Consider the following 69,309-nt stretch of genomic DNA (forward strand, 5'->3'; position numbering starts at 1 on the left):
TGACTGCCTCTCCAGCCTCCTCTGGAAGGATGCCGGGCCCCTGCATCATTCCCAGGACCATGAAGCTGTTCAGGGTCTTGCTCAGGCCAGGCTGGCTCCCCTCTGCATGCTGTCCCCACCTCCAGCTCCTTCCTTTCCCTTTGCCTAGTGGCTCCTGCTGTGAAACTCAGCCCTGGCACATTTCTTCCAAGAAGCCCTTCCAGATGCTCTCCTCCCAAACTTCCCGTGAAACTCTATGGGTATCCTGATTCCATTGGCCATGTTGCCTTGGGTCTTTCTCATGAGACGTGAGTCTCTTTCCATCTTTTTTCATCTCTCTGCCCTCATACGTCTCACACTTGACACCTGACATTGGAATGCACAAACAAGATAGATTCACATCAAATCTGGATTCGACAGTTGACCAGCCAGGCTTTGTCCCTCATTCTTTCTTTTTTCTTTCTGAGGCAGAGTCTCACTCTGTCACCCAGGCTGGAGTGCAGTGGTGCAATCTTGGCTCAATGCAACTTCCATCTCTGGAGTTCAAGTGGTTCTTCTGCCTTAGCCTCCCAAGTAGCTGGGATTTCAGGCATGTGCCACGACACCTGGCTATTTTTTGTATTTTTAGTGGAGACAGGGTTTCACCATGTTGGCCAGGTTGGTCTCCAACTCCTGACCTCAGGTGATCCGACTACCTCAGCCTCCCAAAGTGCTGGGATTACAGGTATAAGCCACCGTGCCCGGCTTGTCCCCCATTCTATTTGTGCCTTGGTTTTCACCATGGGGAATGGGAACAACAATGCCTGTCTCCTGGTGTGGTTGTGAGCCACTGAGAAGATGCTGTGAGTAGTGTCTGCAGTGCCTGGTGCTGCTCTGGACTCCTTGAATGGGGTCTGTATTGTCAGGGGCACAGCAGCAGCAGGGCCACGGTGGGGAGGGTGGAGGCTCGACCCTTTGGGAAAGCCCACCTCAACCACGGACACTCTGGCCGGTGATGTCTTTGCCTCTTGGCTTTGTAATGTTGGCAGTGACACAGACCACATTGCTGTGTTGTAGACTGGATGTGCGTCTCTCCCTGCACCCCTCAATCCCTGTGTTGAATCCTAATATTCAGTGTGGTTGTGGCTGGAGATGAGACCTGTAAGGCAGGAACTGAACTTAGATGAAGCCATAGGGTGGGGCCCTGATCCAACAGGATTCACATCCTTGTAAGAAGAGATACCAGAAAGCTCCCTGTCCCTCCATGCGTGCACACCAAGGAAAGGCCCTGCCAGAACTGCAAGAAGGCAGCTGCCTGCAAGCCAGGAAGAGAGCCCTCACTAGAAATGGAATCAGCCAGAACCTTGATCTTGGGCCTCCAGCCTCCAGGACTGTGAGAAAATAAACCTCTTGCTTCAGCCACCCAGTCTGTGGTATTTTGTGATGGCAGCCCAGTAGACCAATACATGCAGATAAGGAGCCTATAACCTTTTACTCCTGGGGAGCTGTGACCTCCGTGTTAGGTGCAGATCTAAGTACCACGTGGTTTGGAGTTACCATGGTCCACTCTGCGTGAGTCCTTCCTGACTGTGACTCACGAAGGCAGAGAGTGGTGATTCTGTTGTGGTCATTTCTAATTGCTCCCAATCGGCTATCGTGAGATAGACAAACTAAAAATAATTCCTCTGTGGGTGAAGGCTGCTGAAGGGACAAGAATGCTGCCCTATTGCTTGTCATCACACTCTCGTGAGTAGGACTCTCCTGGGATATGCCTGAAGAACAGGGCTTTCTCCCTGCCTTTGGTAACCATCTTCAGTATTTCTGCCGGGTGGTGAGAAGCCACTGGGGCCTGTTGCTTCTGTAGCAGCTGCTTCTGGTGTGGAAAGCCTCAGAGCCCAGCATGTCTCCCATCCCCACTGTGGCCATCTGCTGCTCAGACCGAGATCAGGAGACACCGGGAGTGGACACTTCATTACTGCTACAGCCACCAGAGACTTCTGGGGGGTATCTTTTGAGCAAAGGGGGCAGATCAGGTGCAGACATCCAGGCAGGAGAGGCGGTTTGGAAGTTCACACTCATGCCTGTGAGTGCAGCCTTCGAGACTGGCCTGACAGAGAAGGGGCCCAGGGGAAAAGGAAGTGGGGGAAGCAACTGAGCTAGAATACCAACTAGGTGCTGGTCACCCTGGCTAGGGGCTTTTTGGACTTTAGCTCATTGGTTCCACATAAACCTCATTCCTGTGAGGGATGTGTGCTCATTACACAGAGGGGGAAGTGAAGGTTTAGGGAGTTCTTTAACCATATGTATTTCAGGGCCATGATTGCAGCCTGAAAGAGCTGGTGGGGATCTAGATGTCTTCTAGTCTTGCCCACCTATCTGACAGAAGGGGAAGGCCAGCCTAAAGTCAGAGGTCATGGCAGAGGTGGGAACAAGATCTGGCTATGCCTGTGGGCCACTCCTTTTTTCTAGCAAATTCCATGTCATTTCTTCAGCTTTGATATGAGACAAGCTAACATTGGGTGAAGGCTATAGGAATTAGTTTCCTTGATCAGGCAGGAAGGAGCTGGCAATCCAGTCTGGAAAAAGAAACTCTGATACCTGGCATGCTCTGTAGCCCAGGGGTTCTCATACTATGCCCTGGAGCAGAGCAGGACAGCCCAGGCCAGCCACTCTCTGCATGAAGTTCAGGGGCCTGGGCAATGCCTGCTTGTTCCTTGAAGCCCCAGTGTGGGTTCTGTCTTCCCACAGCTGTAGGGGGCAGGGATGCCCAGACTTGCCCTTTTAGCTCCCCTCCCCTTGTCACCCTGGAGGAAGCCCATTCACTGCATCCCTGCCTTGAGACAGGTAGGCACCCACTGGGCCTGTCTGGCTCACCTGCGAGCTCCTGGATGGCTGCGAAGACCACTCCTAGTCCTACGAGGGTGTCTGTCTTCCAAAGAACCACGTTGAGTTTTCATGGTTTTGATTGACAAGCTGAAATGAGATTTCAGGGCTCGTTTGGTTTGGGTTCCCCCGGGAGCAGACATGGAGACAAGGATTTCCATGGGGGTTTTAGTTTGGGAGGCAACCCCAGGTGGAAACACTGGTGTGAAGCAAGGCAGGGAAGGAGTGAGTGCTTCTGAGGCTGCCGTGACAAAGCCGCCAGCTGGGTGGCTTCCAACAAGAGAATGTTCTGGTATGGTCCTGGAGGGGAGCTGTCAGCAGGGCCTCGTCCTCTGAAGGCTCTGGGGAAGGCTGTGTTCTGTCCCCTCTCCTGGCTTCTGGTGGCCTCAGGCATTTCTTGGCTTATAGAAGCTTCCCTCCCATCCTTCGTGTCCACATGACATCTCCCTACACTGCCTTCCCTCTGTGTGTGTGTCTCCGGATTCAAATTTCCCTCTTACAAGGACACAGGTCATATCGGATCAGGGCCCACCCTATGACCTCATCTTCACTTAGTGATATGGTTTGGCTGTGTCCCCATGCAAAGCTCATCTTGAATTCCCACATGTTATGGGAAGGACCCAGTGGGAGGTAATTGAATTATGGGGGCAGGTCTTTCCCATGCTGTTCTTGTGATAGTGAATAAGTCTCATGAGATCTGATGGTTTTATAAGGGGGGAGTTACCCTGAACAAGTTCTCTCTTTGCCGGCTGCTATCCATGTAAGATGTGACTTGCTCCTCCTTGCCTTCCACCATGATTGTGAGGCTTCCCCAGCCACGTGGAACTGTAAGTGCAATAAACCTCTTTCTTTTGTAAATTGCCCAGTCTCGGGCATGTCTTTATCAGCAGCATGAGAACAGACGAATACACTCGGTTACCTCTGTAAAGACCCTGTTTCCAAATGAGATCATCTTCTGAGGTACCACTAATGTACTCCAATGTACCACTTTTGGGGGGACACAGTTCACCCCATAATAGAAGGGAAGGAAGCTAATAAAGGGTGTGTTGTCTCAGCTTGGGTGGCTCAGTCCCATGGGGACCTCTGGAAAACAGTGTGGACCACACCCCAGTTACCCAACTGAGGGCAAGGAAGCTGCAGTATAGATGGACTCCAGTGCCCTATTCGCCCCGTGTGTCCCCAGCCAGGCACATGCCTCAGCACAGTGCTCTTGGCGCTCAGCCCTTAGTGTGAAGGACAGGCTACCTCTGCTCTAGGAGCCCACATGAGGCTCATGGTGGCAGTGCTTGCCATGGATAAAGTGGAATTGACCTCACAGTGGCATGTTCAGTGTACTCAAAAGAAAATACTTTTAAAAGCACCTGAGCAGATTTACTGCTGCTCTGCAATATAATTCAATGTGTTACCTTACCTGAATTCACATTATGTGTGAAATATAATGCACAATTAGCTATATTATATATGGTATAACTCTTGATTAATTTCTAGCCCTACAGCTTTCTTACCAGAGGGGCAGGGTTGAACTCAAATTAGTTAGTGTAGCTTCTGGTTAGCATTTCTCCTAAGTTCAGAAATGGAGATGGAGGCTACAGTTGTCCGGAGGAGTCCTAGGTGAGTCTTGATCTTGGTGGAATCAGCATCTGGCTGGGTTGCAATGACCAAGAAGGTCTGGACACTACAGCCTGAGATCCAGCAGAGGCGCTGAGCTTGAGAGGCCTTGCAGAAACGGCTGCCTGCACCTCTCCATGCAGCTTGGGGGTTTGTGTGTTGTGTGTTTTCTTATAAAGTGAGGAAAATCATGTTTCTTTGTTAGGAAAAAAACCCAGCACAGAAAGCCCTCTGCCAGGTTCGTAAGGAGGCATGGGGAGCAGTGGCAGCTCTTGGCAGAGGAGAGCTGCTTGAGTGCTTTGGTGCAGGGGTGACTGTGGGCCATGGGCAGGATGGGACTTGGGGGAACCCCAGAGGTTCCAAGATGCACCCAGACCCCTGGGACTTCCATTAGCCGAGGACCCCCGTGCTCTTGTCTCCTGCTGCCCAGAGCTTTCCACATCAGTCCTGTGCATCTGGTGGTGGGGGTTGTGGGGTGACATGGTGAGGAATGGGCATCTCCCTGAATGGCCCAGCCTCTGGCTTCTGGCTTCCTTCTGGCTCATTTGATGACTGGTGAAGGTCTGGTTGGTAGGAGCAGTGGACAAGCACTTAGCGTGCTTCGAGGCCACCTCGGGGTTCCTGTGTGTGTGGAACAAAGCTGAGCTCTCACATTTGCAGGGGCAGGGAGTATGGGACCCAGGAGAGGGCCAGATATGGGAGTTTGACACATAGAATCCCAGCTGGGGCTGTGCGGCCTCAGACGCATTGTGTTCAGCCAGTCTTGCGCTACTATAAAGAAATACCCGAGACTGGGTAATTTGTAACAAAAAGGGGTTTAATTGGCTCCCAGTTCTGCAGACTGTACAGGAATTGAGGTGCTGGCATCTGGTCAGCTTCTGGGAGGCTTTGGAGAGCTTCCAATCATAGTGGAAGGCAAAGGGGGAGCCGAGGTGTCACATGGGGAGAGTGTGTGTAAGAGAGAGGGGGGAGAGGTGCCACAGACTTTCAAACAACCAGATCTCAGAGAACTCACTCACTGTTGCGAGGACAGCACCAAGCCCTGAGGGATCCACCGTGTGACACAAACACCTCCCACCAGGCCCGCCTCCAGTGCTAAGGTTTACATTTCAATATGAGATTTGGGTGGGGACAAATATCCAGACCATTTCACCTGTCATTTAACACATGAGAGCGTCCATTTTATCTTCTCTCCAATGGGGCTAAATAACGTTGACCTCACAGAAGTGCAGGAGGAAAGAACTGTGTGAAATATTTACATAAAGGGCATAGCACCATGCCTGGGACACAGAAGGTATTTGATAAACAGAAACTCTGATTACTAAGAACATGCAGTGGTTTGGGATAGCAGATTTTCCTTCCTTAAGAGAGCTGTCTTGGAGACATTTTTACATCCTACCATACGGTGCTAAAGAGACAACTAAATTCCTATTTACGAGTAAACCTAAACCCTCTTATTCTAACTGTGCCACCACCTTAAAAGACATATATTTATGCCTTCAGCTGTAGCCGTTCACATGTGTAAAAGCAGTGCAGCACTTGCAGAGGGATTATGCTCATGTACATTAGGAATTGAACAGTTGCACTGACTGCACTAACCCTCTATTTGAACTACATTGTGCAAATAAGATGTTATCTTAAATAAGCTCCTAATATAACTCAGTAATCACTATAATGCTTTTGGGTGAAATTGTGGTGTTATTACTGAATTTAGCCATTGAGTCTCAAATACCGAACCTTTGGGCAGACACCAGCAGGGCTCAAATGCTGAGTCCCTGGCCTGGAGAAGCTGAACGTGGCTGTTCTTGCAGGCTGAGGAGGGTCGGGAGGGCTGGCATAGTGCAGGAGGTCCCAGTGAGCAAGGACGAAGAACGGTGGCACCTGCTGGAGGTGGCCTCTGCCTGATGAGAAGCCTCACCAACTGAGCAGAAGACCTATAAAGGTTGTGAGCCTGTACGTTCTGGTGATAGCAGAGAAACCGGCTCTGAGGGTAACTGAAGGACCAGTTATCCAAGTAGTGTGAAGGCAAACACAAACCACACATTCAGTGTCTTGGGTTCAACATTTTATCACCGTTCTTATGCAGGTCATGGCATTGGGCTTTATGTAGGGGGAGAAGAAAAGTTGCATCTGTCTGCTCTGGAAAAAGCCCTGGGTCTGGAGTTTGAAAAGCTAGGTGAAGGGTAGCCAAGGCAGGCCCCTTTACCTCTCTAGGTCTGAGTATTAAGCAAGGTGATGCATTACCCAGAGAACATTTATTGATCACCTATTACATATTGAGCACCATGAAGCACTTTCTAAACTGCAAGGCACTTTGCCCATTTCAGGTAGTTTTTGAATATCTGCCACAGCTGGGGTGGAGATGGCTCGTACATGTAGTCGGCTTGTCAGGACATGTGGAAGAAACTAACGTATATTTTAAATGCTTACCATGTGCCAGACCCTGTTCCCAGAGTTTTGAATAAATATTTGGAGGAACTTGCAACTCTCTGTGATGCTCATTTACATAAGGAGCTGAACAATTGCACTCTGATGAACAATCACAGCGTGATCTTCGTCTATCGAGTGAAGACACAAATGTTTGGAGCAGCTATGGCACTTGCCCCTGATCACCCAGTTAAGATGCAGAGGGGCCTCAGAACTCAGATCCACCTGCCTATGAAGCTACATCCTTTTTCCCTGTCCCCACTGCCTCAGAGAATGGCAAACATTTGCCTTCTTCTCTCTGATTTTATAGGTGAGCAACAAGGATTACCAAGAGGAGGTTTCCACATGATGAACCAACATGGCACCAGGATCTGGAAGCTCTGGGCTTCTCCGTCTTCTAGAATTCTGGGAGCCTCAAGTGGCCCCCTCCTTGGCGAGTGTATTAGGCTGTAGTTGTATTTCTGAAATACAAATAAACAGCTGAGACTGGCTCACAGTTCTGCAGGCTGTACAGGAAGCATGATGCTGGCATCCACTTGGCTTCTAGAGAGCTCTCAGGAAGCTTCCAATTGTGGAAGAAGGTGAAGGGGAAGCAGGCATCTCACATGGCCAGAGCAGGAGCAAGAGAGCGAGGAGGGAGGGGCAACACACTTTTAAATGACCAGATCTTGCAAGAACTCACGCACTATGGCGAGGATCGTACTAAGGGGGATGCTGCTGAAATGTTCATGAGAAATCCGCTGCCATGATCCAGTCCCCTCCCTCCAGGCCCCACCTCCAACACTGGGGATTCCATTTCAACATGAGATTTGGGCAGGAACACACATCCAAACCATGTTAGGAAGCGGCCCACACAGAGAGGACCTGGAAAGCTGGCTGCTGGGCCTATTCAGGGGTGTATCTGTCTTATGGGGGGTCTGTAGTCTGGAACCCTCTAGAAGAGTCATAGCATTTTCTCTTACAGACACATAGAAATTCAAAGAGGCCAACTGAGTCTGGTCTGGATTATCTATGATTTAACTTTAATTATTGTTGTAAAATTAAACTTCCAGAGATGTAGAAAGTGTGTTCTCAGCAAGTTTCCACACCGCCTAGGAGTGCTGTTGACACTTTTGTTTGACTGGACGTACCCTCCCTCCCTGTCCTCACCCCGAGGTGCAGACTTATGCAGACTCTATGCAGACTGCAAGTTTTATGAATGTAGGATTAACCTTACCCTTCTGTGGACAAGGAAGTTCAGGCTTTGGGAGCTTTAAGGGAGTTGTCAGAGGCCTCCCAGCTGGTAAATTTTTCATCTTTAAATCCAACACTCTTCAGCAACAGAGCAAATAGAAACTTCATTCAGGATGGACTAGGACTGCCGGGCTGCTGGGGGGCAGAGCATGACTGGAGGGATGCAGGAGAGGCAGAGGCATCGGGATCGGGGATGGGCAGTCCATTCTGGCTTCTGTCACCAATTTGCTCTGAAATCTGTAAAATGGCAGTTTGGATGTTACAAGTTGAGCTGTGTCCCTTCAAACCACATGAGAAGTCTTAACCTTCAGTACCTCACAATGGGACTGTATTTGGAGATAGAAGGCCTAGGTCTTTAAAGAGGTTAATTAAATTAAAATGAGGTCATTAGGGTGGGTCCTAATCTGCTGTGACTGATGTCCTTGTAAGAATAGAGATTAGGACACAGCCACGCACAAAGAGATGACCATGTGAGGACAGAGGGAGGAATCAGCCTCTGCCAGCCCAGCACCTTGATCTCGGACTTCCCGCCTCTGGAACTGTGAGAAATGCATCTCTGTTGTTTCAAGCTCCCGTGTGGTACTTTGTTAGGGCAGCTGGAGCTGATGAACACAGATGAGGTCATTCCATAGTATGGATTTCCACCGATGGCAAACACCAGTGTATAGCAACATTGTTTCTTGCCTGCTGGCCACCATGAACTCATGAGCTTTCCGTGAGTCATGGTTGACTTGGAGTTGAACAAATGAGATTGGGTCCTGAGAGGTTTCTGGGGCCTGAGGACTTGGAACTGGTGTTTATCTACCCAGGAGACACCTCCGTTAGCCCCTTTCCTTCCTACCACTAACCCTTCCCGGGTACCTTGCATGGGAGGCTGGTGGGTTCGCCTGCCGCACAAATTCCACATCCCTGGCAGGTTTTGCCCTCTGAGCAGGTCAGTGTGGCAGAAGGAAAGCAGGATGGCTTATTAAGTAGTTGCACTAGTTAGGGTTATCTGGAGAGACAGGACTAATAGGACAGATGTCTAAATAAACGAGAGTAATCCCAGCACTTTGGGAGGCCGAGACGGGCGGATCACGAGGTCAGGAGATCGAGACCATCCTGGCTAACATGGTGAAACCCCGTCTCTACTAAAAAATACAAAAAACTAGCCGGGCGAGGTGGCGGGTGCCTGTAGTCCCAGCTACTCGGGAGGCTGAGGCAGGAGAATGGCATAAACCCGGGAGGCGGAGCTTGTAGTGAGCTGAGATCCGGCCACTGCACTCTAGCCTGGGCCACAGAGCGAGACTCTGTCTCAAAAAAAAAAAAAAAGAGTTTATTAAGGAGAATTGACTCACACAGTCACAAGGTGAAGTCCCACAATAGGCCATCCACAAGCTGCGGATCAGGGAAGCCAGTCTGAGTTCCCAGATCTCAAAAGTAGGGAAGCCGACAGTGCAGCCTTCAGTCCGTGTCCGAAGGCCTGAGAGCCCCTGGCAAGCCACTGGTGGAAGTCCAAGAGTCCAAAAACTGAAGAACTTGGAGTCTGATGTTCGAGGGCAGGAAGCATCCAGCACAGGAGAAAGATGGAGGCTGGAAGACTCAGCAAGTCTAGTCCTTCCAGGTTCCTCTGCCTGCTTTATCCTAGCCACACTGGCAGCTGATTAGATGGCGCCCACCGAGATAGAGGGAGGGTGTGCCTCTCCTAGTCCACTGACTCAAATGTTCATCTCCTTTGGCAACACCCTCACAGACACACCCAGGACCAATGCTTTGCATCCTTCAATCTGGTCAAGTTGACACTATAACCATCACAGTAGTGTTGAAAGAGCAAAGAGAAAAATTGGCAATGATTTTCTCATGTTCAGAAGCCAGTAAAATGGGAATGGGAATGACTGTTATTCACGGTCCTCATTGGCGGAGCTAGCGGGCACTGGAGACATGTCTGTTCCAGCCTGTGCCTTATTACAGATAGAAACGGGGGGATGGGGGGCCAGAGAGAAAAAGCGCCTTGCCCCAGGCAGAGCCGAATCCACACACTCCTCTCCTGACCTCCACTCCCCTGATATTTTTCCCTAGATCATCCTCATTTGAGAAATAGGAAAGGGAGAGAAAAAAGATTCTCTTCAGACCCAGAAATGCCTAATGCGTAGCAAACAATGCTTTTAAGCCCTGAAGGACTTCTGCAGCCGAAATTGCTTCTATTTGCTTGGGTTCATGCTGCCTTTGTTCATTCCTGTCTGTCTGGAGGAGCTCTTAGACACAGTTCAACGTTATCATCCACCTATTGTGTGAAAATGACAGCGAAGGTCAGAGAGAAATGCAGCAGGCTTATCTCAACTCATCTGAAAATTATCCTCATCACCAGCATTGTTGATGCTCCACCATGGATGCGGAGCCAATTCCACACGCACTTTCTTTAGGTTGCCCAGGTGAGGAGCGCAGAGGAGGGGAAGCAGAGCTGGCAGTGCATCACGCCTTCCACAGAAGGTGCTGGGTGTGGAAGGTCAAGTGCCTCCCCAGCCCACGTGTGCTGAGAACTTCCTAGACCTGGTAGCCCCTGCCATGGTTTTCCCATGGCAGCGCGTTCCTAGAGAGGGAGTGTTCCTAAGGGACTTGCTCTGGGGTCTTTCTTGGGAGGAAGATGCAGCCGCTGCCAGACCATGTGGATGTGGCTTAACAGATCCTTGGACATCATTGTCATCACCATCGAACACCCCAGCATTACTCTTCAGAGATGGTTTGATACATGGGCTTAGTGACACTTGTCAAGTGGAAGTAAGAACAGAAGGATTGGACTAGGGCAGCTGCTGTAGGTGGCCTGGGTTCAACCAAGTTCAACAAATAATAACCTTCACTAATAGGGTGCCCACTGTGCACACAAAGTCTGTCCATACCCTCTGTGGGGGTGTTCATCCCACAAGATGAATGCAGAGGGGCTTGAGGACGGCGGGCCCACCGTTGCTCGGCCAGAAAGGAGCTGAGCTGGGATCATTCACTCTGTGTCCTGCAAAGCTGAGGCCTCTTCAGATGGCCACACTGCCCCCACTGGGGTCACTTGCTGAATTCCCATAACCTGGCGGGCATCAGGCCAGCTAACAGGGACATACAAAGACATTCTCAGCCTGGCAACGGGAGTCCATCCAAGAGCCTTAGGTGTGGACCAGGCAGGAGATACAAGAGGAAAAATGTCTTTAAGAAAATAAAGTCAGGTCGGGCATGGTTGCTCATGCCTGTAAACCCAGCACTTTGGAAGGCCAAGGTGGGTGGATCACCTGAGGTCAGGAGTTCGAGACCAGCCTGATCAACATGGAGAAACCCTGTCTCTACTAAAACTACAAAATTAGCCGGGTGTGGTTGTGCATGCCTGTAATCCCAGCTACTCTGGAGGCTGAGGCAGGAGAATCGCTTGAACTCGGGAGGTGGAGGTTGTGGTGGGCTGAGATCAAGCCATTGCATTCTAGCCTAGACAACAAGAGCGAAACTCCATCTCAAAAACAAAAGAAAGAAAGAAAGAATGAAGATAAAGTCTTATTTTCAAAAAGCAACGCTTGTTCATTGCTGAAAGTTCAAAAATGCAAAAGAACAAAAAGAGAAGAAAAAACAACTACCTGTATTTTCATAATCAGAAATTAACGACATTACTTTTTGGTAGATTTTGTTTTGGTCTGTTTTTTCCTACCGATTAGTTTTCTCACATAGTTGTAATTACCCATTGATTGTAGGCTTCAGTAGATAGAATCTACGTTTTTTTTTTTCATTTTCCATTTTATCCTTGATACCTGTAGAGTGCATTGGTATGCAGATGGTGCTCAATAAATCTCTGAAGTGTGGGTTCTCTGGTTTAGTGACTTACTACCAGGTAGGCATCAAGCCTGCAGCACCCCAGGACTCAAGAGGTATAGACCCCTGGCAGCCAGGGGCATAGCACCCAGAGACTCAGGGTTACACCACCTCGGGACTCAGGTGTACAGTACCCTGAGGTTCAGTTGTGAACTGCCTTTGCTATCTGTGGCTGAGGTGTGCATTATCATCTGTACTACCTGGGGCTCAGGTGTGCATCACCTGCATTACCTGGCACTCAGGTGTGTACTACCTGTGGTTCAGATGCGCAGTACCTGGGACTTAGGAGTTTAGTTCTAGGAATCCCATGTTTTAATGTTCCTGCCCACCTCCTCTGCCCCGCTGAAATTTGAGCTACAGCTGCTCCAATTCAAAAAACTGGAACTGTGTTCCATTTCTAGTGACTCAGGTCAAGGTTTGCTCAACAGCCTGAGTACACAGGCTCACTGTTCTGTTACTCGTGGCTTCTAATGCACTGTTTGCCAAAGGATTATGTCAAGAAGCACTTGGAAGTGAGCAGTAATTTCTTTATCTGGTTAAATATACTAGGTCAGAAGTATCCTGACAAGTCTCTTCCTTTAGTTGCAGAGGAAAAGAAGGGTACGCAGGTGGTGAATTGCAGCGCTTGGTTGGCAAGGACTCAGCAACAGACAGGAACAAAACCAGCAGAGGTCACAGGCAGAAAGGTGATCCACCTTCTAGGAACCTCTATTTCATTTCACCCTCCCTCCTTCCCTCCTTGCCTTCCCTCCCTGTGTTCTTTCGCTCATTTGTCCAGCATCTACATTGGTTAGAATATGTGGATTAGAAAATGCAACTCCTGCTCTTAGGACCTTCTATGTCTAGGAGGGGACATCAGAGTGAGGGAGCGGTGATGATGTGGTTGTGTGAGGGCTGAGACAGTGGGTGCTGGGCACTAGGGAGCACAGAGACAGCCAGCCCCAACGTCTCTTAAAGGCTCGGGGCACATGGGGGCCACATTTAAGGGATGTGCTGAGCAAAGGACAATAGCATGGGATCCCTGTTTGTGTCAGGAGCCTTCCCACAATGAACTCATTGGGAGGGAGGCGAGGCCTGGCTCTTGGAGCTGTCACATGGCGGCAGCGGGATCTGGGGAGTGCAGAGGGCTGGGTGCCTGGGGGGAACCAGGTGCCAGCTGGACCAAGGGCACCAAGTTCTACTTCTGCAGGCTGAGGCCAGCCATGAGCCCTGAGGCTCAAGAAGATCCCTCTGGCAGCTCGCAGGTCTGAAGGGGATTGCAGAGGTTCTTTATGGCTATGCAGAGACTGTGCAGCACTTGTTAATTTCCGAAGGAAGCTGCGTGGCCGCTCCTGTTGGCTCTCTTCCCCTCTCACCTGGCTCATGTGATAGGAACAATGCTTTCCCAAGGCAGCGTGTGATCTGAGTGGGGTCCCTTCCAGCAGGCATAAGAAGGGCTGCCTCGCTGGGGTCTGTGCTGTCAAGCGCAGGACGCCAGTAGGCTTTTCCTCTCTCCTGTTCTTTTGGCTTTCCACTTGACACTCCACACAAATGTGTAGGCAGTAGAGACTGCACGAGTATCAAGAGTAAAGAGCATCAATATCTACAGTATACTGATCACTTACTCTGTGCCGTGCACACTGGGCTTGCAGGATGACATTAATTCCTGGGAGCAGCCCACAAATTAGTGATCATTACTTGCCATTTTTACAGATGACGATCCCAAGCCTAAAGATATTAGGTGACTTGCACACAGCTGGCAAAAAGCAGAGCTGGAATCTGCTTCAGGTGATCCAGTTCTAGGACACACACTATCAACCCCTTCTCTATACTCCTCTCAGTGGAAGGAGAAGGCATGGTGATATATCATTTGTCAAATGGCCCAAGCAACCTTGTTGAAAACACAGACATCCTATGGTGAGGTGAATGAGGCCCCAGTATGTTTCTGGGTGGGTCTGACACTGTACATGTCAGTAGATAAAATTATGGTAGATATTGTGGAATTTAAGAAAACCAGGAAGTTAAAAGTGGAAGTAAACTAAATAGAAGTGGGGTGACAATCATACAGAAGAAAGGAAATACTTTAAAATATTAAGTGCTCTCTCACAAGGATACCATACATGTGCCTCTAGGTTCCTAATATCTGTTGAATGATGTATCAGGACTATTAACTGAGAATAAAAGATTGTCATGAACAGCCAGTAATTGGCTGGTCTCTGAGGTGCGTGAGATCAGAGGGAAAAGAACTAGCACTGGAATATTTCCTCTGCAGCAAGGCTTAGCATCCTCTTCATTTAACCTTTACCTCACTCTGGGATGTGGTATCCATCCTTATCCTCATTTTGCAGATGAGGCTATAGGGGGTGCCTAAAGTCATGCAGCAAGTCAGTAAATCTGGACAGGAACCGGATCTGGCTGCAAAGCCAGGACGAGCTCATTCTGTTATGTTAACCTGTAGCGGACCCACCGCACTGCTCTCACACAGTGACAGGCAAAAAGCAATAGCTTGACAGACATGTATGTCTTGATGAATGACTGGGTGTATTGGATGATCTTGGCCTGGTTTGGAGGAGCCAGAATTTGCAGCAATGTCTATGTGCCGTGAGCTGTTCCAGAGTCACGCAGAAAGGAAGCTTCAGGTTGACAACAAGATCCCAGTGGACAGGCCCAGAGAATCCCAGGTTGCTGACAGGTGTCAGTAGTGAGACTCTCAGGGACATGTGCAGATGTCCTCCCACCTCAGTTCTCCCTTCCTGCTGCTGGGCTGCCACCTCCAAGCCCAGATGGGGTTCTTCTCCCAACACGCTCTGCTCAAGGAAACATAGATCAACATTCACTTCTTTGGGAGGCTCTCGGCCTCTGTGATTTCCCTCCCTGGACTTTGTGCTCTGACCTTCTCCCCAGTAGAAGACTTCATTCTTCCTTGTTAGGGATGAGAGAAGAGAGAGTCATGTGGCAGCAGGGGTTGTGGTCGCTTCCAGGGAGGGAGGCCCTGAAATGACATCATATCAACAGCTCCTCTTTCCTGAAACCAATCTTAAGGGCACTGATATGCTCTTGTTTATTCTGTCCTCTGGAAAGACTGACATTAGCCATGGCTTTCAAGAAATTATGCTGTACTGTTCACAATAGCAAAGACATGGAATCAACCCAGGTGCCCATCAACAGTAGACTGGATAAAGAAAATGTGGTACATATACACCATGGAATACTACACAGCCATAAAAGAGAATGAAGTCATGTCCTTCACTGCAACATGGATGCAGCTGGAGGCCTTCATCCTGTGTGAATTGATGCAGGAACAGAAAACCAAATACTGCTTGTTCTCACTTATAAGGGGGAGCTGGGCAATGGGCACTCATGTACATAAAGATGGCAACAGTAGACCTGGGGGACTACAAGAGGGGACAGGGAGGGAGGCCAGGATCGAAAAACTGCTGGGTACTACGCTTACCAGTGGGGTGACAGCATCAATCATACCTGGAACCTCAGTATCATGCAGTGTACCAATGTAACAAATCTGCACGTGTGCCCCCGAATCTAAAACAAAAGTTGAAATTAAAAAAAAAAAAATTAAAAAGGCAGTTATGCTCTCAGGAGCTGGGTTGTTGAGGCCAGGCTTAGAAGGGTCCCTGTTATACATGCACCATTCCTGCAGGTGACTGCTTGCTTCTGCTCCGGAAACACACAGATGGGTCAGAGGGACAGGCTGATGACTTCTCAATGTCTGAAGGATGATCACGAAAAAGGGACAAAATAGTCATTCGTGGGCCAAGATGTAGAACACAAGTCAGAGGGTGGTAAATATACCATGGTAAAATTTGGCCCAATGAAAATGAGGCACTTTATTATTAATAAGAAGATCAGTAATAAACTTGAAGTTAAGAAAAGACTGATGGCCTTGAGATCAGCTATACTTTGGACTGTGTCATGTATGCATGTGAGACTCAGGTTGCCTGAATTGTCCTGAGCCCTGGCTTCCTCTTATTTAATGGAGAGGGGAACGTAGTGTATAATTCGCAAGGTAGTTGTATGGACTAAAGAGACACCTGGACTAGCCATCGTGCACCAAAAGCTCCACAAACAGGATTTCCTCTCCAACAATTAGGGCTGTATTTGGGCTGTCTTTGAAGGGAATGACCTGCCTTCATGGTTGGGGAACAGCCCAACACTGGAGAAATTTAAGAAAAAGTCAGACGACCTCTTGATGGGATAAAGTGTAAGGACGAGATTCTGACACTGGGAATTTCCAAATCTGATGGGGCCCAGGGATCTGGTGGATTCCCCAGGCCTTTCACAGGGAGCAGGAAGGAGCAGCCCTCCCGGCCAGCTGCCTCCTGCCTGATAAGGAAGGACATAGGTAGAAATCCATCCAAACTAAACAGAGTGCTGAAGAGCACAGTGGTTGGAGTAGGACTGTTTCCTGTGGAGGTGTGTCCTTGGTTACAACCCCTGGTCAGGGGAAGGGTTGTGCCCTGGGGAGCCCTGCCATGTCCTTCAGTCACTGCTGACACCAGAGGACGAGACTCAGCTCCAGCCCCATGGCCAGCGCCCTTGCATTTTAGTTGGAGAGGAAGAGACATTTACATCAAAAGCTTAATAACTATAGGTGCCAACTTACGATCTGAGCTGCACTGAGGGATGAGGTTGAAGGAGGCAGGATTACTTGGCATTAGAGTTGCCAGGAAATGTTGGAAAATGAATGAGCTCAAAGGGCTTTGATTATGGGTGGGATTTGGACACCTAGAAAGGTGTGAGGCCAGAAATCCAGGCAGAAAGCCTGATGGGAAGAAAACCCAGGCGCTGGAAAGCTCTGCTAGGTCTATTTCAGGGCTAGCAGGAGCTCTCTTTGCTGTGGTGGGGAGAGAGATTGACACGAGGCAGAAGAGTGATGTCAGGCCAGGGCTGTGCAGGACCTTGGCTGCTGGGTTCTCCTCCCCAGCTGGACAGTGATCTCTGAACAGCAGGGCTGGTGTGGCTTCCTTACTCCTGAAGCTAGCTGGACTGGGAGGGGCTCCATACAAGTTGCGAACATGAATTGACTGGCATGCTGCTGGAAGGTTTGCTGGTCAGGCATTCGGGGAAGGTTACTATGTTGGGGGGAAAGAAAGGGATGGAAGGATGCAAAGATATTGCAAGGGGAGACTCTGTATCTATGAAGATGAGGAAAGGAGAATTGGAGAGGAGACTGACTTTTCTCAGTCTGGGCAGTGGGTGGATTCTGGGAGAAAGAGTGGTGGCTGCAGGATGGACCTGCCAGCCCCTACTGAGAGTTCCCTACTCTCCTGACACTTTTCAGAAGCCCAGGAAGGCACATCCGGCTGGTTGGGGATGCCAACAACTTGACTGTTGGAAGCAATGAGATAAGCCACAATACTGACCGTCCCCTGAGCACCCCTTGTGCGGCAAGAAGCGTGTGGGGACTTCACACATACCATCTGTTATAATGCCAGCCCTTGGCAGGCAGATGATCACCCACCACCCCCAGCCCTCGGCAGGCGGATGATCACCCACCACCCCCAGCCCTTGGCAGGCAGATGATCACCCACCACCCTCAAGGAAGCTGACAGGAAACAACTGAGTGGACAACTCGGTGTCCCTGGGCAGTGAGGAGTTCTGGGGTGGACCCCGAGCGCCCCGATGTCCCAGCCTATCCTCCATCTAACACAGCAGCATGCTCTTCCTCACGTGTGGTGGGTTCAGGAACAACTGCAGCTGGTGTCCTCCAGCCATTCCCTCTGCAGCTCAGCATCCGCGCTCCTCTCGGGGAGCTCAGAGACCAGTTCACCACAAGATGGTACCTGGGGCTGGTTCAGAAGCAGCTCTGCAGTGGCCATAGGATCCTTCTGGAAGGTGGTGACTCATCCTTGCAGAAATCTCCACAGCCTCAGGATTCAGAAGGGCCAGCGCTGTTCACCGGCACTCAGGGCCAACTCTCTGTGGCTCAGTTCACCACCCGTCAGTCACCACCGCCGGCCAGTGCTGTTGGAGCCCAAGGTTCTAAGTAGTAAGCGCAGATGTGAGGAAAGTAAGATTGTTCCAGAGTCATCATCCTCTTTTGCCTTGCACCTCTCCCCACTCCAGAGCACCCTCCTCCTGTCTTCCTCCTTCCAAGGGTCCAGAAGTCCTAATGTCAGCACCCATGCCAGGTTGAGTGTGTCAGATCTGCCAGCTGCGTGAAACACTCATTGAGTATCTGCCGCTTGACAGGCACTATGAGGGCACGTTTCAGCTCTAAGGTGCCCACAGGGGCCAAAGAAAAATCACATCTTTTACTATTAGAACATGAAGTAGAACATCGTAAATCCCTTAAGAGAAAAGCAAGGCGAGGGACATGGAGCTCTGTTTCTTTGTTGCTGAGGACATGTAAGGAAACTCCAGGGAGAGGAGGGCACTGAAGCTGGATGGGGAAAGACATTCCTGGAGGAAGGAACAGCATCAGGAAGTGCAGAGGCAGCCTTGAAAGGGAGGGAGGGAGGGCCTGGGTTAGAACACAAGGAGGATGTCAGGAGGTGAGCCTGGAAAGTCGCCAGCTCATGGAAGGCAAGACCATGGATGCGGATTTTATTCTCTGAGGAGAGGAGCCACTGAAAGGTGGGGGTGGATGTCATGGGCTGAATCATGCTCCCCAACCCCACTGCAAAAGCTATGTGGCAGTCCCAACCCCTGGTGCCCCAGAATGTGGCCTCATTTAGAAATAGGGCTGGGGGGTAATTAGTTAAGATGAGGTATTGGAGTAAAGTGTCCTTGTAAGAGGAGGGGAAGGCATAGAGAAACAGGGAGATGCCATGTGAGGACAGAGGCTGGGACAGAGGCACTGCAGCTGCAGGCCAGGGAAGCCAGGGACTATCGGCCACAGCAGCGGCCAGAGAGGGAGGCACGATTCTCTTCCACAGGGAGCAAAGGGGGCAGGGCCCTCCAACACCTTGATGTTGCACTTCTGGCCTCTAGAACTGTGAGAAGATGTGTTTCTCTTGTTTTAAGCTGCCCAGCTGGTGGCCTTGTCAGGGCAGCTCCAGGAAGCGAATCCCCCGGGGGTGGGGTACACAGATGCCACCATCTGATGACCCTCTCCCCTGGTGCTTCACGTTGGCCTCGAGCCACCAGTGGTGGGCATGGGCCACATCTCAGCTCACTGCCCCCTGCCAATGTGTGCACCATCGTGGGGCTGCTGTTTTCACCTTACTCCAGATGGACCCCCCCAGCTCTGATAACCTGTGGATTGGGTTGACAAAAGCTTCAATTCTTTTTTTTTTTTTCTGGGAAGAGATACAGGTTTGGGAAGACATGCTATTATGCAAAGGGTTTTTTTTTTTTTTTTTTTTTTAATTTAAGGGACAGTGTGTGTGAAAGTCCTTGTGGGTGAACAGGGAGAATATTGCAGAGGAGGTGCTCAGGTCAGAGAGGAGGAAGGAGGCAGGGACATTGATGCTGCTAACGTTGCACTTGTCAGTGGCAGTGCGGTAACTCTGACGTTCTTGTGTCTGAGGAGAAACGCGAAGTGCTGCTGACTGCGTGTGGTTAAACTGAGGTTTGTGTAGCTACTTCTACACACGTTAGGATAAACAAACAGAACTGAGGGGCTGGTTCCAGCTTAGCATGGCAACCTGTTTTAACCTGGCTCAGCCAGATTCACATCTAGTTGAGGGAGATGGCTGCGTTATTGAAAGAGATCATTAAAATCACTTTCCTGTTTCCCACTGTGTCCTGCCCAACCCGTCTCCCTCCCACCTCCATTCCGGCTCCTTCATCAGCCTGTTTGTTCAGAGGAGGTGGAGGAAAAAGTCACCCTCGCTGGATATTAATAGAAGGGCTGCCTGTGTCTTGCACACTAAGGACATTGTTTAAGATGGTGCCACCTCTGTAAAAATATTGATTCTGTATTGTTGCCAAGATTTCTGAGTTATCTATCAACCAGCACTCCTTGTGCAAACTCAGTCTGCCTTCTGACAGGTTTAATCAGCGTGCATTCCTTTTCAGAAAATGTTCACAGTATTTGCGAGCTTGTCTTCTCTTCCTCTCTGCTGCCCCAGCAGCCCTGGGTGGCAGCCACGCGAAGCTGTTCATCTGGGGCAGGACAGGGTAATCACAACATAAAAATGGGCGGGAGAATTCCCTCTCCAACAGGCTGGGAGAGAAATCATCTCCTTTTTGGGCCAGGCGTGGTGGCTCACGCCTGTAATCCCAGCACTTTGGAAGGCCGAGGCAGGCAGATCATGAGGTCGGAGATCAAGACCATCGTGGCTAACACAGTGAAACCCTGTCTCTACTAAAAAATACAAAAAAATTAGCCGGGTGCGGTGGTGGGTGCCTGTGGTCCCAGCTACTGGGGAGGTTGAGGCAGGAGAATGGTGTGAACCCAGGAGGCGGAGCTTGCAGTGAGCCGAGATCACGCCACTGCACTCCAGTTTGAGCGATAGAGTGAGACTCTGTTTCAAAAAAAAATAAAAAAATAGAGAAATTATCTCCTTTTCAGACTAGCATGTCTGTAGAGAGTATCTTTAGCCAACGATTAAAAGCAAAAATGTCCTCATCACTCTAGAAGAACTCCATTCACCTGAGCCTCCAGTGTTTAGATCCTGCGACTCTCAGCGAAGTCAACATTTTGAACTGCAGGTACCCCTGGCTTGGAGAGGAAAACGTAGTGGCATTTCCTTGGATGTAATCGCCTTGAAAAACAAGAGTGTTGCAATTCCGAGGCACTCAGCAAATTCTGCAATCTGTTTTTGTAAAATAATTCTGTACAGAAAGGCAGACTGACTGGTGAAATTTATCTGAGAATGAAGTTATCATTTCAGCCATTAATCTATTGGGATCAGAAAAGGTTATTTCCATGTTCTAAAAATAATGAGAAGCTCAAATCTCATCTAGAAATTAGATTAACATTTCTAAAAATTTAAGCATGGTCAGAAGTTAATAATAAAACATGCTGGACCTTTACAGTAAGTGATTTAATATAGAGAGTATATAAAGATAAATAACTGGATAGAATTGCCAGATAAATTTCCTCCTGCCTTTCCTCCAAGAATGCACCTCCATTTATTAGAAACCCCCATGTCTCTTATAAATGGCTATTTTAATTTATGGATTTACAGTAGGGAGGAAATTAATTAACACGTACCTGGAGCAGTGAGCTGGGAAGCTGGCACTAGGGCCCATTACTTCTCTGCTCCTGACTGACTGTGTGACATTGGCCAAAGCAGTTAACTTCTGTGGGGCTCAGCTTCTCCGTCTGTAAAAGAGGAATATTGCTTCTCAGCTGCCCTGCAAGGGATAAAAACAAATGAACCAGCACATGGGAAGAGAAAGGAGGAGAGGGCTTAGAGACTGGGTGAACGCAGCAGGGAATAATAAACGACTCCCATTTATTTCTCAGACCTTGAAATTTGGGCCTTACTCAGGGCTGATGTTTGCAATCTGCAACGCCATATTGACTTGGCCTGTTATTTGAAAATATGGAGAGCAAATATTAACTCAAGATAATGCAACATGAGCAACACAAAGGCCAGTTAACCTGAAAAAAGAAAAAATCACCATAGTTTAAAAAGATGGCACACGATGGCTCCTGGGATCGCTCATAAATTCCTGCTTTGTTGTAGCAAGAACGTGTTCAAGAAATTAGTGCCGGGGTATCTCAGGGCAGCTTTCTAACCGCGTCTCATCTGTACGCTGTCCCCATTTGCCAAAACTCTTCATCGCTGATAAGGTGCTTGTTAGAGAAACGGGAACTAAATTTATAGTCGGCTTTTGTGAAGCCAATTTACATGTTGTACTGCTGGAACTTAGCACTAAAGGGAATGTGCTTGAAGCCAAAATTGGCTTTGTGGCTCCAGTTTCCTCAGCTCAGCACCACCTGCCTCCAATCAAACTGTCCAATTACAGGAAACAATTGTTTTCTTGCTTTCTGGGAAGTGAAGAAATTCATCCAGTAAAGGACTGATTTCTAAATGTTTCTTTTTTTCTTTCTTCAAAAAAAAAAAAAAAATCAGAAAAGACCAACAAATCCAAAACATCAACATTGTTTGGGGGAGAAAGTGTTTCCCTAACAAATTGCCTTCAAAGTTCAAAAATCAGAATATTGCCATCTACATACTTTGGTGTTACTGACCACAGATACCTGCTCTGTAATTACCTCTTATAATAACATTATTAGCCATTCAGAAGAAAGGTTCTCTCTTTTAACGAGAGGCAGTAATTAAAGGCTGTGAATTTCACAGGTGAAGTCTTGCAGAAAGTACGATTCTGAAGTCAAAGAATTTAGTGATCCACCTCTGCCTAATTAAACTTTCGTCTCAAAATAAAATCGTAGATTTGAAACAATGAAATCGGGGCAATGAGACTATTTATCTTTGAGCCCAAGTCTCATTTCTTTAAACCCTAATTTGACTTTCTACAGCTTATTTCCCTGAAATGGTTAAAATAGCAGCAGAGAAGTTGAAAAGGATATAAACCCCTGGTCACATGTGGATGGTATTTAGCATGCATTGAGCATAGATGATAATTACAGTACATTCTTTCCTCTGGCAGGTAATATTTTAATGGAACTAACAAACAAACTTCACTTGGCTTGTTTCTAGTTCATCTCTTGAGTTTCTCTTTTTAAAAATAAAACAGAACTGCTTAATATTTTATGATTCAATAAAAATAATGACCTCATGGAGACCACTTACTGGCACTTTTCATATCATTCCTCAGTAGTGCATTGATCTTACTGAGGCAACCTCCAGAAGCTTATATTTACGTTGACTTTATGCTGTACTACAAATTCACTTAACTTATTCAGTGGAACAATTCCACTCCATTCCAAGGGAGTTCTCCAGTGCATGGGATAGTAGCTTCTAAGAATCCTACTTGCCTCCTCCAGGAAGCCTTCCAGGGTCAGATCAGCCAGAGCGAGCTCTCACTTTCCTGCCCTGGCACTGGTCCTGCATGGGCCTCTGTCCCAGGTGGTGGTTTGACTTCTGCCTTGTGGTGTGGCCCTCAGTGAGCAGGACTCACTGAGGACCAGGCAATTGCTTTTTGATTTGCTAGAAATGAGAGAGTGGATGCTTGGTGCTTGGTAAAATGAATGAGAGCGTATCTTCCTCCTATTTTTCTGGGTATTTCCTCTGAGGTCCCTCAGGGGCCTTTTCTCTTCTCCATGTCCCCTTGGACTCTTAGCACCTTTTCTTAGATTCTGCACACACCTTGGGTGGTTGCATGCACCCCTGTGATTTCACCTATAAGTGGCGGTCTCCAAACCCAGAGGCCTGTATTCTTATCCTGTACTATGGAAAACTTGGGGGTGGAATTGGGGGCGGTGGTAAACAAATGGGCTTCAGAATTGGATTCCCCTGTGCTGTGCCTGGGTCATCCATGTACGAACGTGGGGTCTTGCTTAACATCCATAAGCCTTAGTTTTCTTACCAAATAGGAATGCGTGATACCAGCCAGAAGTACCTGGAGCTTCTAAGCAGAAACCATTGTTCATACATCACTAGCCCAGGTGCCTTCCTGAGCTTTAGATGCATAAAGTACATTGCTTGCTATCTGCAAACCCTAGATCTGCCGCAATGGGCACGGTAGCCAGTTGTACATGTGGTAATGAACGTTAATTACAATGAAATGAAGTTTAAAACTCAGCCTCTCACTTGCACTAGCCATATTTCACATATGCGACTCATGGCTATTGGATCAGGGCAGAGTTACAGAACATTCTAGAACACAGCACAGAATTCCACTGGGCAGTATTGCCTGTCACCCTGGATCTTCTACTGGTGTCTCAGCTCGGACCTTCTCCTTTAGTGCCCTCCTTCCCCATGACTGGCCCTGCCATCCACCCTGCTGTGCAAGCCGGCCACCACCGGCCAGCCTTGGATGGGCACGCTAGGCTATGGTTAACAGGGGAGGGGACCCTGGAAGCAGAAGGCCTTGTACTGGATGTCATAGCTCTGTGGTCTCAGCTGCTTTTTGTCTTTGTTTTCTTATCTGCAAAATGGGGACAATAACAGCTCCTGTGGCAAGGGATTTTGAAGATGATAAAATAATGCAAGCTAAGTGCTTAGTGGGTACAGCGTAGGCGGCACGTGCCCATCATGATCATCCGTGATTGTCCTGGAGCTCTCCTCCCTCCTTCTCACCTGCAGCCTCCAACTTGGTGAGCCTGCATCCCTCCAATCAAGTCAGTGCCTTCCCCAGGGCAGCCCAGCTGCCCACTGTGATCCTGCAGCCTCTCACCCTGATCCTGGGCTGCAGGCTGCTTGCACCATCCTTTCAGAAACATGCATCTGATCAGGTTCTGCCTTTGCCAGAAAATCATCCAACAAGTCTCTGGTGTCTTAGGGCACAGTTCTGCCTCCCTAGGACAGCACATGGGCTCAAAGAAGGCCCACTGCCCCTCTTCCACCTCCCACAGAGGGAGTGGGCCTCTCTGTCTCCTGTCTTTGGACACATTGCTTTCTCCCCCTAATGCATCTCTCTGCTCTCGCCCCAGCTCCATCTTGCTCTCTTTTCTTTTTCTCTTCCTCATCATCCTTCGCACTCAGCTCAGCTCAGCCTCACAGCCTGAGGCGTCCCTCCCTGCACATCCCAGCTGGGCCCTCCAGCCTCACCCGAGGCTCCTGGGCATCCTCTGATTCTGCGTCCTCGGGCCCTGGTGCTTGTTTCCGTCCCAGCCGCCAGGAAGCAGTTTCTCCAAAGCAGGGGCTGAGCTTGACTTAGCTTTGTTTCCTGGGGCCTTATGCCCAGTAGGCATCCGGAGGGGTCTGGGAGGATCTTCACTGCATGAATGGACCTGCTGGCCACAGCCGATTCTGTGTTTCTTCCCCACATATGCTGCTATCCCCACACAAAATGCATTTTGGATGCTGAATATCCATGCCTCACGGTGCTCCGGTGACTAGGGGGATCCCTGTGAGATGGGGGCTTTCCAGCAACCTAGATAATGAAACCACAGAGCAGCCTTCCCCTACGGTGACCTAGTTCTTAATTCCTGTAGTTTCAACACCCATCACAGCAGAATTTTGATGAGGCCAGGCTCTTTCGCAGCTGGCATTTGATGAGAAAAGGGAATTGAAATGTAGGTGATTGATTTGGACCTGGAGAAGCTGATTGGATGTCACCCTGTTCTTCCCAACAATGGAGACCCGTCTGTGCAAAGGGGACTTCCTGTGACCCCTGCCGGTCCACCGGAAGTTCTGATTTCTCCCCATGGAATAGGGGCGCGAAGGCTGCCCTGTCACACAGGGCCCAAGAGATTGATTACCTGGGCTCTGGCAGCCTCTCTGAGTGAGTTTCTCAATTAAAATGAAAAATCTCTAACAATTCTTCACCCAGATCCTCATTTGTCTTTTTAGAACTGAAGCAAAAATTGAACTCCCTGAGTTGGCTTAGTTGAATTCATCCACGAGGCCGGGGGGCTGGTGGCTGCAGCTCCCGGGCTGATGGGCACACGTGCTTTCCTCTCCAGTCAGAGAAGGGCTGAGCGGGCAGGCCGGAGCCCGCCGTGCCTCTGGGGGATCACGTCTACACATTCGTTTAGCAGGAAAGGGAAGTGGAGACGCTGGCATGGCAGGTTTACTTTTCTCCCCCCTTTTCTCTTGGTGAACTCTTACTCAGCACAAACGTCCCCTCCCCTAAGGAATCCTTTCCTGCCAATTCCCATCTCTTCCCAAACCACACTGGCCCAGGGTCCCTCCCACGGCCTCGCTTGGCTCTCTCCAACGCCCCGTCTGAACAATTCTCTTATTGGGTGAGGTTTCCTGGTCACTGCTCAGCAACCTGGCAGCCCCTGGAGGCAGAATGTGCCCCGTGGAGTGCCTGGGATCTGTAAGGAATGAGGGGAGCCATGCAGCAGTTGTCGGCCCTGGCTGCCCAGTGAACTGCTAGAATCTTCTAAAGGGTTTTGAAATAAAACGCAGAAGCTCGGGCCCCACCCTGGACCAATGGAATCAGAAACTCTTAGGAAAAGGCCTGGGTACCAGCATTAAAAAAATATCCAGCCAGGCGAAGTGGCTCACGCCTGTAATCCTAGTACTTTGGGAGGCCAAGGCAGGCGGATCACGAGGTCAGGAGATCGAGACCATCCTGGCTAACACGGTGAAACCCCGTCTCTACTAAAAAATAAAAAAAAATTAGCCAGGCATGGTGGCGGGTGCCTGTAGTCCCAGCTACTTGGGAGGCTGAGGGAGGAGAATGGCGTAAGCCCAGGAGACGAGCTTGCGGTGAGCCGAGATTGTGCCACTGCGCTCCAGCCTGGGCCACACAGGGAGACTCTGTCTCAAAAAAAAAAAAAAAAATCCCTCAGGTGTTTTTATTTGCAGACAGGGAGAACAACAACTTGGAACAGCAGAAACAGGCCTTCGGAATTTGACAGCTTGGGCTGGGACCGGGGCTTCCTTCTTGATTAACTTGGCTTTCCTCATAAAGGTTCATGTCAGGGGGCTGTCTGCCACCTGAGGTTGCTCGGTTCTAGATACAGTGTATAAATCACCTAGAATAGAATGTGCACCCAGTGACTTTTATTCCTGTGGTTGCAAATGCTTGGTGGACATCAGGCGTGTGGAGTCGTTGGTAGGCAAGACCTGGTTTGAGCAAGTTACCAAATATTTCAGTGTGGGTGAGTTGCCTTTTCTGAGTCTCAGTTATCTCATTTGTGAAAAGGGCTTAATAATATTGCCCACATATCCAAGATGTGGAAACAACCTAAAACAATGTCCATGGATAGATGAATGCATACAGAGAATGTGGTCCATCCATACAATGGAATATTATTCAGTCTTTAAAAAGGAGGAAATCCTGCAATATGCAATGACATGAATGAACCTTGAGGACAACTATTGCAAGTGAAATAAGCAAGTAATAGACACATACTACATGATTACACTTATATGAGGTCTCTAAAATAGTGAAATTCATAGAATCAGAGTGTGAATGGTAATTGGTTACCAGGGGTTGGAGAGGCAGAAAGTGGGGAGTTATTAATCAGTGGGCATAAAGTTTCAGTCAAGCGAGATAAATAAGGTCTGGAGATCTACCATACAGCATTGTACCTATACAATAAATATAGGTACAATAAAGCATTGTGTACTTAAATATTTATCAGGAGGGTAAATCTCATGTTTAATGTTCTTACCACAATAAGAAAATTAATTGCATGAGAAAAAGAATATGACCCACATCATAGCCATGTAAGCATTCAATGAGCCAAGACATTCAAGTAATAAGTATTTGATAATTGGTGGTTATTTATTGTTATTGTTATTATTATTATTAGATTGCTGGCCAAGTGGGTGAAGAACATAGGGTAAATGTTGACTGATGTTTATAGGGGCAAAAACAATTAGATGATGATATATGACTTGTGGTTGTTTGGACTTCCCTTGTAAAGCATATCTCTTGAAGCTTTGAACTTCAAGGAAACACCTCACACCTTGATTTCTGACCTTCATAAATCAAAATATTGATTAGACTTTGTCTTTATTATGTAATGTTAGATTGGTGAACTTCCAATACATTTATGGAGTCAAAATGCATTTTCGTTTGGTAATTTCTGTTAACAAGGCAAAAAGCTTTCTTAAATAAACAATTATATTTTTAGGGAAGTGTAAATTAAAGCACTATTCTTAATTTTGCTAAACTTGTCCTCCTTCTAACTGTGTAATTTACTCTGACGCTCTCCCTGTTCTTGTAACTGCTAAATTGTGAAGCTCTTAGCCAGCCCTCAGTTTGAGCTGTTAGACGCATGTGAATGTGATAGAGCTTTGGTTTGGGCTCTAGGGCTGTGGACTGGGAGTCAGAGTTTGAGGTCTGGTAGTTGAGCCGCTGCAGCCCACGCACTTTCTCCCCAACTGAGGTTGATGTAGTTGAGGAAGCCATGATCCCCATGTGGGTCGTTCAGCCTTCCAGTACGAGGACGGATAGATGAATGGATTCCAGCCATGATAAAACAATCAAATGCTGAAAAATTATGGCGAAAATTGTGAATATCTAATTCATTTGTCTGTTGGCTCAGGATGGGCTCAGAGCTGCCATCAGAGGGATAATCTGAACTTCCTCCCCAAGTACTCCCAGTTATCAGCCCAGACACCCTAAACCAGGTCACTTGGGGTCATTGGCATCTTCCTCTCTATCCAAGGCTGGTGCTCATGAATAAACAAGCAGGCATCTTGCTGCTGTCTCAGTCTGCCTCAAGAAGGCCACCGTCCCAGGCATGATGTTACCTTCAAGGGTTCCCCACATTTCCAAACTTCAGGGGGCCAGAGGGGTGCTAGGCTTGCTGCAGACACAGAATGAGTGAGCTTTTCCCAACGATCCTAGATCTGAAGCAGATCTGCTCTTCAGAGGCCTCCTCTGTCTCCTTTTCTCCTTGGGGAGAGAAGCCGGGACCAGCTGGGGAAGAGACACCGGAAACCCCCCCTCTGTTGTGCCCTGGCCCCTCCTTTACTGATGACCCCTTCTACTCTCCTCAGTACAAAATAGTAACTCCCTTGTGCACCTCTGGGTGCAGACAGATACTGATGTTTGTGTTCGGGGGAGGGTGTGGCAGTCTAGACCTTAGCTCTGCCAGCTAAAGCTCCCTGTTACATACACATAATTCAAACCAAGCTCATTAAGCAACCAAAAAGCCTAACTTGGTAATGCCTTCCTCGAGAGCAATTTGGCAGTGTTGATCAAGATCCTTAAAAATATTCGCAGCCTTTTACTCAGCATTTTAACTCTTAGGAATTTATTCTCAGGAAATATTCAGGTAGGTTCATCAAGATCTGTGTTCAAGGATTTTTATTTTAAAATGTATCTCACTAATACACATGTAAAATTAGAAATTCATGACTTTAATGTCCATGATAGAGGAATAAATAAATCTGATGTTTACATATATGTAATAAAATATTTTAAAGCCATTAAAGTCACATTGAAGAGTCGTTAATGATCTAGGAAGATGATAATATTGTAATGTTAGGTTTAAACTATTAGATATAAAATTATAGATACAGTGTAGTGTCATCATATATCATATGATATGTATAATACATGTTGTATATGTATTTATGATACATATACAATGTATTTGTATATAATGTATAGTACATATACAATGTATAAATACATATATATTTATAATACATATACAACATGTATTATACATAGCATATTATAAATATATATACATGCATTATACATAGCATATATTTATATATGCATGTGTGTGTATACATATGTGTGCATGTGTGTATGTGTACATATACCAGAAAGAATGCCCTGAGATATGAAGAGTGGCTCTATCTGGGGAATGGAACAATTATAGTTAATTTTTTTTTTCGGAATATTCTTTCTATTTTCCCTTAAGTTTCTATAATGACCGTGTATGACCTAATGATTTTTTTTTTTTTAATCTTTACAATGATTCAAGCAACAGAAGTTACCAGAATCTCAAGGACACAATTCTGCAACCGAGAAAGCAGGGTATGCTATTCCAGGTCTCCTGTGTGGGGACCTCCCAAGCCTGCTCTCCCTCTTTGGTGCCACAAACTTTGCCAAGGGGGCAAAAAGCTGGAGACCAAGAGCAGAGATGGGATGGATCTGTGTGATATGGTTTGACTCTGTGTCCCCAGCCAAATCTCATCTCGAATTGTAATCCCTATGCTTCAGGGGAGGACCTGGTGGGAGGTGATTGGATCATGGGGGTGGTTTCCTCTCTGCTGTTCTCATGATAGTGAATGAGTTCTCATGAGATCTGATGGTTTAAAAGTGTTTGGCAGCTACCACTCCTGACTCTTGTTGCCATGTAAGACGTGCATTAATTTTCCTTCACCTTCCACCATGATTGTAACTTTCCTGAGGCCTCCCCAGCCATGTGAAACTGTGAGTCAATTACACCTCTTTCCTTTACAAATTACCCAGTCTTGGCTATTTTTTTATAGCAGTGTAAAAACGGACTAATATACCATGTCTGAAGCCTCGTGTCCCAGACAGCCACCATCCCCCATACTCTGGGGCCCTGAAGTGAGATGCCCTGACTGCTTCCAAGGCGTTGACTTTATCTCAGAACTGTGCCTCATTTCCTGGACTAGTCTGGTGTCTTGGGGGGCAGTGGAGAGCAGAAAGGAAGACTTAGTCTGCACTGGCACCCCAGCTCCACTACATAAATGACCTGGGAGGCAGGTCTCCTCACCTGTAAAATGAGGATAATAATACCACCCACAGGATTATAAGCGAGATGACGTATGAAAAGAGCTTGGTATTGTACCTGATATATAGTAAATGCCCTGTCATTGGTGTGCATGCACATGTGTATGTGTGTGTTGTGTGTGTGTCTCTGTGTGCGTTTTCCCATCTGATAAATGTCATCCAAAGTCATTTTCAGCACTCACTTCTTAAAGCTTTTGATTAATTTATGCATAGTATTCCTACTGGACCTATGCCAGACAGAGTACATGGGAGTTTCTTGGTTCTGAGAAAGAGGAGGGAGTCAACAGCTCCATGTGGACACAATTGCTCTTGCTGTCCTCTCTTCACAGTAGAGGTGGAGGATGACTGCTGGCCAGCCCTGAGGACTCTCCCTGTCCACTCTCCTCACAGTCATGAGGCTGGACCACAGCTGCCTTCAGGGACCCCCATGTCCAGGTGTACCTGCTGAGTGGAAAAGTCAATAAACAGTTACAAATACAAATCACTCAATGAGGGAATGATAAACTTGAGAGGAGGCTAACATTAGCATCATCCTCACCATCACCATCATCACCCTCACCATCACCATCATCACTACCATCACCATCATCACCCTCACCGTCACCATCATCACTATCATCACCATCATCACCCTCACTGTCACCATCATCACTACCATCACCATCATCACCCTCACCGTCACCATCATCACTACCATCACCATCATCATCACAACATAATGAACAGATGAAAATTCAACTGGTGTTCACCTGGAAGCTCAGAGCCTGGTGTGGCCTGGGTCCTCCCTCCTTCTGGACTTTTAAGTGCCTGGAAACCGCCAGGTTTGCACTTGACTGTACCCCTTTCAGGAAACCACTGCTGTCACTGTTAGGTGACCTGGCTGGAAAGGAGGGCATTTGGGTGACAGGGCTTGTGGGCCATCCTGGCTATGGGAGTACGTGCCATTGCAGAATCATCCCACACTGGCACCATCAGGGCCATGAAGGCAAGCACAACATAGAATGAGGCCAAATGCAAATTGTTTTAAAACACACAAATGAGCTTGGTTCAGGTGGTGCCAAAGAATTCTCTATTTCAGCAGAGAGTTATTTTGTGCACTTTTACTACTATCATCTAATAAAAATGCAACTGTTCATGGAGTCATTAAGCTGTACTTTTAGGAGATGCTGTCAAGGAAAGCAGGCCACAAATTTAATCTGATTTGCTAAACTGATTTTAGTTAGTCCTGTCAAAGCCACATCAAACCTTCAAATCTATGTTCTTTCTTTTGCATCGTGAAATTGTTACCCTGAACACTTAGAATCAATTTGATTTGGTGATACCCTTAGTCACTCAAAGTGCCTACGTGCACTCAGGCATGTGATGTGGTTCCTGACCACAAGGGGCTAAGGGGAAAGATGATGTAAGATATAATGTGAATGGGAAAACAGGTGGCATGGACTGGAGGTACATGGGGGGTCAGGAAGGGAGGAGATGGTGCTGGCTGCCATATGAAAAGCACCTCCTCTGTCCAGGCCTGAATTGAGTGTTTAACCTGTGCAGCCACACAGAACCCACGCTGAGAAGGGTCCTGCATTGATGTAATGCTCTGCTGCCTCTGTTTTGAAATTCTTAGTAATCATGAACATGGCATTCTGTATTTTCATTTTTGTACAAAAGCTGTTTCCTTTTCTTTCTGGACACACAGCCAGACCATATCTTCCAGCCTCCCCTGTGGTCAGGCATAGCCATGTGTCTGAGTCTAATGGATGCAGGGTGAAAGCCATCTGCATGCCCAGCCCAGAAGCGTCTCTTTGCAGGAGTCTTTAAAACACACACATGAGCTTGGTTCAGGTGGTGCAAAGAATTCTCGATTTCAGCAGAATTTCAGAATGTTGTGTGCTTTGACTGCTGTCATCCAACAACAATGCAACTGTTCCTGGGGTCACTAAGTTGTCCTTCTAGGAGATGCTGCCAAGGATAGCAGACCAGGCTCTTTCCCCTTTTGGTTAATTGGGGTATGACCCTCAGGGCAACTGTGGAAGCCAGATTTTGAAGATGGTATAGCTTGTGCTTGAGTCTCTGAATAACTACAGGGAGCAGAGCTCCCTGTGCCCTCTGCTCCCTTGTCCCAGCCACTTGGAACTGCCCTGGACTCTCACACAAGCAAAACAGGCATCTCTGTGTTGAGTGATCTCAGCTTGGGTTCATGCAGCCTGGGCTGCGTGAATGCCTCGTTTTCAGAGGAGGGAACTTTCTCAGAAGTTTCCCAGCAGACTTCCTCTGTCAGCTTGTTAGCCAGAATTATGTCTCATGTTTTTCCAAACTTGTCTCATCAAGGAGAAGGGAATTGCTATGATCAGCTTGGATGAATGAAGACTAACTCCATAGGGTTAGAGAGGGCTCTGGTCACCCCAAGCCCAGGGCTGTCCACACCTGAGCAAAACTGGGCTTTGAATCATGGGATTTGGCAGGGACTTGTCATTGGGTAGGCAGCCAAATAGTGTCTGGGCAGAAAGAAACACTTTAAAAAAATAAAATTTGTTTTTAAACTTCTGAGGACAGACAATGACCGTGTTAATTTTTTGAGGAACAATAAAATATTCCCTGAAATTTCTTGTACATTGGGGAGTGAAAAAATTACACACGTTGCATGGGTGGAGAGAAACTGTCCCAGAACCGTGAGGTTTCTGTAGAATTAAGAATGCCACCTGTAGATCTCCAACCATCACTACTAGTTTGAACTCTTAATTTTCCCACCTCTCAAATGGATGCAATACAGTCAAAGGGGAAGAACACGCAGAGTTCCCTGGGAATTGTGATTAAAATGTGCTTAAACATCAGGCAGAGAGCGATGTGGGAAGTGGCTGATGTTGACGTTGAGTTTCTTTGGAACAGTCTACATTTTCGGACAAACTATTTTCCTGCTTTATGTTTGGTTTGCATATCAGTAGGGAATGTCAAAGGCTGCAAGTAACAGCATATCTGACTCCTTCACTCTATGGCTTTTAAGTAATGAGGGGTTTATTTTTCCTCATGTAACAGGAAGACTGGAGGTTAGTGGTTGCTGTTGCTGGTTCATAAACTCAGTGGTATCAGCACTAATCTTCTGCAGTTTTCTTAGAATTCTTCTCTTGTTTGCAATATGGCTGTTGGAGCTGAAGGGGTAACGTCTGGGGCAGAATGAAGCTGTTTGGGGCAGGAGAGACATTTTGAGCCTCGTCTGTCTCATTTTACCAAGAATTACAAGTTTTCTAGACACTGGCCCCAAAGCAGGCTCTGGCCTTGGTGTCATGGCAGAACTGAGTGATAGCCCACCCCTAATTACAGGGCAGACTGGGCAGTGAGGAGTGAAATGATCAAGACTGACTTAGACAGAGGATCAGGACCCATCCGCTGGGGCTGTTGATCCCACAGCTTTTCTGAACCCAAATGGGTTTCTTCCAGTAAGAGACAACAGAGGAGTGGACATTGAGTAAGCAACAAAGGGTGTGTATCATGAGCCGCCAAGGGGCTGAGGGGAGAGGAATGGTTTATATAAATAAGGCAGGTGGGATTTTTGAACCTCTCCTAGAAGCTTAAGGAGGGAGGTTTGGGGCCTGCAATACTTTTTGATAAAAATAAAGCCCAGAGCAAAGTGAAAACCACAGCAGAACTCCCATCTGAGCTGGTGCTGGTGTCCAGAGCTGAATCCCACCGTCTTTGCTGCCAGCCTGTGTTCTACTGGCGAGCCAGCCCTCGAATGTGACAGGGTTGTTATTCGGTCTCTCCGGAATGAGCTGGCGAGCATGGTAGATTATCTCTCCAGTCAATTAGACCACTGATAAGAGGGCTCGACTTCCCTCTCGGAGCTCTTAAGGCAGGTGTGGCATTTCCCTTGCTTTCCTTTGGCCTCCCTTCATGCTTCCTTTGCTTTCCTCGCCTGCCTGTGCCATGGGGACAGCTCTGTTCACGTCTTCTCCTCGCCAGACATGTGCCACTAGTGCAGTGCAATCCGATAAAAATGGAACATGAGCCACATAGGTCTCTTTAAACTATCTAGCAGCCACGTTTTAAAAAGCAAAAGAATGCATGGAAATTAATTAAAAACTATTTTAGTTAATCCATATATTAAAATATAATTTTAACATAGAATCAATAGAAAAGTTATTAAGATAATTTTACACTTTTTTCATAAGAAGACTTTGAAGCCTGGTGTGTTTTACACTTTATATATTTCAGTTCAGATTAGTCACATTTCAAGCAATCAGTAGACACATGTGGCTAGTGGCACCGCTGTGGAGAGTACACGTGTAGAAAACAGATACCATGATATTCATCTCTTTATCTCCAGGACCTGCTGAACAGTGGACCCTTCATAAGTACTCAATGAATGAATATGAACACGCTGCTAGAAATGGGCCTTTTTCAAACATAGGTATTGGCTGGGGGTGGAGGTAGGGGCAGAACAGAAAGCCCTGGAACACTGTGCCTGGTAATACAGAGCATGGACTTACATTCTCACACCTTGGGCATGGCTGCATCAGCAGCTGACCCAGATATCTTGAAATTCCTTAGCTTCTTTCTCTCTCTGCCTCCTCATCTGTAAAAGGAGACAGCAACACCTATCTTGCAAGTTGCTGGGAAGATTAATTGAATAGGCATACACAAAGTGCTAAGTACCCGACATGCCCATAAGCCCTGAGGAAGCAGTAGCCACAGTTACTTTAAACCAGAGATTCTGTCAGTCATATCAACAACTTGTACTTTAGTAGCAGCAGGATGGTTTGGCCAGGTTCGTCTGTGCTGGTCCTGAAATTGGCCTACCAGTGGTAGGACTCTTGTGGTATAGATTTTCTCTGTTTTGGGAGCAGTCTGGACAAGGGGTCACAAAGCAATTCGTGGTGTTCGTCTTTTTAGCTGTAGCTGTGGAAAGTCCTGTGCCAACCCTGGGGCTTAGGGTTTAGTCAGCAAGGGCACATGTGGAACGAGGGCGGGCCCACTCTGGGAGCCCACGGTACCCCCCAAGCCTGAGGGCTCAACTTCCCACGGGAGCCTGGGATGACTTAGGGCAGCCAGGTCCCTTCGGAGCAGGGTGAAGATCTGGACCCCACTGCCTGCTGTCTGTGCCCCATCGGCCATCCTCGTATGTTCCACCCCTCTACCCTGTCCTCTGGACGCCCCCTGACTTTTTCCCCTAAATTGACTGACTTGAAATTTACTTGCTTGAAGCAATAGAAACCACGTGTTTCCTGATCATACCTAGCTTTGGAAACAGAAAGTGGGCAAAACAAGCCAGGCGCATAGTGGCATCGAGAAAGGCAAAGGCTAACTTCATTAAAAAGCTTCTTTGTGGTATCAGGCAGGAAGTGAAACGGCTTTAAATGGCAAACATTTCTCAATCATTTAATGCACCAGTAATCTTGGCATTCTTTCTCTTTTGTCCCCTTAAAGAAAAAGAGAGCCCAGATATAACCCAGACGAGGAGGGGGAGGGCCCGAGCCTGTGTGTTGGAGGAGCTCCTTGCAGCATTGGTCCTCACCCCCATGAAGCTTCACAGGAGGACTAATGTCAGACGTGGGTGCAGAGGACAGCGCAGGTTCTGTTGTGTGGCTGAGCCCGGACCGCCCCGGGTGGATTGCTGACTTCTTGTTGGTGCCACTCGCCAGCCAGTTCTCTCAAATCTGTAACCATCAGAAGCCCTGTAAATGGCAAACTTTCCATGTTAACCTGTAGGTCCATTTCCTGGGGATGGTGAAACCCCAGTCCCCACTGTAGCATTGACCTCTGCTGCCAAATGCCATTGTCCTGGTGTCCACTGCATGTTAGGCTCTTTACACAAAAACCAAAAACAAAGACAAGCGTGATAGGCTGAATCCTTTCTTGAAGAAAAAAATTGCATGTATATATTGAATAGCAAACCAATCAAAATGAAAAGGAAAACCAGAAGATGGATGCCACTGATACACTCTTGCTAAGTTGCACTTTTTAAGATTCATTTATAGATGTCAAATAGGATATGGCACATGGAGGTGTTCAGTAAATACTCCTTAATTGATGAAAAGGCAGACATATATGTGAAGATTTTTAGGGAAATAGTTACATTTTGGGGAAATAGCAGCCAATTTAAGTTGGTAACATAAATGGTGCCAGATGAAATCATATTGACTATTGACTGAGACCAAAGTCCAGCCAAGATGAAATTACTCTCAAATGTAATGACTTTAGCATAAAAATTCTCAGAGTGGTTTCCCACATCTCGTTAACCTTTGTCCTGTTCTGCAGCTGGAGGGGCTAGGCATTCTCATAGGGCACTAAGGAAGTGAGAGGTGTGCCTTAAGGTGTGGCTGTAACTCACATTTCTGGACTTCCATTATCATCCTGTCTAATCCTATCACCGCCCTGCTGCATCTGGCAAAATCTCCCTGTTCTTGAGCCTCCAAGTGGATGAATTAGCTCCCATATCACCTCTTTCCTGCTGTTGGCACAAGGTTAGTCCAAGGTGTCGCAACTGTTTGTTTAGTGTCTATCTTTCCCATACAAGCTCCTCCAGGGCACAGATCCAGAATTATACACTCCAACATCCCAGTAACTCCCACAGTGTCTGGTAGGTAATACTTTAACAAGTGCTGGTTGAATGAAAGAGCAGGTACATTCTTTGGTGTTCAAAGTTATTAATTCCATTTGTTGTTGGTGTTTTCTTGTGGTAGATTTCGAGCCTTGCTTCTCATCGTTCTCCTTTTTCCTAAGATATATAATGAAGGCAGACTTCTCACCTTGCAAAAGGTTAGTCCCATTTCTAAAGCCATTTTGTGGGCTCTTTTGAGAGTCTGGAAATGTCTCCTACATCTCTGGGGAGAATCCCAGGTGAGGGCTTGGCAAATGTAGCTGCAAACCAAAAGAGCTTGCCCTTGGAGCTAAGTGGAAAGGGCATTGTGTCCCTTCTCTTTTAATTTCAGTCCCTGACATTGTCATTTGTCTGGCAGGGAGCTCTGCAGGCTGAGAAAGCCTGATTGTCTCCTCTTGGAGCTCCTTGTAGCTAGATCCAGTTTGCGATTTTCCCTCATTGATTTTTCCTGCTTAAATGTACTTGAAGCAACCTTTTTGAATATGGAAAAAGGTTTTCGCACGGTCCCAACAGCTAGCAGGTGACAGCCGTGATACTGACTTGTGCTGCGCTGATTTTAGGGAAGTATTTTTTTTTTTTTTAAGAGCCCTGACAAGAAGTGGCTGCTTTCTCAGGTGGTGCTATTGCAGAAATGTTACAAACAATGGCTACTTGTGCAGCCTAACATCACTTCTTTGGCTCACATTTCTACAGAAATTGCTCACAGGCCTGTAGCCTGGTTGACGCTCTTCCTTGTTTCAATTCATCTGATTATTCTAATGTACATCAGACCTACGGTCCCCTGTCTGATGAAGCCCCAACCGTTAAGGGGAAGTATTTGTCATCTCAGCACCTGGTTTCAGGAACAAAGTACTCACCTCCTGGCCGCGTAAGCTGTTTCAAAATAACCTTTGTTCAGGGATCCCAGAGGGCTCTGTGCAGTCCTGACTGTCCTGCAAGCTGGCTGAGCGGCGGGGGTAGGGAATTCAGGTGATCAGGACTCCCATGGTTGCCATGGAGACCATCAATCATTTGAGGAAGCCTGCTGGGAGGGAGTGGGGTGAGAAACCATGAGAAAAAATCATCCACCTTTTCACGATTTGTTAGCACCTAATGCAGCCATCAGGCTTGCACTTTTGGAAGGGGTTATTTGGAGCACTTGATTCTGGAAATAGAAGGAAAGCTAAACATTGTAACTTCCTTTGGCAAATCCGTCTAATTTGTGCATCAGAGATCTCTCACAACTCTTTAAAGGCGCTGAGAGCCTGAGGCTAATTAGGGCAAGGGGTGGTGCTCTTTTCCATGGTGGGCCCATTGGGCCATATACACACCTTGCAGGCTGTAGGGGTTCCTGGCTGCCATGGGGAATCCCATTCTTGGGGTTTCTGTTTACAAGCCTAGCTATAGGTTGCTAACCTTTCAGGCTCTCACCAAAGTGTGCTCCCTTCTGTTGAAGACCTACTATGGGTCAAAGGTTTTTCCCACATCCTCTTCTTTGATTTTTTTTTTTTTTTTTTTGTGACAGAGTCTTGCTCTGTCACCCAGGCTGGAGTGCAGTGGCACAATCTTGGTTCACTGCAACCTCTGCCTCCCAGGTTCAAGCGATTATCTTACCTCAGGCTCCCGAGTAGCTGGGATTACAGGCATGTACCACCACGACCAGCTATTTTCTATATTTTCAGTAAAGACTGAGTTTTGCCATGGTGGCCAGGCTGGTCTAGAACTCCTCACCTCAAGTGATCTGCCCTCCTTGGCCTCCTAAAGTGCTGGGATTATGGGTGTGAGCCACTGTGCCCAGCCCTCTCCTTTAATTCTTATGAAACCTTCGTAAGGTGGATGTTGTCAACCCTATTTTACAGATGAGGAAACAAAGGGCCAAGAATTGAAATGACCTCTTCAAGATCACAGAGCTAATAACTGTACAGCAGGGAATCCACCCCAGCTGAGGGTGAAAATTACGTCTGTTCCATCATGGCACCCTCTCGAAGGAGCTGATGCAGGAACTCGTTCTGTGCTATTCCTAATAGCAGTCACTCAGGGCATTGCCTCATCAGCACTTCCTACGGCCATCTTGGGTGTCCGTGTCCACTCCGTGTCTCGGCACTCTGTAGCTGTCATCAGTTTGATGCATCTCCCCTTCCCTAGGAGAACCGACCAGGGCTGTCTCACCTGTAACACAGGTGAGGAGTTAGGGAGCTTGCATGTTGGCCACCCCAGGCACTGCCAAGAGCCAGATCCATTCCTTTAATCCATTGACCCTGGAGTTTGAGAAGAGCTTCCAATCTGAAGCATGAGACTCTGAAATAAAAATAATTGCACTTTGGTTGCTTTTCTGGATAATCTACAGATTTGTAAGCCTAGAAAATGAGACATTGCCATTGAACTAAATTTGAGAATTCTGTAAGGCCCTGGGGTGTGTCCAGATGCCCCGAGGAAGTGACCAAGGCCATCATGGTGCTGTTGCTGCCTTAAGCTTGATATTCTTGACATGGGTATCTTTTTCCTGTGGGGAGGACTCCATAACCAGGCTGGTGCCAGCCAGGACTTGGGTGCCCTTTTCCCTGGCTGCTTGTCTGCTTAGGCTCTTTCCAAGGCTTTACTTCTGCCCATGTCCCTAAAGAAGGACCATCTTATGAGAGAGAGAGGGAATGCCAGAGGCCTCCTGGTTCTACATCTCATTACAATACCTGTAACACCTTTGACCTTAGAGTCCCTCTCTTCTTCTAGAGCTACAAAGAACACCAGAAAGGTGTGTGGCAGTGGTAGGGACTCCAGACAGACTTGGTTCCACCAGGCTTTGGAGGGAAGTCATGTACCTCTCAGCCTCATACTCCACATCTGCAAAATGGGAATAGGAAGGTCCGTGTTGCCAGGGTAAGGAACAAGGCATGTTTAGTACTTGTCTACAAGTAGGTATTCCATAAGTGGTTACTATTATGCTTATATAATAATAAACTTATTACATAAATCTAACTTTATAGAGCTTCTGGGAATTGGAAGGGCTTAGCTCTGATGTTCCCTTCCTCCTTACCTCAGCCAGGAAGAATCCCCCTTTTCCTCCCTCCTGCAAGTCTTGTCTTGCCTGACCATAGAATCTAATACTACCCTTGTGATTGTCATCTGAATATAGACTGCATCTTATCTGCTTAATAGATTGAGGCTCACAGAGGTTAAGGGCTCAAGATCGCAGGCTGGTTAGTGGGGAAGCTGGAGTTCAAACACTGACCCATATTCCTTATCTCAGCACAATGGGAACAATAGCATTAAGTGCCAAGTTTCAGAAACTCACATGAAGACTCTTCTTTTGCTTTCGCTTAGAGGTGGGAATGAGAGGGTCTGAGCTGTCCCATGTTGGACATAGGGAACTGGACAGGCCTGCTGGTCTCTAGCACACAGCATATTTTACAGGGAACTTACCAACTTTCCACTTTCTCAACCGGAGAAGGGTTTAGAAATAGCCCCCAGCGATATGGGTGTAGAAACTCCTGATAAAGTATAGCCATGGAGAGGAAATGCTCGGAGGTGCTGGGCCAGCAGGAAGTGGGAGCTGTTTCTAGCACAGAGGATGTGGCTCAAGACAAGGTATAAGAAATGAAAGTCAAGAAAGAAGTAGAAGTGGAATATTGAGGTGCCTCAAGCACAAGGAAGTGGCTTTATTGGCCAAGGTGGAAGGACAAAACAGCATTGCAGCAAAGATTTTGGGTGGGTGTGGAAGCCATTTTTCCTCTTGTAGCAGCTGCATAAGGGAGGTGTTGGAACCTGGAGATTAGACATCTGGTGTATGGAGATTCTCAGTGAACTCTCATGGGGACTACGTACAAACCACCTTGAGGAAAAATTGAACTTCTGAAGGCAAAGAAACATTGATTTCAGCGAGGTTTGGTTGACTGACTTGCTTGCATTTTAGTCTTACAGCTCTGCAGGATGTGCTGGTGAGCCGGGAGCTACTCTGGGGAGGCAGCTCTGGTTTTCCTTAGTGTTGAGGGGTCTACCAGCCGTTGAGCACAAATGCTGTACTGGGGTTTACAGAGAGCAAATAATTTCATCCTCACAGTAACTCGTAAACTAGGCAAATGCTATCACCCACATTTTACGGAAAGGAGGCAGCTCAGAATCACAGTATTTAATTAACTTGTCCAAAAGTAGAGTTCAGCTGGCAAATTGATGTGAACCCAGGTCTCTCTGATCCAGAATTGAGATTCTTTCTGCTAGGTGGCTTGTCCATATACAGGTCTTGCTGGGAAATTTTTCTCCCCTACCTATGAATGAGAAGCATAATCAGTGACCACTTTGTGGGGCAAGGGTCCCTTTGAAAATCAGATGAAAGCCACTACGGAAGAGTGCATATGCCCCCCAACTTTAGGGAACTGAGGGCCCTTTGAGGTGCATCCAGAAGTCTCTTAATGTCTGTGGAGCCCAGCCCAGGAACCCTTGTGATAAGGGAAAAGGGAACCAGAAGATGTCAGAAAAGAAAGAATTTTTAATGGAAACAGATTTAAAAACTGCATTGTCAGTACAGCCTACACACTTTGAATTTGTTGCCTTGAACATAACAAGCTTACATAAACAGGCTTCCATTACCTTATATGATAAATGTTCTTGTTTGTAATGTGCACGTGAAAATGGACAACTCATTTGAACATTCTGCAGGTAGATGTTGTTTTCCTATCAGAAAAGCCAAGACATCACATAGCTTAAAACAGTATACTGAGAAGTCGACATGATAAAATAGCATCACTTCCTTTTCCTTTACTACTCAGGTATTTTTCCCTTTGCAGGTGGGGTAGGGATGACTTCCATGCTATTACCCAGACTCACTTTACACTACGGCTATAGTCCTCTTAAAGAAATTTGCATCTCATTGGAATATAGTCCTTTGTATGTGTTTTCACTAAATTGATTATTTTATACTCCCTTCCAATGATCCTTAAAAATGCTCATGCACTGAGAATCACCAATGAACAGAGATGGAAGGGAGTTCAGAGATCATCCAACCTGACCTCCTTTACTTTACAGATGGAGAAAGTGAGGAGCTGAGAGTTTAAACCCCAGGCACTCAAGAAGTACCTATGAAATGGGAGGCCAGATGGAATTTTCGTTCTGTTCCAAAGTCCTGGCAGGGTGGGTATCTTCAGTGGGCCAGGGAGCCACAGAGGCTTTGCTAGCAGTGAGGGGATGGTCACCGGGAAGGAAGGGTGCTCTGGTCCAGGATGGAGGTAGGACCCACCTGTGCCTCTAAGGATAAGCATCACCAACCCAAACCCGATGGGGAGCATCTCTAAGATGAAGTGGAGTCTGAGTGGGGAGGACAGGGGGACAGAAAGGTCCAGAGACTCAGAGACTTGGGGGACAGGGAGAGGATGGTGCAGACCCTCCAGGAAGAGACTCAGGGACCCCCAGCTGTTCCCTGAAGGAGTACTGGTGTGGGTTGAAACGTGACTTGATGGGAAAAGGGGAAAAAAATGTGGTTTAGTCTTAGGCCTCTGTGGATGTTTGGGACCATCTGGGGAGGCGGGGAACTTGGCTGTCAACACGTGTGAAAAGCCTGCCTGAGCACATTTTGGACCAGGTACTGTGGGAAGTTATAAAGGAGTAGAAGTCAGGGTCTCCACTTTCCAGCTTCTTAGCCACAGAGGTTGATGTGGTTAGGTGTCAAATTTAGCCACTTAACCTTTCGTACTTTCATTGGCATTTTCAGGCATTTCCTCCTTTTTAGTTGGATGAAAACCTGGGTTGTAATCCAGTTTGGCAGCCATCATCTGGGTAGCTTGAGATAACTGAGTCCTGTGACCTCTTGAGCCTCAGTTCCCTTGCCGGCCAAATGCACCTTCTTCCTGTCCCCAAGAAATTAGAAATGACTTGTTTAAAGAGTTAAATTATAAGTCATATCAGAGGCACAAAAGACCCTGGCTGTCTTCTGAACATGCTTTGACTACAGCCACGTTCAGAGCATGATCACGTGCAAAGACAGGGTTTGTGTTTCTGGAGAATGGACTGAACATTTCGGAAGAAGCAGGGAGGGAGACACAGACACAGCATCCTCCCGGTGCGGGGAGGGCTCCCAACCTAGAGGCAGGTCCACTGTAGCTGCCAGCAATGCTTTTCCGTAGAAATGAGTTCACCTGATGTCAGGATGCCTTCAAATTGGAAATGATTCTCACTCTTTTACCTCCAAGGTTGTCAAACAGACTTCTGATGATCAGTTGGCTTCCCAGTGTAATTTGTCTACACGGAGCAAATGTTTGGTCACAGGAAGTAAGTGCTGGTCAACTTGTTGGTCATCTCTTGTTTCAGTTAAAAATTATACATTGGCGTTCTGGTTTCTCTGCTTGGTTTCCTGTGAGTTGCTTGGTGTGAGTCACACACAGCCGCTGACCCCCAATGCCCCTTCCACACCCTGCACCACTGTCTCTTTCTTCCCAGCCGCTGTGTCTCCCATCTTCACTGACCATACACAGGGGCTCAGAGCCAGTTTTAACTCTCAGGAGATGACTGTGGGGCTCAGCTGAGTCCTCAGAGCTGTGTCCTATTGCAGGTTCCTGAAAGTAGGAAGTGTGACCACAACCATAGCCCAAAGGCCTGTTGACACCCAACAATGCTAACTGAATGAATGAATGACTTAATGCCTGGGCACAGGTGGAAAGAGAATAGAGGGTAAAGCTCTGGCATGAGGGTGGGGAAGTTCCTATTAGAAGTTGGTGGAAGGAGGAATATGCCAAGGCCACTGCCCGGCCTCTTTCACTGTCCCTGCGTGGTTGTAGAAATGCCAACATGGCTTTGTTTACAAAATGAAGCAGGTGGAGTTGAGATCTTGGAATCATGGAAGGGAAGGTACAATATCATGAAGATTTCCGTGCACACTTCAACATTCAACTCTAAAGTCATTGCAGTTCACGGAGTTTGCATAGATAATCCTAAAACTTATATGCAAGAGTAAAGGACCAAATGGAGAAAATTTTAAGGGAAAAAATATGCTGTGAGATTTGCTCTCCAAGCACTGACTTATTAAAAAGCCATTGTCATTAAGACAGTGCAGCATCGAGGCAGGAACAGAAAGCAGATCAATTGGCCAGACTGGCCGAAAGGTCCGCTGGTCTAGGACAGAGGCAGGGTTACGCATCAGTGGGAAACATTTGCTGTTTGGGACATTTGGTTATCCAAATGGGAAAAAAAGTTAAATTAGCTCCTTCCCTCACAGCAAATAAATATGTCAATTCGGACAGATTAAAGATTTATTCACAAAAGTGGAAAGATAGAATACCTTCCAACGTTGGGTAGAAAAGCATCTTAAACAAAACACAACAAGCAAAGGCCGTAAAGGCAACATTCATACATTTGATATGAAAACTACAATTCCTATGTCAAGAAAGATAAAGATGACCATATATTGGGGGAAAGTATTTACAACAGATATAACCAATAAAAAACAAGTGCTAAGAATATGTATGTAGGAAAACAGGATAGCAGCTCCTCAAAAAGTTAAATATAGAGTTACCATATGAACCAGCAACTCTGTTTCTGTGTATATACCCCACAGCATTGAAGGGAGGGACTCAAATCAATATGTGCCCACCAGTGCTGGCAGCAGCGCTATTCCTGAGAGCCAAAAGGCGGAAACAACCCTACCGTGCCCCAGTGGATGAACGGGCAAAGAAAACGCACAGCATCCGTACCACGGAACACTCGCCAGCCTTAAGAAGACAGCACATTCTGGCCGGGCGCCATGGCTCACGCCTGTAATCCCAGCACTTTGGGAGGCCGAGATGGGTGGATCACAAGGTCAGGAGATCAAGACCATCCTGGCTAACACGGTGAAACCCTGTCTCTATTAAAAATATAAATAAATAAATAAATAAGTAAATAAATAAATAAGAAAAAGAAAATTAACCAGGCGTGGTGGTGGGCACCTATAGTCCCAGCTACTTGGGAAGCTGAGGCAGGAGAATGGCATGAACCCAGGAGACGGAGGTTGCAGTGAGCTGAGATCGTACCACTGCACTCCAGCCTGGGTGACAGTGCAAGACTCTGTCTCAAAATAAATAAATAAACTAACTAAATAAATAAGAGACAGCACATTGTTACACATGCTACAGCACAGATGAACCCTGAAGACATCATGCTAAAGCACAATTATGCACAATTACGCTAAGACAGTGTACATGAAGGAAATATTGTATGATTTCACTTATGTGAGATACTTAGAGTAGTCCAATTCATAGACACGGAAAGTAGAATGGTGGGTTCCAGGAGATGAGGGAGAGAGAAACGGCGAGTGAGTGTTGAATGGGGGCAGAGTTTCAGTTTGAGAAGATGAAAAAGTTCTGGAGGTGGAGAGTGGGGATGGTTGGTCAACCACACCAATGTACTTAATGCCACTGAGCTATATCCTTAAAAATGGTTGAAATGATACATATTCTATATTGTGTATATTTTACCATAATGAAAAAATAAATGAAGTACTGACGCATGCTGCACCACAGACGAACCTCAAAAACATGCATGCTAGGTGAAAGAAACCAGACACAGGAGATCATACATTGTATGACTCCATTTCCATGCAACGTCCAGAACAGGCAAATTTAGAGGGACAGAAAACAAATGCATGGTGGCCAGGGTCATGGAGGAGCGAGGGGCTCTGGGGCTGAGGGCTAAAGTGTTTCTTTTTGGGCTAATGAAAAAATCCTAAAATTGGTTGTGGTGATGGACACACAGCTCTGTGAATGTTGTCAAAGTCACTGGAATGTACACTTAAAGTGGGTGAGTTGTATGGCACGTGAATTATATCTCAATAAAGCTGTTACAAAAAAAGTTAAAAAAAGAATATATAAATAACCCTTTCAAAATTAGGAAAGGCAAACAACAAAGAGAAAACCGGGCAAAGAATAGAGGGGGAAACTTGATAGGCCAGTAAATATATGAGAACAAGTTCAGCCCAGGGAAATGCAAATCAGAGCAATAGCGAGATTCCGTCTCACCCATCAGGCTGGCAGGAATTCAAATCCTTTCATCCCCAGTAACAGGGAAGACGTGAAGCAACACAAACCATTGCGAGTCACTGTGTGGAGACGTAAATTGGTACAGACTCTTTGGAGAGCAATTTGGCAATATTTGGCAAATGGGGAGAACCACACACTTTCCACTCAGCAATTCTACTTCTAGGGATGCACCCCGGGGACTTTCTCATGCGTGTGTAGAAGTTCTTTGTAAAAAGGTCGATGTGGCACTGTAATCTCAAAAACATTGGAAACATCCTAAATATCCACCTCAGGATGTGGATAAATGAATTGTTTATGAAGCAGTAGAACACTATACAGCAGTTAAAATGGACTGCCCGTGTACTGTATTCATATGGATGGATCTTTCAAACAAAACATTGAAAGGCAAGTAGAACACCCCACTTATACAATGTTTATAAAACAGGCAAAACCACATTTACATAATTTATACACAGGACTTCTTCAGCTCTACCTGTATTCTACTGTAGATCTTTTTCTTCTCGAAAATGAAAGGTCTGAAGCAAGTGTGTCAAAAGGTTAAGAATGATTAAATCTTACAGATGTTGATATGGTGTTTGTTATATTATTTTATACTTTTCTATATGCTTGAAACAATTCATAATTCAAAGAACATTTTAAAGACCTACATGAGGGGAAGAGCACACACTGGGGCCTGTCAGGGGAGTGAGGCGAGGCAGAGCATTAGGATAAGTACCTAATGCATGTGGGGCTTAATACCTAGGTGATGGGTTGATAGGTGCAGCAAACCACCATGGCACACGTTTACCTATGTAACAAACCGGCACATTCTACACATGTATCCTGGAACTTAAAATGTAAAAAAAAGAAAAACAAAAAACCTATACAGTGCTGTGTATTTGAGGTCACGTGCATGATTTTGGAAAGCTTATATGCTTCCCCATACCTCATGAATGGTGACCCAATTGGGAAGTCTGCCCAGGTCAGATGGGTCACTGCCTCTGGGGTCTGGAATTAGCCTCTGCAGTTGGTCAGCCAGCAAAGCCTTTCCAAGCGTTCCTGGTGCGAGCCACTTGGGGGCACATCCTGGATCCTGCCCAGCTTTGTGCTTTTGGTCCTAGCATGGCATTTGGGGTAAATGCTTGGGTGGGTGAACCCTCCCGCAAAACACACAGATAGGAAATGTGGATCTCAACCTGAGGACCTATATGAAGCTTAGAGGGAGGAAGGTGTCTTAAAACCTTCATGGGCTCTGCCTGGTAGATCCCAAAGTTATCCTTATAAGATGTTTGGCCTCGGCCCACTGTTTCAGACTGAAGTGTAAACCTATGTGTTACAGGATCCACCTTGAAAGGGCTACTCACTCTTTCTTGGAAGATACTTCTTAACTGTGTGTGAGATGATAACCAATCGGAAGGGTGACCATCGGGAATTACAAGGAAGCAGCACTCATCAAAACAGCAATGTGAAACTCCGTCTGCACCCCTTTCTTACAAATGGCAATAACTGTATTGAAGGAGGCCAGTGTGAGTTTCCCTGCTAGGGTGGGATGAGATGCTGGGCTTTAGGTGGAAGTGGCAGAAAGAAAGAATACTTCTATTTTGCTGAAGTGGTTCTTTTGTTGGAGTGAGTAAGGGGTAGTTGCTAGTTAACAGAAGCAAAGGACGACATGGTAGTACAGAGAGAGCACCTGGGTGTGTGTGCCCGTGTGCATATGTGAAGAGAGACTGTTTCCCCTTCATACAGAATTATTTGATTTTGCCCTCATGTGTATAGGGACATGCTTAATGCACTGTCAGTGAACCCGTGACTGGGTCATTTCTGGTCCACCAGAATATATCAGGCATGTTCTCAACCGAGTGCCAAGTACCATGGAAAGCCTGCAGTCAAAGTCTTTGCTTTCTGTTACTCTGGTGAGGAAAGTCAGTAATGATCATAACCTTAGCTGAGATCCAGACAGAAGATGACCAGTGCTGACAGCTCCTCCCATGGGTTTGCTTAGGCTTTGAGGGATGACTGGGAATGTCTTCAATTTTTTTTTTTTTTTTTTGAGATAGTATTGCTCTTATCACCCACGCTGGAGTGCAATGGCGTGATCTCGGCTCACTGCAACCTCTGCCCCCACAGGTTCAAGCGATTCTCCTGCCTCAGCCTCCCAAGTAGCTAGGACTACAGGCATGCACCACCACGCCCAGCGATTTTTTTTATTTTTAGTAGAGACGGGGTTTCACCATGTTGATCAGGCTGGTCTTGAACTCCTGACCTCAGATGATCCACCCGCCTTGGCCTCCTAAAGTGCTGGGATTACCGGTGTGAGCCACTGGCTGAGAATGTCTTCAATATAATGGAGAAAATCTGAAAACAGTGCCCAATGATAGTGTGGAAGGATGTGATAATATTTTAATATGGACTTTATGCACATATTTGCTTTTATCTGAGTAATTAGGGCTAGCAAAAGGTTTAATGTGTATTGAGCATGTAGTAACAGTGTATGAGCTGAATAGTTGGGCAGCTGGCCTGGATGCACTGAGGCTTTTACTTTTCAGTTCACTGGAAGTCGAGTCTTCTTTCCATAAGGTCTATAGTGCTGAACAATAAGATTGGTTCTAAACTGAAATTAGAATGTCTAAGTGTTCAGCCCAAGTGTACTAGAAAAATCACTTTGGTAGAACATTTGCTTTCTCCTGAAATGCTGTTGGGAAAATAGTTGCTTTCAATTGGCCTTGCAGGGTCTTTGAAAATATCCTCAGTGCTGCAAAAGCTTTATTTAAGAATGCCGCAAATTTTCTCCCACCCTCCATTCTTACCAGTGGCCACAGTGAGATATTACAAAATGGAAAGTATAATTTATTTTTAAATTAGTAAAATACTTTGAGTATAATATTTCTTTTGTGATATTAGATTAGTCATTTGCCATTATTTTCTATGGCAAAAACGACAATCACTTTTGCACCACCCTAATAATTGACCTCCCCTTTAAAAAGCAACCCATCCCCAGAGAGATGGTTTAGTAGGATTCTTCCTCTTTTTTTTTTTTTCACATACAGACAGGGGTCTCCCTATGTTGCCCATGTTGATCTCAAACTCCTGAGCTTAGGCCATCCTCCTGCCTGGGCCTCCCAAAGTGTTGGGATTAAAGGCTTGAGCCACGGCACTAGGCCTCTTTAGTAAGATTCTGGCCCTCGATGATCCCGTGGGGAATTTTTCTCTTCAAGTGTCACATGTCAGATACCTGTTAAATGGTAAGTGGGGGCTGCGGGGCTAAGGGAGGGTGCCCGGCCCGTGTCTGAGTAGGAGGGTCCGTTTATACCAGGCCGGGTGCAGCCAGGCTGAGGCGGGCAGGTGGTGGAACCCCCTGCAGGCTGCAGGGTCCGGGCACTGGTCCTTGCTGCTTCCAGTGGTGGAGACAATGTCAGAAGTTCACAGAGAAGTCATAACGTGTGCCTGGAATGAAAAATTGGGGTTAAAAATTCAGAGCCGTGTCTTTAGTTCATTCTTTGATCCCAGCAGTTAACATTAATTTCTCTTCCAAGTAGGTGATTTGAATGCAGCTTATCAGAGTTTTTTTGGAGTCTCTGTGGTTCTTTTTGTGCAGCTTTCTTTCTTCTTCTTTTTTTTTTTTTTAACTTTTTTCCCCACTTAGTGCTTAAAAAAGGCACGACTTTGAGAAAATAGTCATCTCTCTGGGATTCATCTCTGCTGAAGTCATCAGAAGCTGCACCCACAATGGAGCAGGAATTGGGGAGCTGGCGGTGGAGGGGGGCTCTGCTTGCCTCAGAGACAGAGTTCCTGCTCCTGGTCCCACAGGGTGGCTGTAATATGACTTGGCCTGCATGCCCTTGGCTGTCTTTGCTTGGCCTCCAAACTGGCAGTGTGGCTGCCTGTGTGGGTTTCTCCCTGGCCCCTGGCACAGGCTCTCTCTCTCCTTGTCTGCTGGGACAGGGGCTTCCTAAGAGATGTCTGGTGCTTCGGGTCTGGGACCTGATTGCCCTCGGAGCTCACCTGGGTCTTCTCTCCGGCCTCCTGGACTCTCCAGTTTGCTTATGAGCGTGTGAGGTTTCCGGGCTCCTTTCCTGCAGCCGGCCTTGCCTCCCTGTGGTTTCCTGCCTCTCCTCGCTCCCTGATCTCTCTCCCGGGGAACTCGCTCTTCTGGGCGCTGTCCTCCTCCTCCTCCTCCAGCCTCCCAAGTGTGGAGGTCCCGTGGCTCCATCCTCAGCTGACTCCTTTGCATGCTCTGCATTTCTCCTCTGGATCCCATCCACACTATGTGTCAGTTTTATTTCTATGCAATACTCTTCTCCCTCCTTCCTGACTGGCAGCCCACAATTCTGTTTCCCACTGGATTTTTCCATCGAGATGCCCTGTCAGCCCCAGAGCCCCTGACCCCTTGCCACCATCACACCTGCCATCCCGCGAGTCCCGTGAGGCTTTCCTTTCTCCTTCTCTGACGTCTGCTCCATTCTATCCTTCCCTCTACCTGCTGTCTCACCAGCATAGACTTCACGCTTCGCAGGGGCTTCAAAGCTGCTCCCCGATTTCCATCTCCACCCCCTCCAATTTATCCTGACTGTAGCAGCTTTCATAGTGTCTCCCAAAGAGCCCCCCACCTCCCTGCATGGCTTTTGAGTAGGTTAAGAAATGAAACATTGAGTAAAGATGGAGGTGTCTTTGTTCCTGACAGACATCACATTGGCAGATATGACTTTGCATGCAGTGGATAAGTGCTTGGCTGTGCTCACCTCAGTTTTTTTTTTTTTTTTTTTTTTTGAGACGGAGTCTCGCTCTGTCGCCCAGGCTGGAGTGCAGTGGCCGGATCTCAGCTCACTGCAAGCTCCGCCTCCCGGGTTCACGCCATTCTCCTGCCTCAGCCTCCCGAGTAGCTGGGGCTACAGGCGCCCGTCACGTCGCCCGGCTAGTTTTTTGTATTTTTTTTTTTTAGTAGAGATGGGGTTTCACCGTGTTAGCCAGGATGGTCTCGATCTCCTGACCTCGTGATCCGCCAGTCTCGGCCTCCCAAAGTGCTGGGATTACAGGCTTGAGCCACCACGCCCGGCCTCACCTCAGTTTAAGTGACTTAGCCATCCAGTCTTTGCGGCAATAACCCAGAGCAGGTGTCTGCCACTGGAGGGCTGGTCCAAGGATGACTTCCTGGAGCAGGGTGATAACAGGCCAGAGCAGCAGCAGTGAACTCCTATTTTTCACCAACAGGCTCACTCCAGAGAGGAAAAAGAAGACCAGAGCTGAACCAAGCTTGCCCAGTCATGCATTCCAAAATACCAACTGGACGGGCACTCTCTGTTCCTAGGTGGGCGGTAGGAAAGGCTACTGAAAGGAAGCATCCAGAGAGGGAAGAAGCATTTCTCCTCCTAGGAGAACCAACCAACCTTGTAAAGTCTGCATGCTGACCCTGATCTCCTGTTCAGATACATTCAAGCCCTCCATTTTTGTGCCCCCAGTTTTATTCTCCCAAAGAGAATAGTCTCCCAAGCTCCATTTTTGTCTGGATTAGCCAAAGGTCAATACCATTTGTCTTGTGCTTTTCCTCCTTTGTCTATATTTACATTGGAGTCATTTAAAGTTTACAGAGACTTCAAGTTCAAGTTCAACCACCATAACAATCACTGCAGTAGCAATTCTCAATCTCAAGCTCCCAAGTTCCCACTGTGGGCCAAGGCAGGACGCTAGATGCTTTAGAAGTGCACTTTTGTTTAATTCTCAAGTATAGAAAACCCAGGCTGCCTGACTTCAGCAGTAGGGAATTTATTGGGTCATGTAATTAAACAGTTTTTTAGACCCAGCTCCCTCTATCCAGGCTCAAAGAAGGTTACCATAAGTGGTATCTATCTCTCCACGGCTCTCCATACTTGGTCCATGGACCCATTTTCAGGTCCCATGTAGTTCTAGTATTGCACACAACAGTGACAAGCCCCTCATCCTCTGTAAACCATACACAGTGGTGACAAGCTCAGCGTGCTGTCTAGAAGGGCACACAGCAGTGATGGCCCCAATGTCCTCTGTGGGGGTGGCACACAGTACTGGTGACTCCCACGTCCTCTAACGGAGGATGCACAGTAGTGAGAACACCTTGTTCTCTCATTCTTATCCTCAGAGAAAGAGCAGGTGGTCTTTCCTCGCTATCAAACAGGACTGGCTTTGTCTAATGGACCCTGGTGAGCCTGGCCTGGGCCCTCTGCCCATCCACAGACCCACTGCTGTCACTGGGAGGTTCAATGTACCAGTTAGTTTAGCTCCAACCCCAGGTTACTTGGTGAGTAATTCACAAGGGAAGGGCCATTTCTTCAGAGGCAACTGGAGGCCCTGTTTGCTGTAAGAAGAAGTGGTGCCAGGCGGGGGGCGGGGTGGGGGGTGTATGGAGGAGTAGTATAAGCACCAATCACTGCAGCACCTCTAATGTGCCCTTGCACTTCCTCGGGGGAGCTTGCTTCAGTACAGGGTCTCACCCAGCAGGCCTGGAGTAGGGCCTCCCACCCACTGGAGATCCAGGTTTGTCACAAGCTCCCAGGTGATGCCCATGACCCAGACCACACTTCCAGGAGCAAAGCACTCCAGTGCCCAAGGCCATACAATTAGCAGACGACAGAGCTGGGACTTGAACCCAGTCTGATTGATTCTACAGTCTGGGTGCCTCCTACCACTGCCTGCATCTCTGTGAACACTGCCCAGGTCTCCCTGAGGGAAGTGCTCCTTTTCCTCAGAGCCCCATTGGCATCCCGTATGTCTTTTACAGTGCCAGTGTGCCATGTCTCAGTGTAGTTATTTGGGTAGGCTGTACAATGCACTGCAGGTATTACTGTTGCTCACTTTTTTTCCCTTGAACTTCTCAACTAGAATCCTATGAGAAGGTGGGACTGTTTTCCAGAATGTTGCTTTAATGAGGTCAGGGTAAAATCCCTTCCACTGCTTCTGGTAACCATCTTGCCAGCCAACTATTCTGCAGATTCCTCTCTCTGGTCACAAAGGAACTGTCTTAGGGACCAACCATAGATGGAGAGATCTAATCATGCACTGGTAAGGACATTTGATCTCCTCCTAGTGCTCAGCCCTATGCCTGGTACTCTTGAGCAGGATCCAGACAAAGAAAAAGGCATGAAGAGATTGGCCCTGCGCACCACAATCCACGTAGGGAGAGCAGAATAACCCACATGAAACCGTGGTGAACAAGATGAGACAGCCTGATAATTGAATGCTAATTTGAAGGACTAGAAGTGATGCTGGATTCAGAGGCAGAAGAGATTCAAGAGAGCTGGAACAGGCAAGAAAGATTCCACAGAGGAGGGACCTGAATTGAGTTTTGAGAGGGGGACAGGATTTGGAGGGGGCAGAGGTCATTTTAGGCCAAGGAAACAACTCAGACACTGCCCTCTTCATGTCTAAAAGACAGAACACCTCTGTGGCACTGTTTGTGTTGGGCACACTGACGACATGACAGGTAACCTCCAAAGCTGCCAAAATGACTTGATATTTATTCAGACTCTAAAATAAATTGGCCTATTACATCAGTTGTAAGGAATCATATTTGAACAGTGACTAGATTTGAAGGATCTAGTTATTTTGCTGTTAAAGAAATCTCAGCATTCATTTCCTTTACCTTTAGTGGAAGAGGATCCGCCCATCGATAATATGCACAGGACTTGGCTGGATGCTGGGGAACATGGGGCAGCCGGGGTGGAGGGAACTAAAAGGGAGTGTTAAGATACAGAGATGCATGGATTTGGGGGACCTGTCAACAGCAGGGAGAGATATCCTCCATTCCCCAATTGTTGGCATGTGAGGAAGGTCTAGGCTATTTTACAGTAACTGGGAACTTTTGCAGGGTTTAAAGGAATAAAGTTGGAAACTTTGAGAGAAAGAAGGAGGTCATTGCTGACACCAAAGTTGGGGTACACGGAATGGTGTTGGGGAACGGCACAGGATTGAGACATGAGGCCATCAGCAGAGGGTATGACCTAGAGGGAGGTTTCCCTGCTGGCACTGACTGGGTCAACTTCTCCATGGAGTTCTCAATGGTCTGGGTGAAATAAGAAAGAGTATGGTATGGTTTCTTCCTAAATGCAGTCAGCTTACAGCCTTTTATTTTTGAAAATTGCTGTTTCTTTTATGAAATGATGGGGATAGGGGTACCTCAAAAATAGCCTTCCTTGACAAAATTAAAAGTTAGAAACTCCATGCAGCCCTCAGATTAAAATAAATAAATAAATAAGTGATCTATACAATCTAAAAGCCAGGGAACCAACTGATGGCCAAGAACACAGAGAGAAAAGGACGGACAGGAAGGGGCCAATTGGCGGTAACCTTGTTTATTATTTATTTATGTATTCACTCATTCATTCATTCACTCAGCAAACACCCACTGGCCTGGAAGTCTTGTTTAATTTGAGCTACTGCAGACTTCTGTGGAGACTGGGGCAAGCAGTGCTGGTCTTTGGGAAGGTGAATCTTAGGGTGTATTTGTGCTGGTCTTAGAGGAGAAGGCAGAGTCAATGCCCCGTGAGACTCTCCTGGAGCCTGGTTTGTGTTGATCAGAGGGGTCTGCCTTCACGGGTCGTGGCCCCCAGGATAAGCAGGGGGAAGAGGGAGGAGGAGAACCAGGAACCAGAACAAATCTTTTAGCCCCTAGGGAACATCCAGATTGAAGAGGTGTAAGGGAGAATCACACCAGAGGCTCTGTGAGTGAATTTGGGTCCAACAGTGAATATTGACTGAACACTTAGCCTGATCAGGACGCAGCACTGGATACAGCCTAGGTTACTGAATAACCACGCTTATGTCATCACAACAAGTAGTGTTTAAAGGGCCAAATGAAATCAAGAAGTGGTCCAAAGTCACTACTTTCTATTTTCAATTGCTTTGGGGCATCAGTTATTGAGAAGGATGCCTGGGTGAATTTGGAGTGTCAGATACACTTGTGTGCATGTATGCAGAGTGGTGGCGGGAAACCTGTATGACCAGCCTGGGAAGGATGTGGTGTTCCTAACACGGAAGGGGCCACTAGGATTATGAGAGCCAAGTCGACGTCTGGGGACCCATTCTGGCTTTTGAAAATTCCACTTGTATGACTGATGTGGTTATGCCAGGGATGCCAATTATTGTGCAACTCATTGCAAAATTCTGCCTGGTCAAGTCAGTGCGGCTCAGGTGGTGAGGGGCATGGGATTTAATGCCCAAATGTTTAAGACCTAGGGGCCTGAGTTTGAGTCCTGACACCATTTCAGAGCTGGGACTCCATTACAACAGCTTACAGAAGCAGGTCTGGTCACAGACTGGCTCCGGCCCAAGTGGGGTGCGGGGTCTGGGCTAGTGTCCTGCTTGTTTCTGGCTGGCAGTTGTGAGAACATGAGCATCAGACATTCATACTCCCCGTCTTCTGTGCATGTGAGTGGCAGTGTGAGGAAGGTGGTTATTCTCATTTCAGTATGAAATATGCTCTAAACACAAAAACAATCTACAAAACAAGAGGTGTGGGCAGGCCAAATGCACGTTAGTCTCAAACATGACCCCATTAGAACAGCCACCCTACTCCCACCTGCAGTAGGAAGCCTGGAGAAAGGAAAAAAAAATGACTTAAATCTTCTCTCCAGCCCTTCAACTTGCTGGCACATCACATTTAAAATGCATTCCTTCTCTCAGCTGGAAATTAGGATTTTCAGGTAACACATGAAAAATCAGTAAGAAAATAAATACTGCAATAGTGGGGCTAGGATCCCCGGCTGTTCACAGAAATGTTATAGAAACTAGGCAGAAAATGAGGTATTTTCCTGTGTTGTAATGCAGCACTTAATTTTTATGCTGATTATATATTTATTATTCAATGTTATTTAACACCTGTAAAATTGACTAGACTTGGTAAGACGGCAGACTGTGGGATCGGGGTGGGGGTGAGAATCCTTCACAAGTCTTAAATGGAATTAAACCTGAGTGCTTATATTAACAAGGTAACAAGAAAAAAACCGGTCTAAACAGAAAACGGCCGGAAACCCAATGAGGTCCTAAATATAGTAAGTAGGCAATAAAGGATAAATGTTTCTAGCAAGTAAAAGCCAAGAAGTAAATACCAGGTAGGCTGCACCTGCCTTCCTTATCTAACCTTTTAAGAATGCTATCGCTGGTTCCTGTTTGTCCACACCTCCAGCTGAGGGGGGAGGTGTTCCTGGGGGCAGATTGTGTTTGCAGTCGCATCTCTCCACGTCGCCTGCCTTCGCTGGCTCCGGCCTGGGCTTGGATGTCTTATCTCACTTTATGGGTTCACCCACCATGGGGAGGAAGACTAGCAAACGCGGGCTCAGGATGCGCCCTGGCGCTTCTTCGTTTATGTATTTAATCAATTTCAGCACGTAAAGGAGAACTTACTTATTTCTCAACACTTCTGTTTCCTGAAAGGCTGAAAAAAGTATGTATGTATGTCTGTTCCTAAATACGTATTCAGTAAAACTGGTAAGAAACAAAGACGGGGTCGCCTGGCTGCTGTGCAGACCTACACAGTGGGCTCAGCCCTCCCCGCCCCCGCGCCGACCTCCTCTGCACCCTCCATTACTCCTGCGCCCACGCCTCGTCCTCCGCATCGGGCCCAGGGCGCGTAGAAGCCCGCGGCGCGGCGGTGTTTCGGGTGGTGGTGGGGTGGGGAGTAGAGAGAGGGGAGGGTATTCAGCGGCGCGGCAGGTGCTGCCTTCATCCGAGGCAGGTGCGGGCGGGAGACAGCCTCCGCCCCACCCTGCTCCTTAACCCTGAGCCCCAACCCCTTTACCCCGCCCGGGAGCGGCCTCCACGCCCGCCGGGCGCGTCCGGGCTGCGCCCTGACAGGAGCCGGGTGCAGCCACCTCCAACCCCCTAGGCGGCCGGGCAGGTGCAGGTGCGGGGCTGCGCTCCACCCGGCCCAGGGCTGTTGACGCAGGTGACCCGGGTCTAAGAATCCCATTGGTCCAGACCCAGCATTCTAGGGCCCTGGGGACTGGAGTTCTTGGAAACCTCGTCAGCTGAGAGAACTCAGTTTCCCCTCTGGAATGGTTTCAGACAGCGCGGCCCCAGACCAGGGAAGCCAGAGACTAGGCGTCCCTCCAACCCCTCGCAGTGGACGAGGCTGCAGTCGGGGCCGGACTAGCCCTGACGCCTTCCCTTCCAGGTACTCTCGGCGGGCACCACCGCCTGCGGTCTGCGTGATTCTTGTCCAGGTCTATGGAGGGTCACAAAGCACCTCTTGTCATACAATTTTTTAAGCGCCCCTATTCTCCCTTGGCTTAGCAGGCAACTTGCCCATTGCCCATCTCCAAATTAGGTCGCCAAAATGAGCCGTGAAATAGCGGATGATGGAGGTTGCAGCCTTGGGTAAGAGCGCTCAGCTGGGTTTGTGAACAACGTGGTTGAGGCTTCTGCAGTGGGGCCTTAAGCTCTGGCCAGAGTCAGCGCTTTGGAAGAGCCCACAGGGAATCTCAGGGATCTGCTACCTTACAGAGAAAACCGGCCTTATCCAGCCTCCTCTGCAGCACCCCCAGGCCCTCTCCCGCTTGGTGTGGCTGCAGGCCTGGGTGGGGTGGGGTGGGGTGGGGTGGCGGTGGGAGCATTGCTGATGCTGTCTGTGCCGGCAGGGAGAAGCCTGGCTTTGGGTTAATGCTGCAGACAGGCCTGCGTGCGGGAGCCTTTGAAGGGCTTGCCGAGTTGGAAGCGGGAGGGTGGTTTAGTTTCGGAGAGCAGACTGCTTTCATTTTCTTGGTTGCCTTCTTCATCAAGATACTTCATTCTTTGACGTTTCCTGCCCAGAACCCTTTGAAGAAAGTCCTTTTTTGCTGAGTGTGCACTGTGCTCTAGTAAGGCCCGTTGTGAGAATCCCTTCTGTTGCCTGGCCCTGTGCTAAACGGTGAATAGGTGAGGCTGGGGTGCCTCCCTGCCTGCTGTCCCCTACCAGCGAGATCTGCAGAACCAGGGGAACCGGTGCTAGGGGCAGGACAGTGTCAGTGTCGAATGGCCTCTGAGATGGCAGCCTCTCCTCCGTGTGCCATCGCACTGTCGGAAAGAGCCTGTCCTAGTTTCAAAGAACTTGGGAAAAAAAATATTCGAAGCATCCTCAGAAGATAGGCGCTGTTGCCTAAGCACCTCTGTTAGTCAGTTGCCCCTGACTTCTAGATCTGAGCACAACTGAGTGTCTCAGCACTGTGGTCAACATGAAGAGGGCCTTCCAAGGGGGGCCATGTCGGTTACGTGGTATTTAGTATCTGGGTCAAGATGAAAAAAAAAAAAATCACCAAAAAAGTTTTTCTGTTAGAAGGTTTCTCACCAGTAGTTCTCCAAGACATACTTTCTGGTGTTGAACAAAGATGTTGAACTCTTCGCTGACGATCGACATGGGGAAGATTCCCACTGAGCTCATGAAATCTTGTCAGCTGCTTTGGTTGGCCATGTCTGCTCTGATCTTGGACAGCATCATTTCCCTTTCTTTGTGTGTTTTCCAAACGGGAGGCGGAGGCAGGCGCAGGGCTATCTCCCCAGCCTGGTGCTTTTCCTGTGTCTGTGTGAGTGGGGTGTCATTGCCGAGAGCCGGCAATATCTCGTCTCCTCTGGTCACAGCTCACAGGCTTTGAGTGTGGTGGAGGCCAGGCAAGGCAGTCAGCAGCCAGGCCAGGACCCAGCCAGGGCCTCCTTAGGTTACACTTTGCAGGGAATGTCCAGGGGAACCCCTTTAAGGAGTGCTGGGCTACTGCGGGCCTTCCCTGGGGAAAGGCCCTAAGCCAGCCACTAGAGCCACTGGCTTTCCTGGTCTCCGTAAAGGAGGGGCCCCTCTTCCTGTTGCAGTGGCCCCGCCCACCCAGGTGAGGACACTCTGTGGTGCCTGGGTGTCTCAAGGCTGGGCAACAGGTGAATGGAGGAAAGAGAAGAGCGAATCTCATGATCCACTGGGTGTGCGGCGGTGAGATGCTGCTGTTTTGGAAAGAGTTGTGGCTTTTGGCAGATTTTTATAGCATTTATATAACAGCTGTTATGCTTCTGCAAATCCTCTCCCTTCACTTTGGAACTCTGTCATCCTTGGCCTGCCACCCAGGGCTGTCTTGCTGCACCTCCTGAATATTTGTGTTCAAAAACATGGACTCGGGAGCTGGACCGTCCAGGCTGGAACCAGGCTTTGCCAATCGTTAGTTGTAGGACTTAAGTCTTGGTTTCCTCTTTTGCCAATTGAGGATAATAACAGTTTCAACTTCACAGGGTGGGTGTGAGGGTTGAATGAGTGAATGTAAGTAAAGCACTTACAATGGGGCCTGGGAGGCACAGCCCACATGGTGAGGGCCTGCGGCAGTCGTTTCCCTGCTGTGTTGTTTAGACTGAGCCATGGATCTTAATCCAGCTAATGGTATGTGACTTGGAACTTACTTATTTTTTTAAAAAGAGACAGTGAGGGAGAAAATATAATTGACCTGTTTCACTACGAGACTGACTGGACACCCTTTGCTACGGGATGCTCTGGGGTTCCCATTTCTTAGTGGATTCACATTGGGATAACTAATTAACTTCATGGGAGCTTCCAGGTCTTTCGACAGCTTGGGGTGGTGAAATTTTGGCTGTGTTTTAGAAGAAACTGGATCTGAACATCGGTATCATAAACTTTACCCTGGCAAGGGTGGCACTGAAGAGCAACCTATTCCTAAAGGTGTTGGTCTGGGTCTAGTCAATGCTAGCTCCAAGTTCATATAAAATGCAGCTTTAGGAGATTATCAGTCAACACACCTCCAGCTCTTTGAACGTAAAACAAGAGAAAGTATGGCGGTTGTATCAGTTTCCATGCGTATCTGAGTGTAGCATGACCCGTCAAAGGAAAATCTCTGGAATACGCAAAGGAAGCCAAGGACTGGGCGGAGGCATGCTGTGTGCTTCTGACAAGTGAGTGCCGTGCAGCGGGTCAGGCTGGGATGTCTCCAGCAGGAAGCGTGTATGCGGCCCGCCAGGCTGCACCTGTTCTCACTTGGAATGCCCTTGCATTCTCAGGTGCAAGTCCTGGAGATGTTTTCTGAAATTCTTTCTCCTCCACGAATCCCTTTATGGCAATAATTCTGAACTGAGAGCTCTGGGGGATGGGCGTGGGAACCTGTGAGTCACTGGAGCACATGCTGACTCAGTGCGGCCATAGGGAAGGGCGATGGGCGATGGAGACCCCTGGTCTGCACAGCGTGTATCATGGGCTGCAGCTCACAGCAACTGCCGCATTCATAGTCTTGGGGAGACAAAGTGGTCTGAGTTGTTTTTCTAGAAACGGGAACAGGCCTGAGTCATTTATGCCTTTGCCAAATCGCTTTCGTTAGCAATTGTTCACATTTTCCAGGTAATCTTATAAATATAGGCTTCTCTCAAACACATCTTTCCCCACATGGCCTGTTTTGTGACCAAAATTATGACCCAGTGTCTCTTCATTAATACCATGCCAACTGGTAAGCCCAGAAAGACGCCAGATTGAAATTTCACAATTCTTTTAAAGGATGTGAGCAGTGACAGAGGAGAAAGATCTCAACAATGGCTGCTATTTATCCTGCAACAATCACACACATGCACCTTGCTCATGACGTTCCTCCCCTAAATGCAATCTTTATGAGAACACTGAAAAGTAGATTTTGCTTTCTGTCTTGTCCAGATAAGGACCACATGGCTGAGAGAGAAGTCAGCTTGTGGTGGACCTCGGGGTAAAATGCTGCTGCCGTACCATTAGCTGGCTGCATTCTTTCCCTTCTCGGGCAGTGGCCGGTCCTAATTCGCCAGTGTCTCTTGCTTGTGGCAATCTCCCCTGCGGGACTGACATTTGGAAACTGACTGGGTATGGGGTTGAAGGTGTGGCCAAGGAACAAGCAATGCCATCCACCCACCAAGGTGCTGCCACTTTGATCTTGGTGAGGTCGAGTCTATTTCAATCATTCCTCATGATCTCCTTCTCCTGGATTCCCTGCTGTCCCATAGCCCTCTCCCCACTTTGGAGAGCGAAGCATTCATTGCCACAGGGAAGACGTAAGGAAGCAGCACAGGGAACTCCAACCTGGCTTTTGAATTTCAGAAGAACTCAGGGTATGAGCAATACATTTGGAAGAATGCTAGCACAGAGTCAGTTTTTGTTCCTTGTTGCTCTGAGATTAAATAAAGATTCTAGAGATGGGAGAAGGGGAGAAAAGTTCTGAGAAGGTGTCTAAGGCTCTGTCTTCAGGCACAGACCCCGGCGAGTGCTGAACCCTCTGTTGGAGGGGGTGATGGAGGGTTCCCACTGAAACCCTAGACTTGCTTGAGGATTCCAAGGGGACAGAAACACCGTGTCACTGCTCAAGTTCCCTGGATAGGGCCTGGGAAAGGAGCCTTAATTCAGGCTCCCAGGTGGCAGCAGGTGGAATTGTTTCACTGGCGGTTCAGGTGGACAGGCTTGGAGCAATCCTTCATATCACAGGTTCTTCCTTGTGCCTTCTCTCACCCACCTGCGGACAAGCCACAGGGCAGATTGGTGACTTGTCCCCAGGGAGGCCTGGGGGCTGCGACACCTGAAGAGGGGCCATAACGGGGACAGGAGCATGTAGCAGTTAATGGCATGAGCTAGACCCCTGAGACCTGATGGAATGAGAACATTTTTGTGGATACCAAAAATATATCCACTGATAGATGATAGTGACCAAGGGCCGGGACCACAGATGTTCCCTCTATGCCTTCCCACTGCGTCCCCGCCTTGTCTTGGCACCAGGTGCTCTGGGAGCTTCCATGCAGCCCTCTAAAGGACTAAACAAGACTCTGAGATGAAATTGGTCATCGTGAAAATAGATAAACCATTTTTCTCCTACAAATCTGGAGGCCAAGATTTGCAACTGATGTCTGAGTTAGGCACCAATGGGTTTGCTATCATTGTGGCAATGGGAATTGGAGGTCTTGGTCACGGGAGGCATTTTAGGTCAACCTTTTGTGACGATGGTGCAAGGCCGTGGGTTGGCAGTTAAGCACCCGAGGGTTTCAGTTCTGTCTCTGACCTTTACTCAAAGCACAACCTTAGCCATGGATCTGCCTCTCTGGGCCTCAGTTTCCCCATTTATAAATTAATATTGGGTCAATTATCTCTAATATCTCTTACAGTTCCAATTTTGTGGGATCATAAAATTAAAATCAGATCCCAAATTCCTTTGAAATAGAGAAAGGCAAACACACCGCAAGCCCCAGGCCCCTTGTTGATGTGACTGACCCTCCCACGGTCCTTTCATTTAATTTATATCCCATTTTGTGTTGACTTTTTATTCAGTTCCTTCAAGTATGTGGACATGGTGACTTTGTCCCATCCTGTCCCGAGTCTCCATGGTGGCATTTCTCCTAGGTGACTGTCTGGGAGCTCTTGATATTCATGTTGATCTTCTGTTCTCCAGTGTCCTGCATTTGGTCTTAAAATAGGCACATGCTTTATGATGTGCTGACCTTCTGATGTGAAGAAATCCCCACTGTCAATGATGTTTTATAAGTACTGCACGCTAACCGATTGCGCCACTGGAGCCACATGTCAATGATGTTTACAAAGGAAGCCCCAGGAAGATCACAGCACTCTTGACCCTGGTGACAGCCAGTAAGCACGTGGCCTTCCTGGTGTGGCTATGTGTGGCTGGGTATGAGCTTTGTACTTTTAAAAGAACCATGGAACCAGCCAGACCAAAACCAAGAGTCTTTGGTACACATGTCACCCCCAAACAAAGAAACATATTTAAATCAGAAGATGCACAAATCCTGATATTCCCTATTTTCAGTAATGTCCTAATTTAGGGGTCCCCAACCCCGGGCTAGCGACTGGTATGAGTCTGTGGGCTGTTAGGAACCGGGCCATGCAGCAGGAGTGAGTGGTGGATGAGCGAACATTCCCTGAGCTCCACCTCTTCTCACATCAGCATGGCATTAGATTCTCACAGGAGCACAAACCCTATTGTGAACTGCACATGCGCGGGATCTAGGTTGCCTGCTCCTTATGAGAATCTAACGCCTGATGATCTGTCACTGTCTTCCATCACTCCCATATGGGACTGTCTACTTGCAAGAAAACAAGCTCAGGGCTCCCACTGATTCTACATTATGAGTATGTAATCATAGTAGAAATGAAGTGTAAAATAAATGTAATGTGCTTGAATCATCCCAAAACCATCCCCCTCACCTTGGTCTGTGAAATATTATCTTCCACAAAGCTGGTATCTAGTGCCAAAGAGGATGGGGACCATTAACCTAATTGTTGAATATATACATTTATTTAGTTCCAAGGAATGACTGAATAAAGACACAAAGAGAATTAGGTAATACCTACCTATTGTGGGCATCTCTCTATACCTGTGTTATACACTGATAATAAATAAGAGTTCAGTGACACAAAAAGAGACTCTGTGCAAATGGCAGTACTTCTTGTGATGGGGACAGCTGTCTTCCCTGCCCTTTGCAGCATGAGAGGCCCCTCTTGGTACTCCCTGTGACCCTCAGCTCACTTCTTGTGTGGCATAGGCATGCTTTCCTGTGTTGACTTGTCTGCTTTCCACACCAGATTGTGAACTCCTTTGAGGCAGGGACTGTCTTGTTCATCATTGTAGTACCAGTGCCAAACAAAGGGTGGAGTGGAGGAAGGTTAGATGGATGGGTGGGTGGGCGATGAGTGAGGAGCAGAGAATATGAGTAGAGGTATGGGCAGAAAAGAGTGACATTGTTGGGCACAATGAATTAATATCCAGTAGAAATGCATGAGATTGAAGTGATGGGTGGGAAATAATCCGTAGAGCAAAAATACCGCCATTAGCAAGGACTGTTGACTTGCACACAAGCTCAAGGACAGTAAAGATAATTCATTATGGAAACTATATGTTTGTCCATGATGATGTAAGACATGTTTCTCCAGTTACCAACTAGATCAATGAAATAGTGTAGGTAGTCATGCTTGGTTCATTTAAAATAGATGATCACTTGTAGGAAGGATGTCTAATTCGAAACTGTTATGCTTGTTTCAAAAATACCAAACGTATTATCTTATAGCAGTGGTTCTCAAACTTGATTATACATTAGAATCACCTGGGAAGCTTAAACAACTTTCCTGATGCTGAGACTGTACCTAGACATCGTCGTAAACCCTTTTGGGTTGGGACCCAGGCATCAATAGCTTGTCAAGCTCCCCAGGTGATTCCAGTGTGCTCCCTGTGGCATCTTACCTGGGCTATAACACATGTAAGGAAACTGAACACTATAAATTGCAAGAAGGAATTGGTCCCAATAGATCAATAATTTGGCTTGGTGCTTTAAAATGGATATTTTGAAACAGTATCTTCAATAAATAATAGTTTAAGAACTCATACACTCTAAAAATAGAGTAAAAATGCTGTGCAAGTCAATTTTATTGCTTTGAATTCATTATTAAGTAAAACCGTTGTTTCATACCCAGCTGAATTGAATTTCATGCCCTCATCGAGGTTCCTCCATTAGGAAGGTAAAGGCTTTCATAGCACAGGACAGGGGTGAACGTGCCACTCATATTGGAAGCCAGCTTCTCAGATGCCACAGGTGCGGCAGGCCGAATCTTTTAATACCACTTCCACCCCTGGGAATTAAATTCATTCTCAGTGAAAAAGGATTCATAAATCCTGGCCCTGCCTTCCAAACAGTAGCATGATTTCACCAGGGTGATAAATTGCTCCTATCAAAGCAGACATCGAGTCTCCCAGGGAAATAACGGGTTCCAACAGAACAAAGTGTAACATCTTAAGCGCTTACGAATGGGGACGAGAGGTGAAAAATCAAGTCTTGGGAAATCAGTGACTGTATTTTTTTTTTTTAGATCCCTTTCAACCTCTCTTTAATTGTAAGAGGTACAGAAGAGCAGATGAAATGGATAATGTGATTAACTTTAAATGAAAAAAATCCATCATAAAAATGTCCCCCAGAGCATGTTTGTTGGAGAGGGTGGGACTGGGCTGGGTTGGGTGCTTGCTGGCAGGGTGTATGGGGTTATCTTTTATGGTCTCCCTGGCAAGCTGTGGGCAGGTGGGGAAGTGAGCTGTCAGTGGAGGTGATTTACAGAGGCCTGGGAGGCACTCCCACCCTGAGATCCCTCCTGCTAACCGCCCTAATTACCTGCAATTCTCTCCTGAGGAGGGATGAAGTCAGAGAGGCCCTGGGGGTGACAATGAAAATGTTATCTGGACAGAAAAAAAACCCAAAAAATACCCCCCCAAAACACCATTAAACCATTTTCAGCTATTAGCAATGAATCTTAAATCATTCTCCCAAATAACCAGCTGGCCTGGAAGTTGGCCTAGTAATAAGTGAAAGAATGGGAGTCCATTCTGGCCACTTCTCCTTTCCTGCTTTCTTTGCGTGCACCTTTTCCTGCACAGACCTTAGGTTTTACCAGATAAGGATGGTAGCTTCTTCCCCAACTCAAAGTGTGTTTCCAGTTTCAAGGCTGTTTGCTTGGTCTGGAACTGTTACTGGAAAGGGGTCCTGATCTAGACCGCAGGAGAAGTTTCTTGGATCCTATGCAAGAAATAATTTGGGGCGAGTCCACAGGGTAAAGTGAAAGCAGTTTATCAGAGAAGTAAAGAAATAAAAGAATGGAGTACCCTAGACAGAGTAGCCCGGAGGGCTGCTGGTTGGCGATTTTAATGGTTATTTCTTGATCATATGGGAAACAATGGATTATTGGTGAGTTTTCCTGGAAAGAGGTGGGGATTTCCTGGAACTGAGGGTTTCTCTTCCTTTTGGACCATATAGGGTAACTTCCAGACATTGCCATGGCATTTGTAAATGGTCATGGCAGTGGTGGGAGTGTCTTTTAGCACGTAGAGGTTTATAATAGTGTATAATGAGCATTGAGGATGACTGTCTTGGTTTTGGTGGGTTTTGGCCAGCTTCTTTACTGCATCCTGTTTTATCAGTGGGGTCTTTGTGACTTGTGTCTTGTGCCACCCTCCTGTCTCATCCAGTGACTTCGAATGCCTAACCTCTTGGGAATGCAGCCCAGCAGGTCTCAGCTTCATTTTACCCAGCCTCTATTCAAGATGGAGTCACTCTGGTTCAAACGCTTCTGACAGAACTCACTTGAACTCACCTGCTGGAACCTGATTTTGCTATTTTCTTGCTAGGAAGCTTTCTCAGATATGCCTAGGAGACTCACTGCTGCTTTCAGAGCTGTTCGCTTGTCTTCTAATGCTTATGGGAGCACAGGTGACTTGTATTCATATGTGTACTCATTCAACAAATATTTACTGCCATCCTATCATGTTCCAGGCACTATGCCACATATCTGGGATAAAAGGAGAGAGCCAAGATCTAGTCCTTGGAGATGCCCAGATGACTATGCCTGGAGTCTAATTCCAATGACATTGTGAGGCTGCGAGGACCCCTGGGCTCTGCGAGTCCTTCTCTGCAGGGTCCAGTGGGGGCGGTGCTCCGTTCTGGATGCTCTGGTTCTTCATCAGTAGAGTGATGAGGTTGGAGTAGATGGTACTTAAAGTGTCTTCTGGTTCTGAAATTCTGTGAACTGCAGTCATCTAAAGGAGGAATTTTTAAAGAAAATATCATTTATCTCTTAATTAGTAAAGTAAAATACTTCCTTTGTAGAAAGTTTTACATACAGAGAATCCAAAAGAAAATAAAATCAGCATAATTCTACCACTCGGGAATGATCGCCGTTAACCTTCTACTTTGATAATGTATCTTTTATTTTGCATCTATTACTTCAACGAGGTCAAGAACAGCTACTTTTTTGTTTCCTGACTTGAATTCCTACAGGGATGTTTCTTTGCCTCAGGCCATCTTCCCCTTCCACATGATTGTTATGGTTTAATATTACTGCTAGCCTTATTATAATCACTATTATCATTAAGTGGCATTTATCAGATATTGACAACAGGCCAGGCACTGTATGGAGCGTTTTGTGTTCCTGAGACCTTTTAATCCCCCAGTGATCAGATGAGCTAGGTGCTGTTCTTCCCATTTGACAGAGGAGGAATTTGAGCCTGACAGTGCCTAAGCAATTGGCTAAAGGTCATACCCTTGTAAGTGTCAGAGGCGTTTGAACCAGAGCAACTCCATCTTGAATAGGAGCTGGGTAAAATGTGGCTGAGACCTACTGGGCTGCATGCCCAGAAGGTTAAGGTATTCTAAGTCACAGGATGAGACAGGAAGTTGGCACAAGATACAGCTCACAAAGACCTTGCTGATAAAACAAGTTGCAGTAAAGAAGCCGGTCAAGACCAAGATGGTAATGAGAGTGACCCTCTGGTCATCCTACTGCTATGCTTCCACCAGCGCCATGACAGTTTACAGATGCCATGGCAACATCAGGAAGTTACCCTGTATGGTCTAAAAAGGGGAGGCATGAATAATCCACCCCTTGTTTAGCATATCATCAAGCAATAACCGTAAAAATGAGCAACCAGCAGCCCTTGGGCTGCTCTGCCTATGGAGTTCTTTACATATCCCACCTTTCTTTTATTCCTTTACTTTTTAAATAAACTTGTGTTGCTTTACTCTATGGACTTGCCTCGAATTTACTTTACTCTGTGGACACCCTCTCTTGGGGTCTGGATTGGGACTACTTTCTGGTAACAGTTTTCCAGGCCATGGAGCCCAGGTGTCCTTACTGGATGCACATCCTTCCTGTCTCTGAGCTCTCAGGCATCAGACCAGCCCCCTGTGGCTGACCCTTGTTTTTTTTTTTGAGACAGAGTCTCGCTCTGTCATCCAGGCTGGAGTGCAGTGGCATGATCACGGCTCACTGCAAGCTCTGCCTCCCAGGTTCACACCATTCCCCTGCCTGAGCCTCCCGAGTAGCTGGGACTATAGGCGCCCGCCACCACGCCAGGCTAATTTTTTTCGTATTTTTAGTAGAGATGGAGTTTCACCGTGTTAGCCAGGATGGTCTCGATCTCCTGACCTTGTGATCCACCCACCTTGGCCTCCCAAAGTACTGGGATTACAGGCGTGAGCCACTGAGCCCGGCCAATCCATTCTTATTTTCTTTAGATAAATTCTTAGTGGTAGAATCGCAAAGAGAAGGCTTGTATTAACTTTTGAATATATGCCGCCAAACTGCTCCTTTCCCAACAAGCAGAGGTTGTAACAATTTAGTACCTCCAAACCCAGCAATGAGCAGCCAAGGGGAACTGATGCAATGCTGAGGAAGAGAAGAAAATATCAGATGCAGTGAAAGGAGACAGGGAGGTGGGGCGAGGAGGAGCCATTCCCAGCAGCAACCCCCTGGCTGTTGTTCAGCAGGTTGCCTCAGGCTAAAGGGACATTACAGGTCATGGATTTTACCCAGCTATGTCATCTAAAGTTACTGACGTTAAATAAATGCTCACTTTTCGTTTGCTTCAAATTAAAAAAATAATACATGCCTTTATTGTCTTTCTCTGCTAAGCCAAGCCTGAGGCTTGTGCCAGCTCTTTCCATGTAGAAATCTTAGATGAAATTCCAGTGCCATCAAATGAGACCTTTATTCCTCCACCTGCACATTATGACTCTAATAAACACGTTATCAGCTCATGAAAATGATGGCAAACAGGTGACTGAAGGATTTGATAAGTCAGCAGCAAAGATTAACAGTTCTTTTCAGAGAAAGCTGTGAGAGGTTCCCCTATTTAAAACAATTGTGGCATGTGAATTTGCAGCACTTAAATCATTATCGGCAATTAGTCCTTGTCAAAAAGGTTGCAGCTGGCTTCAATTACAGGTAAGAATTTTATAATTTAAACTTAGTAGTATGTCTGATAAGTAGGACTTGGAGGAACACCCTCAGGGAGATTTGCAATTTGAGAAAAACTTAAAGGCATTTCATAATTCAAAAATTCATTATTTTCAGCAATGCTTTGTTATTGACATCTATTATTAGCTTCTAGAAAAAAATTTCCATAAACTTCATCCTTCAGCTGTTTTCTTCCCTAACAGAAAAATTACTGATGATTAAAAAATTGCTGTTTAAATTATAAAAACACTACATGCATCCTATTGAAAAAAAATCCAAGCAGCACAGAAGGATACAAAATAAAATAAGTCTCTTTCTAGACATCTCCCTGTTCTTGGACACCGATGCCCCAGAGATAAGTACTTTTGCTTTCAATTGTTTTAGGCATTATCATCATAACTTCATCTCAAATTATTTTTACCTTATTCTTGATCAATCAACTTTGGAAAGTGTATATTAACTCCTCACTAGGAAAGATAAAGAGTTTAGGGCCCTTCCGTACTCTATCGTCTCTCTTTCATATGTTGATTCTTGCTGATTATGTTTATTGTAAAATCTATCTGTAAACTTTAAGTAATATGTTTCTCTTTTCTTGACCCTTCAGCTTTAGATCTGTACCATTCTAATAGTGGACATTATTGTTATTACCTATTATGATGGGCATCTCCTTGTTTTAATCTGCAATTCCCTAGTGACGCGTGATGTTATATGCTTACTTACCAGCCGTATATCTTATTTGGTGAAGTGTTCACATCTTTTATCTGTTTTTCTATTGCACTGCTTGCTTTCTTGTTGTTGAGTTTTAAGAGTTCTTTGTATATTTTGGATCACAGTCCTTTATCAGACATGTCTTTTGCAGATGCATGTTTTTCCAATGCTGTGGCTTGTCTTCTCATTGTCTTGACAGTATCTTTTGCAGAACAAGAGTTTTTACAATTTTAATGAAGTCTAGCTTATTAATTATTTCTTTAATGGAT

General features: G+C 47.1%; 1 long non-coding RNA gene across 1 annotated transcript; it reads right to left on the reverse strand.

Annotated features, from left to right (window-relative positions):
• Window positions 1–29,723: 29,723 nt before the first annotated feature.
• Window positions 29,724–38,102, reverse strand: LOC117062764. The gene is made up of 3 exons (XR_004428569.1): window positions 37,975–38,102; window positions 37,522–37,685; window positions 29,724–30,522 (listed from the first exon to the last, which is right to left on the reverse strand). It is a non-coding gene; the product is annotated as an uncharacterized LOC117062764 (long non-coding RNA).
• Window positions 38,103–69,309: the final 31,207 nt, after the last annotated feature.

Source organism: Trachypithecus francoisi, unplaced genomic scaffold (genome assembly GCF_009764315.1).
Source record: "Trachypithecus francoisi isolate TF-2019V2 unplaced genomic scaffold, Tfra_2.0 Lachesis_group17, whole genome shotgun sequence".
NCBI lineage: Eukaryota > Metazoa > Chordata > Mammalia > Primates > Cercopithecidae > Trachypithecus > Trachypithecus francoisi.